This window comes from Scyliorhinus canicula, chromosome 10, assembly GCF_902713615.1.
Source record: "Scyliorhinus canicula chromosome 10, sScyCan1.1, whole genome shotgun sequence".
NCBI lineage: Eukaryota > Metazoa > Chordata > Chondrichthyes > Carcharhiniformes > Scyliorhinidae > Scyliorhinus > Scyliorhinus canicula.
In genome coordinates, this window is record NC_052155.1 from 158,702,465 (window position 1) to 158,774,553 (window position 72,089).

Genomic DNA, 72,089 nt, shown 5'->3' on the forward strand with positions numbered 1-72,089 from the left:
TCTCTCTTTAGATCCTTCCTCGCTTCCTTGTAACTATCAAGCGCCCCAACTGAAACTTCACGCCTCATCTTCACATAGGCCTCCTTCTTCCTCTTAACAAGAGATTCCACTTCTTTGGTAAACCACGGTTCCCTCGCTCGACCCCTTCCTCCCTGCCTGACTGGTACGTACTTATCAAGAACATGCAATAGCTGTTCCTTGAACAAGCTCCACATATCCAGTGTGCCCAACCCTTGCAGCCTACTTCTCCAACCAACACATCCTAAGTCATGTCTAATGGCATCATAATTGCCCTTCCCCCAGCTATAACTCTTGCTCTGCGGGGTATACTTATCCCTTTCCATCACTAACGTAAAGGTCACCGAATTGTGGTCACTGTCTCCAAAGTGTTCACCTACCTCCAGATCTAACACCTGGCCTGGTTCATTACCCAAAACCAAATCCAAAGTGGCCTCACCTCTTGTTGGCCTGTCAACATATTGTGTCAGAAAACCCTCCTGCACACATTGTACAAAGAACGACCCATCCAATGTACTCGAACTATATCTTTTCCAGTCAATATTAGGAAAGTTAAAGTCTCCCATAACAACTACCCTGTTACTTTCGCTCTTTTCCAGAATCATCTTCGCCATCCTTTCCTCTACATCTCTAGAACTATTAGGTGGCCTATAGAAAACTCCCAACAGGGTGACCTCTCCTTTCCTGTTTCTAACCTCAGCCCATACTACCTCGGAAGAAGAGTCCCCATCTTGCATCCTTTCTACCAACGTAATACTGTCCTTGACTAGCAGCGCCACACCTCCCCCTCTTTTGCCCCCTTCTCTGACCTTACTAAAGCACCTAAACCCCGGAACCTGCAACAACCATTCCTGTCCCTGCTCTATCCATGTCTCTGAAATGGCCACAACATCGAAGTCCCAGGTACCAACCCATGCTGCCAGTTCCCCTACCTTATTTCGTATACTCCTGGCATTGAAATAGACACACTTCAAACCACAGACCTGAACACTGCCGCCCTCCTGCGAAGTCAAAACTGTGCTCCTAACCTCTCTACTCTCAATCTCTCGCACCCCAAAACTACAATCCAGGTTCCCATGCCCCTGCTGAATTAGTTTAAACCCCCCCAAAGAGTACTAACAAATCTCCCCCCCAGGATATTGGTGCCCCTCAGGTTCAGATGTAGACCATCCTGTCTATAGAGGTCCCACCTTCCCCAGAAAGAGCCCCAGTTATCCAGAAATCTGAATCCCTCCCGCCTGCACCATCCCTGTAGCCACGTGTTTAATTGCTCTCTCTCCCTATTCCTCATCTCACTATCACGTGGCACGGGCAACAACCCAGAGATAACAACTCTGTTTGTTCTCGCTCTGAGCTTCCATCCTAGCTCCCTAAAGGCCTGCCTGACATCCTTGTCCCCTTTCCTACCTATGTCGTTAGTGCCAATGTGGACTACGACTTGGGGCTGCTCCCCCTCCCCCTTAAGGACCCGGAAAACACGATCCGAGACATCACGTACCCTTGCACCTGGGAGGCAACATACCAAACGTGAGTCTCTCTCGCTCCCACAAAATCTCCTATCTGTGCCCCTGACTATTGAGTCCCCAATTACTAATGTTCTACTCCTTTCCCCCCTTCCCTTCTGAGCAACAGGGACAGACTCCGTGCCAGAGGCCCGTACCCCATGGCTTACCCCTGGTAAGTCGTCCCCCCCACAAGTATCCAAAACGGTATACTTGTTACTCAGGGGAACGACCGCAGGGGGTCCCTGCACTGACTGCTTCTTCCCAATCCCTCTTACAGTTACCCATCTATCTCCAGTCTTTGGTGTAACTACTTCCCTGAAGCTCCTATCTATGACCCCCTCTGCCTCCCGAATGATCCGAAGTTCATCCAGCTCAAGCTCCAGGTCCCTAACACGGTTTTTGAGGAGCTGGAGTTGGGTGCACTTCCCACAGATGAAATCAGCAGGGACACTGACGGCGTCCCTCACCTCAAACATTCTGCAGGAGGAGCATTGTACTGCCTTCCCTGACATCCCCTCTAGATTAAAAAAAACAAGAAAAAGAAAAAGAACGGAAGAGCTTACCTGATATTACCTCAAACCCTGATCCCGCTGAAAGGTAAGCAAATTTAAAGGCACTCACTCACCTTCACGACAGGCCCCTGCTCCCGCTTCCCAACCACCGTGGGGTGGGGGGGTTGGTTAGAGGAGGAGGTAGGGTGGGAAACACTCACTTGCCAACAGCCCCTCCACAAACCACCTTCAACTTAGGCTGACCGCACTGCACGTATGCAAATTTCCCCAGAACAGCTGATCAGTAGCTCTGCTCTGCTGCCCTCTGCTGGTTGCTTGCCTTTATTCAAACTCCTTGGGTCTTCTTCGCAGGTTCACCTTCAACTTAGGCTGACCGCACTGCACGTATGCAAATTTCCCCAGAACAGCTGATCAGTAGCTCTGCTCTGCTGCCCTCTGCTGGTTGCTTGCCTTTATTCAAACTCCTTGGGTCTTCTTCGCAGGTTGACCTTCAACTTAGGCTGACCGCACTGCACGTATGCAAATTCCCCCAGAACAGCTGATCAGTAGCTCTGCTCTGCTGCCCTCTGCTGGTTGCTTGCCTTTATTCAAACTCCTTGGGTCTTCTTCGCAGGTTCACCTTCAACTTAGGCTGACCGCACTGCACGTATGCAAATTTCCCCAGAACAGCTGATCAGTAGCTCTGCTCTGCTGCCCTCTGCTGGTTTCTCTCTCCACAGATGTTGCCAGACCTGCAGAGTTTATCCAGCATGTTCTGTTTTTACTTCACATTTTTTGCAGGAACTTGTCAAGCGAATAATATAACATGGAGAGAGGCTGTGCAGACTTTGTGCCTGCAACTGGTCCAACATCCTCGCTTTATTTCCTCCCACAGTCCAAAGATATGCGGGTTAGGTGGATTGGCCATGCTAAATTGCCCTTAGTGTCCAAAAAAAATATTAACTGGGGGTTACTGGGTTACGGGGATAGGGTAGATACGTGGGCTTCAGTAGGGTGCTCTTTATAAGGACCGGTGCAGACTCGATGGGCCGAATGGCCTCCTTCTGCACTGTAAATTCTGATTCTATGATTTCTGTAACCTTGTAAATTCCCGTCCTCAAGTACTTGTCTTTCTATATTTTAAAATGATTGATGGAATTGGCCTCCTTTTCATGCACAGCATTCCGGATCCCAACCACTCTCTGAGTAAGAGCCTTCTTCTCCTATTCCCTAGATATCTTTCACTAATTATTTTACACCTATGACCTCTGATGATTGAGCTATTCAGTAGAAGGAACAAGCTTTATCTGCACGAGCAAAACCTCTCATCATCCTAAAAACCCTATTAAGTCAGCTCTTAACCTTCTGTTTCAAGGGTAACAGCCCTAACATTTCTAACCTATTTAAATAATTGAAGTTTCTGATCCTTGATAAACCTGCTCTTTATCCCTTTATTTGACCTTTACAACATTCCTTAAGTGCGGTACCCACGATAGTCCACAATACTCCAGCTGAAACCCAGCTAGTGATATATAAAGTTCTGGCATGATTTCTTTGCTTTTATATTCCAATTCTTCAGTTATAAAACTAAGTTTTAAAAACCATCTTATTAACTAGCCCTGCCACGTTTAAGGATTTATAGATACCAAGGTCTCTCTGTACTTATATAGAATTGTGACATTAGCAGTGCGCTATTTCCATATTAGCTCTCACCAAGTGCATCAGTTCACACTTCTCCACAATAAACTCGATCTGCCACGTTTCTGCCCATTTCAGCATCCTATGATTCCTGAAACCTATATCTACTATATGGCCAAGTGATGTATTATCTATAAACTTTATGATCCTGCTCTTTACATCTACGTGTAGGTTGTTTGCAAAAGTTGCAAAGAATAATGGACTAAAAGCTGACCCTTGAGGAACACTGCAAATCATCTCCCAATGTGAAAATAAATCTACGCACCACCACCAATTTTTCTTTTCACCAAGCCAATTATGTATCCATATTGCCACTCTCCCCTTCATTCAATGGGCTTCCATCTTCTTAATAAGCCCCTTGTGTGGCAGTTTGTCAAATGCCTTCCAAAAGTCCATACATATACAACGCCTTATGTTACCTTGATCAATCTTCTCTGTCACCTCATCAAAGGATTCAGTCAAGTTAGTCAGACAAGGTTTGTGGCGGTCCTTGATTAACCCTTATCTTTCAAAGCGTTGCTTTGTTTGATTATACTTCGAAACCAACAGCCTGTGAAGCACTTTGCAATATCCTAAGGACATGGAAGGTTTTATATGATGCAAGTTCTTTCCATATTTCTGGTAGATGGAGCTTTAAATCAATAGACGTCACAATTTATTGGATTAACCCAAGGTCTGCTTCTTTTCCAAATCTTTGTTCATGTTTCACCTCCCAAATATGTAAACCTACTGATGTTATTTAATTCTAAGTTCTCAAATTGTGTTGGTATCTTAAGAGCAGTTTGATTTCTTATTACCTTGTTGATATAATCTGTTTTGCTATTTTATTCAGTGTAACAGTTTTTTAGCAATCTCGTTCAAGATGCAGTGGTGCAGAACTGATCTGCGTGGCTTAGATTATCCATGATAAAATATCTGTATTTATATTTTCACTTTTATATGTAACATTAGATAGTAGCATGTGAGAATAAGAATATTTCCTAAGTGCTATTACATGCTAAATCAGACCTACCTAAAACACAAGTACTATAATGTAAAATGCCCAGTTGTTGATTATAAAATCAAACTTTACAATGCCATGCTTAATTGGTTTGCAATCTTTACCAGAAGCTGCCCCTTGTTGTTACTCCACCATATTCTAGATTGTTCTATTTGAAACAATGCGATGCGAGTGGTGTATCGGGGTGGATGGGGGTGGGAGATGAGTAGAGAGAGGAAGACGCCACCCCCAAAACACAGCTTTTCCTGCTTTATTGTTGGGGACAAAATTCCAAGGGGTGGGTCCCACAACATCATCGTGAGGGTTCGGCGTGGTTTTCGACATCCTAAAATGCCCGCAGATTCTTCATTTGAGCCGGCACTTAGCTGCTGAAATGAAGCAGCTCTATCCTTATTCAAAAAAAGTGTGCAAAGATTAGCGCAGTAGCTACAGACCAGTCAGCTTAACATCAGTGGTGGGGAACCTGCGAGAAATAATAACTTGGGATAAAATTAATAATCACACGGACAAATGTAACTTCATTAAGGAAAGCCAAGAAGGAATTGTTAAGGGAAAAGCATTGCAAACGTTCCGTTTCTCAGACTAAATGTTTTGCCAAAGAGGGGGCTGACTTTTACATGAGGAATTGTTTTGAGGGACTGAAATCTACCCTCTCCCAACATCTCTCTATTGCAGAGTTACCATGTCGGAGACTGCTCCAACCAACACAGCCCCCAAAAGTAGCACAAAAGGAGTGAAAAAACATTTTTAATATTGAATTTTTATCTATGGAAATGAACATTAATTTGTGTACACTAAGTGCATCAAATTTATCAAAAATATATATACAGATTTATACAATTTTATTCAGTTTTTTGTTAGAGCTTAGGAAATAATACTATCTAGCAGCAGAGCATACACTGAACATGTATTCAAATCCATAAAAAATTATTCTCCTCGTCATTTTCAGAACCAAATAACAAATCCCAATCTGCTGCTTGCATAGCATCATCATATGGATCCTCAACATCATGCTCATCAGTAATTACATCTTCATTGGCCATATCATTCATCAAATAATCATCTTCTGAGGCACCGGTGACTTCGGTATCTCCCATTTCCTGAATGAATTGACAACTGTCTCCATTCTGATTTCATCCCAAGTCCTTACAGTCCATTCACACAGGGTTGCTAATGTCGAAGCCAGTATCGCTGCTGCCTGCCTTGGCGGATGTCTTCTGTCCTTTCATCATCAAGTCATTCCGCTTTTCTTCATGTTGAAGGGCTTTGTTTAGTGAGACATCCAATGGTTGAAGATGACCACTAGGAATCATGGCATTACCTGTTTGGTGATCTAACTTCAGAAACATCATCACCCACAAGGTGCCATCTCAACATGTCCTAGCTGAGAAAACATTTTTTTTCATGTAACCCTCCCAGTCAGAAACTCAAAACTTTCGTCAGTCTTATTTTCTAGCCGATTTCATTCATCCATCCTTTATCGTGAAGGTCGGCGATGTGGGTTTACTGTTTTGAGAGGGTTTTTCACTTGAATATTATCATTGACTTGAGCTTTGTCCTGTTGGGCATGCAGAATCACAGAATAATAGAGTGCAGAAGAGGCCCTTCGGCCCATCGAGTCTGCACCTCCACATGACACCGACACCGACACATATAAACGCCCAATCTGTCTACCTAATCCCATGTGCCAATTCCTGGCCCATAGCCTAGAATGTTATGAAGTGCCAAGTGCTTTTTAAAGGATGTGAAGCAACCTGCCTCTACCATCCTCCCAAGCAGTACATTCCAGACCGTCACCCCCTCTGGGTAAAAACGTTTTTCCTGAAATCCCCTTAAACCTCCTGCCCCTGACCTTGAACTTAAGTCCCCTCGTAACTGACCCTTCAACTAAGGGTAACAGCTGCTCCCTAATCAGCCAGTCCATGCCCCTCATAATCTTGTACACCTTGATAAGGTTACCCCTCTGTCTTCTCTGCTCCAGCAAAAACAAACCAAGCCTATCCAACCTCTCTTTATAACTTAAATGTTCCATCTTAGGCAACATCCTGGTGAATCGCAATCACAACCTTCCTGAAATGTGGTGCCCAGAATTTCACACAGTATTCCAGCTGTGGCCTCACCAAAGTTCTATATAACTCCAACATGACCTCCCTGCTTTTGTAATCTATGCCTCGATTGATAAAGGCATACACAATGACACAACTGTGTACTTACTCTTTTCTTGGCTATTTATCTTCACGATCACTGTTTTCTCTCCAAATTTGCTAGCCGTTTTACAGGCTGGCATGTCAAAACTCATGGGAGTCTCATCGATGTTCCTATTACAGGCCAATCTGGATCCATTCTTTTGGAGATGTTTGATTGTAAACCTTTGAAATGCGATAGTCCTGTCCTCAGCTTTTGCTGGGAGGTGCCGTGAAATCTTGGTCTTCTGTCGCAGTACAGCATTGTCACACTTCATAAACCTGGTACAGCAGCCAGGACTGGCTTTGAAATCTGCAATATTACCAATTTCTTGCTTGTTCTGGGGTGAAGATCCAGATAGAATTCTTGAGAAATCGAGAGTCCATTCTGTAAATTTTCATTGTTGTGTTTTACAACTTTGTTTTACAACTGTGGTCACAAGTTAGGCTTTCCTCTGTTTGCACATTTATTCTTAGGCATCTGCCTAAGCTGTGTAGAGAGCTTCCTCCTGACTCTAACCTTCTTCATCGATATCTTGAATTCCCTAACCGCTGCACAATTATCTGTCTGCTCTGCAGTCTCAACGACTTTAAGTTTGAACTGGACTGTGCATCTGTCGTTCCTTCTTGATACCACATTGCCATATTAGAGGGCGGGATTGGTGGGAACATAGCATGCAACAGTGAGGTGGTAACCAAGACATTATGTATTGATGTTCTTAGGGTTCTGTCAGTCAATAGGTTTACATCAGGGCGAGTTTGACTTCAGCGGCAAGTGGGTGACAAGTACAAGTTTGGTTTTTATTGGCTAAATGTCACAGGTCAACTTATAGACATAAAAAATAAAAAATAAATGATTCTTTCTGCCAAAGGTTGGGATCCACTTTTACACGAGATTGACCATTACTTGAGTACACACGGTTAGCTGCTAGAGTTTTTTGATGAAAGTAACAGAGAGGGTTGATGAGGGTAATGCTGTTGATGTGATGTTCATGGATTTCCAAAAGGAATTTGATACAGTACCGCACAGCTGACTAGTGACAAAAGTTATAACACATGGAATAAAAGGGACAGAGGTAACATGGATACAAAACTTTGTGTTTCTGAGAGGAATCAGAAAATAATGGATATTTTTTGGGTTGGAGGAAAGTTTGTCGTGGAGTTCCACAGGGATACATGTTGTGTCCTTTGCTCGTCCTGATATATATCAATGACCTAGACCCTGCTGTACACTGCACAATTTCAAAATTTTCAAATGATATGAAACATGAAAGCATTGTGAATGGTGAGGAGGATAGTGTAGAACTTCAAAAGGACACAGACCAAGTGGTGGAATTGGCGGACGGGTGGCAGATGAAGTTTATTGAGGAGAAATATGAAGGGATTCATTTTGGCAGGAAGAACCTGGAGAAACAATATAAAATAAAGAACATAGCTCTATAGGGGGTGTAAGGGCAAAGAGATCTGGGTGGACTTGTGCATAAATCATGGAAGGTGAGAGAACAGATTGGGAGAGCAGTTAATAAAGCATACAGTATCTCAGCTTCATTAATAGGGGTCATCAATAATGATGTGAGTGGGCAGCTATGCCAGAAGAGAGATTGCATGATCGGCCATAATGTCACCTGGCAATTGGATGTTTGACTTTTGTCTGTGTTTTGCTTCAGCATGTGACTAACAGATCCCTGTGTGTGATGGGGATGCATGGGGTTAGGTATCACTCACTACATGTCACTAACTCTGCACTTCGTCATGCAGGACAAGCAGACACATTACCCCAGAAAGAGAAGGCGAATCAGAGGAGGGGTTCCACACCTCAGACTCCCGGTCATCACATAGGAAGAGGCGATGGAGATTGCTGGTGAGAAGGGAGCATGACCCATTGCAGATGGCAAGGCTGGGCTAGCCACGTGAATGAAGGAAATGCCAACCATGCTGTGTTGGCATATGTGTTCACAGGATTGACGTGATACAATGTGACTTGTTCAAACCCAGATCATTGTTAATGTGATTCCTTTTGTTCACCATGAGTCACTTGCAACCAAGGACCAGGGAGCAGCCACAGCAGGAGCCCAAACCTCTGGCGCTGAAGAAGCCAAAGCCTCAGAGGATACACAGCGTTCTGCCTCAGTAGCAATTTCCATCAATGCAGTTACACCCACACAGTCCAAGGAGGATTTGTGTTTAGATTCGGGTGGGCAATCTGGTGAGCACAGCACAGACAGACAGACCTCATCAGCTGGAGGAAGTTGTCATAGCCACATCCCCAGATGATTAGAGGACTGCTGGGGACCACGCCCCTGCTTTAACTGCACGGCGATGACAGGTGTCAGGTTGCAGCCACAAAAAAAACCTCCTGGACATGCTGCAGGAAGCAGTCCTTCACAAAAAAGATAGTGGAAATCTGGTGCTTCCGCCCTCAAAAAATTGCAGTGGCTAGGGCAATTGAAAATTTAAAAGTAGCACAGAGTTTTGTTAGCCAAGCACATTAACAGACAGGGAGCAGCAGTGAGCAATGAACAACCATCACTGCAGGAGTTCCTTAAGGGGGTGTCCTTGGCCCAATCATCTGCAGCTGCTTCATTAATGACCTTCCCACCAACTTAAGGTCAGAGGTGGGGATGTTCGTTGATGATTGCAATATTCAATACCATTTTCAACTCCTCAGATAATGAAACTGTACATGTTTTCATGCAGTAAGACGTGGCAACCACTCAGGTTTAGGCTGATAGATAACATTCACACCAGGCAATGACCATCGCCAAAAACTGAGAATCCAATCATCTCTCCTTGATATTCAAAGGCATTGCCGTCACTGTATTCCCCAACCTGGGAACATCCTGTGGGTTACCATTGACTAGAAACCTAACTGGACCAGCCATATAAATGCTGTAGCTTCAAGAGTAGGGGCTTTGGGAATTCTGCGGTGAGCAATTCAGTTCCGGGCTCCCCAAAACCTGTCAATCATCTGCAAGGCACAAGTCCGGAGTGTGACAGAATACTGTCAACTGGCCAGGAGGGACAGGAAGCAGCCGACGTGATTGACACCTCATCCACCAGTTTATTCATTCCCTCCATCCAGTGCCGGATCTCAGTGGCAGTGGTGTGTACGGTCTGCAAAATCCAGCACAGCAACTCACCAATGTTTCACTGACAGCGCCTTCCGAACCCACAACCTCTACCACCTGGAAGGGCAGGGGTAGCATACGCATGGGAAGAAATATGAAGGGGCTGAACAGCCTACTGCTGTCCCCACGTTCATATTCACCATCTCAAATCTCAGGCAAACGATCAATATTGAAATGTAAGTCTTTCATTCTCCAGAATCTCTGAAATCAATATCCCTTTCATCACCCTGGGTGGGTTAGCTGATACAGCACGGATATGTTCCGTCTCAGATTCCATTCAATAGTTACGGCAGCTATTGGAGAAGCTGAGATTAAAGAAACAAAAGAAGAATCAGCAAGAAAAGTTCCAAAACCTTTGTGTGATAATGCTGAGCTAAAACAAGACAAATTTCACACTGATTTCCGTTAATTCTTCAGGTTGACACAGGTGCTGAACTGGCACATAACTGAAGGCAGCTGCCTGCAGGGCCAATGCATCAAAATTCAGCCGCTGAATAGATTGAGACCATTTATTGAAATTGTCCAGTGCCCATTTTTTGGGCCACCCCGGTTAAGGTGTGCGCTGCTCACACAGTGTGAATGCCAGACCCAGAAATAAACCTGGATATAAATCAAATGTCAAAACAATAGAAATCTGGGCACCAGTAAATGAGAAATGAACCACACATCGAAACATCCAAAAGGGCGGCATGGCAGCACAGTGGTTAGCACTGTGGCTTCACAGCTCCTGGGTCCCAGGTTCGAGTCCCACCTTTGGTCACTACCTCTGCGGACTCTGCAGGTTCTCCCCGTGTCAGCGTGGGTTTCCTCCGGGTGCTCCGGTTTCCTCCCACAGTCCAGAGATGTGCAGGTTGGGTGGATTGGCCACGCTAAATTTCCATTCGCGTCCAAAAAAGGTTAGGAGGGGTTACTGCGTTCGGGGATAGGGTGGAAGTGTGGGCCTAAGTGGGGTGGTCTTTCCAGGGGTCGGTGCGAACTCGATGGGCCAAATGGCCTGTAAATTCTATGTTCTACGTTTTATGTACAAAATAGTATACGGACTAATTAACTGTTGAAAGAGGGTAAAATGTCCGAGGGTGAACTTTCATCCTCCTCTCCTATTATCCTAATGTCAGCCAGTTTATACTTGCCTCAAATCATTTCAACTGACAGAACGCAGCCCAAATACATACTCGCTTGCATCTGGAAACAGGGATAGAAATTCAGACCCTTGCGCTCTGCAGCAAGACTAATGGCCGCTAGCCATGAGGTATAAAAAAACAAAAGCCTCAGAGCCTCCAAAAATTAGTGTCAAATGATTTCTTTTTCCCCCCTACTTTTACTTTCTTGCCCTTGTCAGATCCTGTATGAGTGGAGCTGGACGACAAAAATACCGTCTCGTCCTCCCCGTGACCGTTTTTGCCATTCAGCCTCTACCTGGTGTGCTGAAACCCAAATTAAGTGGTGCGCTCTTCCCTTTACATTAGAGTCACATGTTCACTCCATTCCAGGTTTTGTCCCCCCACACTCCCACAATTTTTTCTATATCGACTGATATGATGAACAATAAGCCAGGAGTTCAAACAGGATGGTGCAGATATTAACTGAAGCAAAACAGGTAGAATTGGGCAATCATTGTGCTTCAGATCCTCACTCACCTTGCACAGGCACTTCATTTTGCAATCAGCGGTTTAAGTAGTTTTTATTGAACACCATTGCGGTGGTAGAATGCAGAGTAAGTATAAACCTAATGAATGGGCATGTTTGTAATAAAGTGCAGATCATTGGAACTGATGATATCCTAAGGCAGAAACTGTTAAACCTTCACGGCAAACACAATAGTTTATTGTTGGACAAAATGGTGAATTCCAAGACATAAAGAAATGAACACTACACTGCTTTGAACGGAATTAATTTAAATGCTTCATTCACTACCTTGGTCTTCACAGTAAAACACCGTTGGGAAGTTCTCTGCGTGACAACATCATAAATTCTAGCTCCATGTCAAGGTGGAAGTTCAGCAGTTTATGAACAAAATTACAAAACGCTTTGTGCTATCGCAAATAAATAAAAGCAAAGTTGGGGAAACAGGAATAAAAACTGAAAATACTGGACTGGACTGGCAGCATCTTTGGAAAATGAAACCGGGGTTTACGTTTCAGGTAAATTATCTTTCATCAGGATTGAGAAAACTTTGGGATGAAACAGAATTGGGAAGAGATGGGTGGTAAAAGAGCAAAAGGAAGCTCTGTGATGAGTGGAATCCAGGAAACATTAAACGACAAAAAGAATGATGGTCTAAGGAGATGGTATTAGGACAAGTAAGGATCAGAAGGTGGCTGCGAAATTCATTTACTTCACACTGCACAGGAAGTCGCCAGTGCGTCCCTACTTCATGCACAGTGTGAGGTAACTGGAGTGGCGCACGTGGAGTGTCGCCCTGTCTGCACCCGAAGACATTGTCATAATCAGCTGATTTAATGCATGAATACTAACACTGGCTAATGAATGTTCAGGGAATGCTTTCTTCCTGAAATAATAAGCATCAGGAAGCAAGTTCGGTTCTGTCTGGGGTTATTTAAAGGGGCAAGTTGCAGTTGAGGTGTTTTTGAGCAAAGTTGATGGAAGCATTGGTGAGTTGCTGGATGAATTTAATCAGAAAGGCAGAAGTACAATTTCTTTGCACAGGTATATGGCGGTAGTTACACTGCCACTTACTTTTACAACATGAACAAGACATGCAGAGGAGGAACCTCTGAGGAAGGGAAGAAGTAGTCCCTTTTTCGAAGGCCCAAATCCGAAAGGAGCTTCCAGGGACCACTCCTAAGTTGGAATAAACTAGGAGAAATGCGTCAGGAGGATACACTTCACTAAGAAGATAGCGACAGATTTGTGTCACTTCCTTCCTGGGTTCTCAAAGCAGAATGAGGACAGGTCGGTAGCATAGTGGTTAGCACAATTGCTTCACAGCTCCAGGGTCCCAGGTTCGATTCCCGGCTTGGGTCACTGTCTGTGCGGAGTCTGCATGTTCTCCCCGTGTGTGCGTGGGTTTCCTTCGGGTGCTCCGGTATCCTCTCACAGTCCAAAGATGTGCAGGTTAGGTGGATTGGCCATGCTAAATTGCCCTTAGTATCCAAACTTGCCCTTAGTAATGGGCGGGGTTACTGGGTTATGGGGACAGGGTGGAGGTGTGGGCTTGGGTAGAGTGCTCTTTCCAAGAGCCGGTGCAGACTTGATGGGCCGAATGGCCTTCTTCTGCACTGTAAATCCTATGATTATGATTCTATGAGGTCTCCCATTGCTTGCCAAGGATCACCAACACCCTTTCTTCACAACTCTTCCTTCCAGGTAGGAGCATTAGCAACGTGACCCAATTCACCATCCAGAGAACCATACGGGAGATAATAGAGGCTCTCTGCAGGTGGAAAGTGCTACCAAAGGTTCGGACTGAGGGCTGACAACCCATCCCGAAACCCTGCTACCAAGAACACGTTTTCTTTTTTTTGTTCGTTCATGGGATGTGGGCGTCGCTGGCTGGGCCAGCATTTATTTTCCAGCCATGAAGGAATTTTAGTCAACCACGTTGCTGTGGATCTGGAGACATTTGCAGGCCAGACCAGGTAAGGACAAAACATTTCCTTCCCTGAAGGACATTTGTGAATGAGATAAAAGTTTTAACAAAGGAAGCATTTCTTTCCCTATCTCTCCCAAAATAGGTGCCACAATTTCACCCCTAAGTACACCTGCAAAAATCATACACCCAAACTCGGTAGTCCACTATGACTACTCATGTCCTTTGACCCAAAAATCCTTTGGCTGCTTGGAAACCTGTTCAAAGTAGTTTCACCCTTTTTCCTGGTGCCTCTGTTCCACCTGCAGTTCCATATAGAACATAGAACATAGAACAGTACAGCACTGAACAGGCCCTTCACCCCTCGATGTTGTGCCGAGCAATGATCACCCCACTCAAACCCATGTATCCACCCTATACCCGTAACCCAACAACTCCCCCCCTTAACCTTACTATTAGGACACTACGGGCAATTTAGCATGGCCAAACCACCTAACCCGCACATCTTTGGACTGTGGGAGGAAACCGGAGCACCCGGAGGAAACCCACGCACACATGGAGAGGACGTGCAGACTCCACACAGACAGTGACCCAGTCGGGAATCGAACCTGGGACCCTGGAGCTGTGAAGCATTTATGCTAACCACCATGCTACCGTGCTGCCCCATATCTATCTATGTCCCTTTTTTCTTAGTCAGTCCCTTAGGTTCAAGCATAACTGCTCCCGTTCTAGTTTGATGGGTTCTGAGATGGCTGATAAGTCCAATGCCTGATCCACAGACTCTAATACATTGGAGTTGAGTAGATAGGTTTTTTACAGGCTTGTCTTCTCCCTCCAGTGCCTTGATTGTACCTCTGCACATGCCTAATGATGTCCTTGATGTGGTCAGTGCCTTCCCAAATGAGCTTTATCCATTTCGGCCGTTCACTTGCCAGGATCTCCCATGAGTCAACTGGGATGTTTGACCTCTTGAGGAATGCTTGAAGGATATCCTTAAAGCTTTTCCACCAATTCCCTAGGGGCCTCCTGCCGAGACTGAATTCCGATTAAAGCAGCTGCCTTGGGGTTTAGTGTCAGGCATACGGTTGGCACGGTGGCACAGTGGTTAGCACAACTGCCTCCAGGGCCGGCTCAAGGCACCGGCAACTCGGGCGACTGCCCGGGGCGCCATGTGCTCGGGGGCGCCAGAGGCTCGGGTCCCGCGCATACGCAGTTGGGCCGGTGCCAACCAGCGCATGCGCGGTGGCCGCCCGCCCCCAGGGCGGCCCCCCGGCTCGGTCCCCCCTGCCCCGCCCTCGGGTTCGCCCCCCCGCCCCGCCCTCGGGTCCGCCCCCCCGCCCCGCCCTCGGGTCCGCCCCCCCGCGTGTCCGACCCCTCTCGGGTCCGCCCCCCCGCGTGTCCGCCCCCCTCTCGGGTCCGCCCCCCCGCGTGTCCGCCCCCCTCTCGGGTCCGCCCCCCCGCGTGTCCGCCCCCCTCTCGGGTCCGCCCCCCCGCGTGTCCGCCCCCTCTCGGGTCCGCCCCCCCGCCCTCGGGTCCGCCCCCCCTTCGGGTCCGCCCCCCGCGTCCGCCCCCCCGCGCCCTCGGGTCCGCCCCCCCCGCGCCCTCGGGTCCGCCCCCCCGCGCCCTCGGGTCCGCCCCCCCCCCGGGTCCGCCCCCCCCCGGGTCCGCCCCCCCCGGGCCCGCCCCCCCTCGGGTCCGCCCCCCCCTCGGGTCCGCCCCCCCTCGGCCTCGCCCCCCCGCCCCTCCTCGGCCTCACCCCCCCGCCCCTCCTCAGCCTCGCCCCCCCGCCCCTCCTCGGCCTCGCCCCCCCCCGCCCCTCCTCGGCCTCGCCCCCCCCCTCCTCGGCCTCGCCCCCCCCGCCCCTCCCCGGCCCCGCCCCCCTCCGTGGCCCCGCCCCCCCCTCCACCCCTCCCCGGCCACGCCCCCCTCCCCTCGGCCACGCCCCCCCCTCCCCCTCCCCTCGGCCCCCCCCCCCCCTCCCCTCGGCCCCCCCCTCCCCTCGGCCCCGCCCCCCCCGACCCCCCCAAGGGCGCCGAAGTTCAGCTTGCCCGGGGCGCCAGCAACCCTAGAGCCGGCGCTGACTGCCTCACAGTTTCAGGGACTTAGGTTCAAATCCAGCCTTGGGTCACTGTCTGTACAGAGTTTGCACTTTCTCCCCGTGTCTGTGTGGGTTCCTTCGGGTGCTCCGGTTTCCTCCCACAGTGCAAAGAAGTGCAGGTTAGGTGGATTGGCCATGATAAATTGTCCCTTAGTGTCCAAAAGGTTAGGTGGGGTTATGGGAGTCGGGTGGAGGCGTTGGCTTCAGTAGGGTGCTCATTCCAAGGGTTGGTGCATACGCGATGGGCTGAATGGCCTCCTTCTGCATTGAAGGAATTCAATGTCCCACCCAGCAGAGCTGGTTTTGACTGATTAACACCTAAATACTGAGCACATTAACTTGAGAAAGGATGCTGCTGTTGGACCAATTTTCCCGCCACCAAATTTACAGAATATTGCGAAGGCACCACCGACGGCATTTTGAGGTGCCTGTTGTCCAAGTCTTCGAAGCATACAGCATACGGGCATCACTGTTGCACAGCAAACCATTACCTTAGTCTTGGGGTTGTGATTCTGGTCCTCAAATATTCTTTTCCGAGTTGGCTGAGGTTGAGCTGGCACATTTGGAGATCACGTCATCGAGATGTTGTCGACACTGAATTGTCTCAAACTTCCCTACAGCAACTATTGAAATTAATGGGGGGATGAACCCCTTTGGTGTTCATCCTATTCCACCACATAAACCTTTGCAGCAAACCCATCTACAATCAGGAATGGGGTTTCCTCCAAACGTCTGTCAAAACATCAGTGGGAAAGCCAGAGAAACTCTGAGGAAAAGTAACCTACTGCGTCGTGTGAAAGCCATGCAGGCAAAGACGTATCAAAGCTGAATTATAGATAATAAACAACAAATGGTAAAACACCCTAAAAATCCACAAACCGCATCCGAATTTCACTTCTGCAAATTAAGCAGCTTTTTCTGAAGTAGAATAATTTGCTGAAATAAATGGCAGCAGAACACATTTGTTTGCACATTGTAATTGCAGCAATTGCTGCTCAGTAAATCTGGATCTGAGTAAGCCCAGGTTGGAAGTAGAGATGCACCTTATTTCAATCTGTAAAATGCGGCACTATGTCCTGTTTCTGCACGGATGAGTGCATCTCCAACAACACCCGAGAAGCACGATGCCTTTTAGGACAAAGCAGCCCACTTGTTTGGCACCCCATCCACGAACTCTCCACCACGATGAACAGTAGCAGCAGTGTGTACCATCTACGAGATGCATTGCAGGTACTCACATTGGCCCCCTAGGCAGCACCTTCCAAACCCACGACCAACACCATGGAGGAGAACAACGGGAGCAGATACCTGGGAACGCCACCATCTGGAACTTTTCCTCCCAGTCAGTCACCATCCTGACTTGAAAATATTTCTTCATTCCTTCACTGTCACTGGGTCAATTTCCTGGAACTCCCTCCGTAACTGCGCTGTGGATGTATCTACACCACATGGACTGCAGCAGTTCAAAAGGCAGCTGACCAGCACCTTTCACAAGGGCAATTAGGGATAGGCAACAAGTGCTGGCCTAGCCAGCAAAGCCCATCCCAAAAGCAAGTATGTTATGGTTAGCCTTTATAAAACCTCAACGAGAGTATTGGGACCAATTCTGGTTTCCACACTTGAGAGAAGGCATTGGAGAGGATGCAGAAAAAGATTTATGAGAATGTTTCTGGGATGAAAGACTTCAGTTGTAACGGTAGATTTGCAAACCTGAGCGAAACTCTTTCAGGAATAGAAAGTTGGGAGGAGATTGATGGAGATGTTTAGACAGAGTGGATAGGAAGAAACTGTTTCCATTGACAGGAGCGTGGAGAAGCAGAGGACATTGATTTAAATTGACTGGCAAAAGAAACAAGACTGACATGAGGAAAACCTTTGACACAGCATATGGTTAGGATCGAAGATGCATTGTCTGAGAGTGCAGTGGAAGTAACCTCAATCCTGCCTTTCGAAAGGCAATTAGATAAGGACCTGAAGAGTGGAACTGCAGGGTTACAGGGAATTGATCTTCCTCCATCACACTCCTAATAAAGCATTCACACCCTTCCTAAAATGCATTCGCAATAAAAGGATGCTATACTCAAGTTGAGGTCAAACTGGTGGATTATAAACGTTTGTGGTAACCACATTGTTTTAAGACTCCATTCTGCCTCTCCAGTGATTTGTACACATAAACCCCAGATCTCTCTGTTCCTATTCCCTCTTTTAAATTTTAACAGTTAATTTTATATTGCTGCTCCTGGTTCTTTCTTCCAAAATTTATCACTTCACACTTCTCTGCCGGAAATTTCAACTTTCCCATGTTCATTCAGTCCACAATCCGGTTCATGTGCTGTGAGATTTATCACTATTCTCCTCACAGTTCACCATGCTTCCAAGTTTGCGCCCTATATTAAGAATATTAAGAAAAGCAGTGCGGACCACTGAGGAACCCCACTTTATACCTTTGTCCAGTCCAGAAAACAATCATTCTCTGTTTGCTGTCCCTCTGCCAATCATGTATCCATGCTACCACTGTTCAACTTTGCCTGCATGCCTGTCACCACATGCATTTTGGAAACTGATGTACACTGTTGTGTTTGGTACTTTGTACTTTATGAAGGAATCCACAAAACACAGCGACTTGTCCAAACCAGAATCGTTTATTGAGTCTTGCGTGGTAAGATAGCAATCTGATACAGAGCACGTTATCATGGAGTCTGCTAACTATGCCTCTGGAACTTGCACCTAGTACTGACCATTCATATGTATGTCTCATTACCCTCTCAATCTTCTGCTCAAGATATCCAGATCTCCGGCAGCATGTGGCACAGTGGTTAGCACTGCTACTTACAGCGTTCAGGAACCGGGTTCGAATCCCGGCCCTGGGTCACTGTCCGTGTGGTGTTTGCACAACCTCCCCGTGTCTGCGTGGGTTTCACCACCACAACCCAAAGATGCACAGGTTAGGTGGATTGGCCACGCTAAATTGCCGCTTAATTGGAAAAAAAATAATTGGGTACTCTAAATTTAAAAAAAAAGAAAAATAGATGTCCGGATCTATCTCCCTTTATATTGGAGTCACAGGTCACATGACCTTGGTCTAGAGACTGCATGATGTGCGACCTCCACCTGCTGGTTGGAGGTTGCACATCATCCAATTATGATATAGCCCAGTGTTTTTCAAACTTCTTTTCCGGGTTCTATTTTTACGAACTGGCCAACCTTCGGGACCCACGCCGGCCGACCTTCGGGACCCACGCCGGCCGGCCTTCGGGTCCCACACCGGCTGACCTTCGCGACCCACGCTGGCCGACCTTCGTGATCCACCATTTTCTCTTAACTTGTTTGCTGCTGAAAAAAATGGAGGAATCGCAATCGCGCCCAAAGCACGTGATGCTGACGTTCGGGGGCCGTGACCTGCTCTCCACCTCCCTCAGGCAGGAAGATTAGATAGAATTTTTAAAGAAATCTTCTGCGTCTCCGATTGCACAAATTTGCGTTCTTCAGCCGCAGCAGCCGGCTTTTATATTCAATTCTTGTTTAATTTGTGTAAATTGTAACAATGTTGTTGCACAGCACGCTTAATCAAAGAGGCCAAAGCCCAAGTCATCGTCAGACTCTTCAGATTCTTCCTGTTTCTTCTCTTCCTTTTTCTCTCCAGCCGCAACAGGGGCAGCGGTGGAAACAACAGCTGCAGCAGCTGGGGCACTGCTCCCAGCACCAACATTGCAGATCAGACTATTGACGTCAATATTAGCCAATGCCTTGGCAAACAGACTAGGCCAGAAAGGCTCAATGGTCACACCAGCTGTTTTAATCAGGGCATTGAGTTTGTCTTCCGTGACAGTAACCTCGTCGTCGTGCAGGATGAGCGTGCTGTAGATACAGGCGAGTTCCGAGGTGGAGGCCATGGCGCTGGATCTCTGCGGGTGGGCCCGATGGTGCTAGTCAACGGACCGGGGGAGACTCGGCCTTACCTTCGTTCAGAAGAACCGAGCACTTCCGAACCGGGCAGAGCACCGATGAGCGGGCACACAAGTGCAGTGTGGCCGCATTTTTTTATATGGTAAAAGGCCGCTTGCAGCCGGCATAGTTAAAAGCTGGCTGCTGCGGCTGTTGCACGTTAATTTGCGCAATCGGGAGAACCGCAACAGACGGCTCTGCGACTCTCCCGACACCCGCCCGTGACCCACCCTCCGACTTTGAAGATCACTGATATAGCCCATAGGTATATCACCACATACACTTTATATACTTCTCTGTTACCTCATCAGATAACTCAATAATATCATGAGTTAACTTAGAAGTGTCAGTTGTCGCTCGTTTGGTTGCACTCACCTCTGAGCGCGAAGGTTGTGGGTTCAAGTCCTGCTTCGGTACTTAGCAGAAAAATCAAGGCTGACATTCCAGTGCAGTACTGAGGGAATACTACACTGTCAGAGGAGCTGTCTTTCAGTTGAGTTGTTAAACTGAGGTCCTGTGTGGCCTCTTTGGTAATTATAAAAGATCCTATGGCACTGTTCAGAAGATGAACAGGGCAGTTTCACAATCGACATCACAGAAACAGATTATCTAGTAATTAACAGTTTGCTGTTTGTGGGCATTTGCTATATGAAAATTGGCTGCCATATCTCCGACATTTCAAAAGTACTTCCTTGCTGGTAAAGCACTTTGGGATGTCCAGTGGTCTAGTGGTTGTGAAAGACATGATTTAACTGCAAGACTTCATTTTTTTTTTAAATGTGTGATTGGGTGGAGGTTCTACCTCAGAGAGCTGAATATCAGCCTGTAACTTCCTCACAGTGGTAACCTCCGAAGGATTACTACTGTTGCCAGAATTACCTTCGCACAAATTCCAAAGTTCCTGACTGGCCCAACCTCCCTCCCTCAGACTGGGTGAGACTGGCGAAGTCTAGCGCACCCCCAGCAGCATTATCATGGAGTAACTGGGGAGTAGAGAGGTAAATTACTCTCCCTTTTGAGCGGGAGGGGGTACCCTGGCTGGCGCAGGGGGGGGGGGGATGTTTGGGTGGTGGTGATAGTGGGGTCAGTCCCCTGGGGGGGGTGGGGGGGGTGCATGTGTGTGGGGGGGTGTATCATGCAAGGCTCCTCTAGGTTTTTTTAATAGTTACTCTGGCATTAGAAGTGATTTTTACTTCCTCTAACTCTTTCAGAGTGAATATCAGGGGACAACTGACAGAACCATCTAAAGTCAGTGATTTAAATCACTTCTGTTGGATGGTTCCCGGCCCAGCGCAGTTGTCCAGAAGAGGTTAACACTTCTGGGCAATTGCAAAGCAAACTCTTAAGTGGGAACTTCAGAAAGGGATTGCCCAGCGCAGTATTAGGTTACCCCATAAATGCGACTCTGGGGAACCTGGAAATTATGGGTCATAAAATCTAGACTGCTGTACTGAGGAAATGTTGCACCGTGTATTTGATTTTGTTTGTAAAAATCCCCATTTACTCTCTCAGGCATAAAAGATTCAATGAAACTATTTGAAGATGGGAAGTGTAGTTTTCCTCATGTTGTGACTAATCTGTTTATTGTTGTGTTTGGTCCTTTATACCTCATGAAGGAATCCAGCAAACACTACAACTTGTTCAAACCAGAATCTTTTATTGAGTCTCATGTAGTAGGATAGCAATCTGTTACAGAGCACACTATCATGGAGTCTGCTTCTTACTCCTCTGGAATCTGCACTTAGCACTGACCATTCACTTGTGTGCCTTATTACCCTCTCAACCTTCTTCTGAAGATGGCCCGATATGTCTGCCCTTATATGGGAGTCACAGGTCACATGACCTTGGTCTAGAGACCGCATGTTGTGTCTATACCGCCACCTGTTGTTTGAAGGTCACACATCATCCATGTATAATATAGTCCATAGGGATATCACCACACTTATTACCCCAGTACAGTGAATGTTGTATGTCCTTCTATAAACAATAAATTGCTTTTTCGGATTATTTGCTCTGATCAGAATAATTCTAACAACTCTAATCTCCCCACAGAACTGAAGTTCCTCATCCCTGTTATCATTCTGACATTTCATTAATGTTGCATCAAAAGGTTTTACTCCAGTTTCCCCTGCACAGATTGCCAATAACAAAACAACAATTGTGAAACAGAATTCAATAAGGATCAAAGATGCATTTCTTTAGTTTATTGTACAGAATAGATGTGTCCACACAATCATGTGAAGTGATGCCTGGTACAACACCCCATTTATAATAATAATAATAATAATCTTTATTAGTGTCACAAGGAGGCTTACATTAACACTGCAATGAAATTACCATGAAAATCCATTAGTCGCCACACTACGGCACCTGTTTGGTACGCAGAGGAAGAATTCAGAAATGTCCAATTCACCTAACAATTAATATCTGCTGATCTTTCTTCATTCAAACTCAATACAGAATTCATCAGTATTCTGGTGACGTATTTCTGTTCTCTCTGGCAATTCGTTTTCGCTGTGCTTCATTCTGAGGATGGGAAACCAAAAGGAGACCTACAGGAGTTACAAAGTAGAAAGGTGAAGCATGAAATATTTGTTTTTATCCAAATATTTTTTCAAGAACCAAATCTGCAGGCTTTTAGGCATTATCCCACTGTAGCCTTCGTGGGGCTGAAGGGCCTGGAACTGGTCCAGAACACAGAGAAACCAGGCCCCAATTATATAAGGAATTATGCCCCTCGGGAGGCCATATCCTGGGTTTCGGGCCAGCCGGGGTTGGAACGGGTGCGGAGGCAGATGTTGTAGCCTTTGCCTCGTTGATCGCCTGAAGGCGGATCCTGATGGGATGGAGAGCAACCTCTCCACCCTGTGCCCTGGCGTGGTGGGGGGACCTGTTCTCTTGACTCTTGAGAAGGTTAAGTTTGAACTGAGGGGAAGGATGGAGGGGAGCTACAATTCATGGATATTATTCATTATGCACTTTCAAGAACTGGATAGCATCGAACATTAGCTGGGGGGGGGGGGAGGGGTGGTTGGGAGGGTTCGGGGAGGGGGACCGTGTGTGTTAATGGTGACTATGGGTGATTCCTGATTCCTTTTTGCCATTTGTTTATGTTAACATGCAGGTTAATGTCTGGGGTTTGGTGGGAGGATGGGATCGTTGTTATTGATATGGGGATTGACATGATATTCATTATTTATTATTGTTTATTGACGGTGGGTGCATATTTGGGAGAAAATGTGAAAAAGGAGGAGAATAAAAATATTTTTTTTAAAAATAAGGAATTATGCATCACCCGTTGGGTGTCTGCATCTCCACAGATATGGCTATAGCAGGGATGGAAGCATGAGTGGTGTATCCCCGCATCATGAGTTCTCACTTTTCCAAGCCTCTGCTGATGTGTAGCTTCAGTGAGACTGGATGTACCAGTATAAACATTGCATGTGGAGCCTGAACCTGTGGGAGGCATCTGAGTGACTAGTTTGGTAAATGCAGTGGCTCTTCTGGTATGGAGGGTGGGAGTGAATGGGGAGCACCTTCCGAGGCAATTTGCTTTCAATGAAGGGTGGAAACAGATTGGTCAGAGTAGCAGTTAGATAGGCTAGAGGGAGTTAAAAGCTACTTATATCACTGGTCATCTCTCCAGAATAAGTTAATCCTTCTATCCTTTTTATCCAATTGCTTCCCTCTCTATGTTTCTTCTACTGCCTGTGTATTGACCATTTCTCCCTGTCTCCACACAGTACCTCTTCTCCAATATTCGGTCCCAGGTGAGCCAGTTAAACATTGGCCAAGCTGAAATTTACTCTTGATCTTTTGTTGTATAATTATGTTTCGATGTTTATGACTTTTGATACTTATTTTACAGAGTGCCTAAAATACTCCACATTGTACCCTGCTGGTGGTCTGTGTGGAGGGAAAAAGAGAGAGTGTATGGGCAGAGTGAGTGGGCAAACATGGACAATAAGAAGAAGAGTACAGAGAGCAAGGGAACAGTCTTGTCTGAAGATGGCAAAGGTATGGCTGAGGGTTTCAGCAGCTGAAGGGCACAGGCAACAGTGACCCTGAGATGGTAGCTAGGAAAGGGGGTTGGAATTGGTGGTGGACGAGTGGAATTTGCACGGGGCTTGAAGATGGTGGCTTTAATTTTCCTAATGTTGAATTGGTTCACCTGGGGGCTGAATGCTGGAGAAGAAATCTGACAACCCAGGAGCGATGGAGGGATCGAGAAAGCTGGTGGAGTGATAGAGCTGGGATTCCATACTCCATGATCAATGTCAGTTTCTGCTTGAACCCAACTGGAAGAATTTTATGGCGGCTGGGTGGGAGAATGATTCTAGGCGGCAGGGAGTCTCCTCACAAGCCCGGCATCAGTGGGGTCTGAATCCAATGCTCTCCGTACCGCATAATATGAAGCAAAGCTGCCTATATAACTGGCATGGCAAGTTTATAAGATTTCACATTGAGGATGTTGCTTTCTATTCAAATGATAGGTAGTTTAAAAAAGAAACATTGCAATTAATTCCTTACCTTATTAGCTGTGAAGGTCAATACTTTGTCTTTATCCATTAAATTGACCCAGGATCTTTTCTGCAATATTTTTTCATGCAGAAATTCTATTCTTCTCTTCTCCATCTCAGCATAAAATGAGGATAAAACCAATACTTTCAATATTGTAAATTTTGCAGAAAGTAAAGTAAGTGCCAACAAGGCAGCAATTAGAGCAGCAAGTGGGGTCCATATCTTGGTTATCGACAGGGTCGGTCGAGCGATGCAATCACCTTTAGACAAAGGAGTTTCATATGAGAATGTTTCTGTTGATTTGTGCGTGCCGACAGGCAAACCTATGAATACAGTCTCTGCCTGGAGGAAACAAAAGGATGAATAAGAAACACCGGCAGGTTCTCAGGTCAATCCTGACATATAAACCAATACAGCTGAGGTAATGAAGAATTTTAACATAGGTTTCAGGTTGCCTTTCACACTTGATGATGTTGCAACGATAACATCCATTGACTTTACCCATTAATTAATATAATCTCTCCTAAAAAGACATAAATGTCACAAATACTTGCTTTTGGCCAGAAATAGTCCTAGCTGCCCTGATAAGGGAGCTGAAGGGACAATGATGAGGCAATTCTAAGCAGTATCTGTATGATTGGATGGTGGGATTTCCATTGTACCATTGTAAGGAGGTGATTTGGTCAGCTGGGACATTTCTCAGAGGCGGGTGGAGATGTGAATTGCTGCCCGGTCACTGAAAGAAGTGGGGAGCAAATTTAAATAATGTCCCAATTAGGGACAATTTCATGGGCCTGCTGGCAGCTGAGCAGCCCACCACTATATATGGGAAAACAGCCACCTTAATGGAGGCAGCCTCTGAGGCAGTGGTGGACAACCTGTGGCCCAGGAGCCAAATGCGGCCCACTTGGGTTCTGAGTGCAGCCCACAAGACATTTTGTTGACCGTTGCCCACGTGTGGGGTTGCACCCATTTCTGGCTGTGTAGTTTTTTTTCCTACCAGTATGACTGAAGTGATAGCAAGGGCAAGTGAAGCGAGGTGCATGCTGATTGCTCACAATATTGACTGAGAGAGCCGTGCACTCCCTCTGCATCAAAAAACGTACATGTTTCTCCTATTTTTACAATTTAAAGTTGACCGTTCTATTAATATGTAAACGAGTACCCATTTTCTAATTTGTTCTGAAATAGTCATAAAATGGATTTAATCTCATTCATGGTGCCTCGTTAGTGAACAACCCCGACTTCAAGCTTGTGGCCAACTGAGGTGAAGGAGGGCCACTCATGCGGCCCACTCACTAGCCTAAGTTGACCATCACTCCTCTGCAAGGTGTTCAGCAGCTATCAGAGTCAGAGGTTCCATCAATCAAACAGGGGACCACACAAGCAGCAAAGGCTACTGGCAGCCTGAGTGCCCTAATAGCTAAACCAGCAAGCAATTTAAGATAAACTGAAAGTTCTTAATGTGGCTCATTTGCACTTGCTAGAAGTGACATCCATTCATACGCAGAGACGCGTTTCTTTGCAAACAAAAGATATACGTTCAACCCTTGTGTATTTTTTGAATTGTGAAGGAGCTTGGGAAGATAGATTTTCTATGATATCATCGTTGTTCCACAGAAACATTCCAAGTGAAATATCCCCCATTTTTCCCATTCATTCCCTGGAACTAGATCCAGCAGTGCTCCATTTTCATTGGGCTAGAAATGCAGTGATCAAGAAGATTTTCTTTATACATTTCATGAATCCCTCCCCTCTTTGCCACTTTCTACTGTTACTATTCCAGTCCTTATTACGATAATGTAAGACCCCGTAGAATTCATAGAATCCCTACAGCGTAGAAAGAGGCAATTCAGCCCATCGAACATGCACCAAACCTCTGAATGAGCTCCCTACCTAGGCCCACTCCCCTGCCTTATCCCAGTAGCCCCTGCACATCTTTAGACACTGAAGTACAATTTAGCACGCCAATCCACCTAACCTGCACATCTTTGGACTGTGGGAGGAAACCAGAGCACCCGGAGGAAACACACGCAGACACGTGGAGAAAGTGCAACCTCCACACAGTCACCCAAGGTCAGAATCGAACCTGGTTCCCTGGCACTGTGAGGCAGCAGTGCTAACCATTGTCACTGCTCTGGTGTTCTTGCATCTTCCAGTAAATGTCCTGGAAATTTGCTTCTCTACCTCATTCCCACTTTTAGGTGGCCTAAGATATGTACTCACCGGCATAATAGCTTTTATTAATCTGTAAATTTAACCAAATAGATTCCACCTTTCGTCCCTGCTAGAACTGTTTTTTGACTAATACTGCTGAGTTTACGCAATGCTACATAAATCTCATGTGGCCAGCATTTAAACTGTACCCACCCTTCATGATCATAGTTCCTTATAGTTTACTGCCCTCAAATAATTGCTGCTGAGAATTTCCTCCCTTCTTTCCCCTCATTTTGATGGATGGGAAATTGCAGACCGGAACCTACGAAAGCAGAAAATCCCTAACAATCTATTCTTCCCCACAGATAACACTTCCATAAAAGAATCACACGCCAAATCATCGCAACCATAATTGTAAAGTGCTGGGAGGTAGTTTTACTTGCAAAAGGTAACCAAAAGTGCATTTTTATTTCAAAGAAAATATATATACTTACAGAAAATTCAAGATTCATGGTTATATTGATTGGAGGCAGATGGTCTAGGTGATGACTTATTGAAGAAATAAGCAAAAATAGTCCATAATCCAGCATTATGATTATTATCCAAATGCATACATTGCTGAAGATGGGAGTACAGAATCTCACCATGGTTTTCCATTCCCTTTCCGACAAGCGCAATGTAGGGATCCTTATGAAACTTTTCTTCTCTTTTCTGCTTAGTCGGAGCAGATGAGGCTTCCCTTGTTCCTTCTGTTTCTCATCAAATTTCAGGAACTGATTTGTGATGTATATGTTTTCAAACTTGATGTTGGTTAAAAACCTTTTGGTGTAGAACCAAGTGAATATTAGAATCAGTAAGATGCCCGTTATGAACGCTGCACTTTTGCAAATGTGGGAAAACATGTCCAGTGTTGAAATGATGCGGTTAGCCAAGATCTCCAAGTTAGCTCTGGTTGTATTGAGGTTACTTTTCAACGCATCATCGTCTATATTGTGTTTCAGCTTTAACTCATCAACAAACTTTACAAAATGACTTGTCGGTAAGTGTTGGATTTGTTGTCGAATCCAATATATAATATCAATGTATTTTGCCAAAAGGTTTCTAATTGATGGGAGCATATTCTCCAGGTTGCATTCTAAACTTTCTACCAATTCCCTTAAATTGTGAAAGCTGTTTTGAGCGCAATTGTAAAGCACCACGCCGGTGCCTGCTGTTATCAGAGTGTTGCGGCCTTGCTGTGTCCCACAGGAAATGAGGAAGATCAGAATGAAGCATCTGAGGTACTTGGAAAGAAACAAAGCTCCAGGAATGACTGCAGCAAAGGCTCCACAAGCTGACAGTGTCACCAATAGGCTGCATTGCAATGCACGCAAAGACACGTAGAGGACGCCACTGGCTCCCAATCCCATCACAAGACAAAGTGAAATAAGACACAGAGCGTTCTTCAAACCAGATTTTCGTTCTGACGCAAACAGCTCAAAGAGGCCTTCGAATAACTGAGCACCAGTCTTGAGAATAGCCATTTTAATTTGGATAACTTTTCTGCAATCGAAGAAGCTGAAATCAAATAAAATACTCACAGTTATCATTTGAGGAGCAAAGGGCACTGATCAACTAAGAGCTGTGCTGGCACACATGAAGTCCCAAACTAGAGATAGCTCCTTCACATCCCACTCCAACTATCTGACATTATACAGCATGATAATTGGATTAACAGCTGGAACAAACAGGTCGAAAAAATGTTGTTTTGTGTAAAGCCTCATGTTGTAAAACTGAAGGATTCCAATTTGCCTGGACTTTTATCCTGAGGCTGGAAATGCAGGTCAGGCCATTTCCCATCTCCTGCCTGACTGTGCTTGCACACAGATTATTCGTGGCAAGGTTGTGGGGACAGGCTGGAGTCAAACACAAGGTAGGATTGGAGGCAGGAGAATGTTGAGGTTAGCAGGTTAAAACATGCACCTCCATTCACTGGGTCATGAGCTCAGTTCTGAATAGGAGTGTTAGGCATGCTGGCCCTCACTCTCTGGTGTACCCACCCACCCCCTCATATATAATAAATGGCCAACCATTGGAAAAACATTAATCTTATTAACTGCCCATAGAAATGTCAATCAAAACAAAGGCCTTGACAGCTGCGTCAACAATCTCTGCTGAGCTAAATTCATTGGTGGGTTTGGAACTCAGCCAAGGATTAATAATGTGATTCCAGTGCACAGCTGTATAAATCACTCCGGATGAGCTGACTCTCTTAGCAAAGCTTAGAGCTCAGCCAAGAATTTGTAAAAGGATTCCAAAGCACAATTGTGTCAACAAAGCCTTGAGAACTGAATACATTAAACCATTTAAAGTAGTGGGCCATGTGTTCCATGTCTTCAAAGGTTTTTAGCACACTACTGGATTGTCAATCGCAGAGAAGATTAAATCACAGAGTGAAATTGATATGTTAAAATCTTGAGCCCGAAACTGCTGAATGCAGAAGAGCACTTTATTCAGCAGATAAAGTACTCAAATGCATCTGAACATTTTCACTATTATAATGTTCATTTTTTTTTCTAAACAGGCTTCTGTCATTATTCACTGCATTAAAATAGAACTTATGATACACAATACATTATGACATGTGAAGTGACACCTTTTACCCTTGTAAAAAGGTTTCCAACTCTGGGCTAGGCTTTTCGCATGGTGCACAACTCCTCTAGGTGCTGTGAACCGCAATTCCTACTAAAATGGGTGCAAATCTATATGAATAGTGTGGGGTCTAAAATACCCATCCCTGAAAATGGAGGAGACAAGGGCATGATTGCTATGTGCAGGATCACTACTTTACCTTTATTCCAGGCCCATAAATTCCTGATGGCAGGAATGACATCAGGAATCTGGTAAAGCGATCCTGTGCACCATTTTTAAATCCTATCAGCCTCCATTCTGCCATGAAAATCCAGCAGTGTTCCAATTTCGGAGATACTTTTCCTGGAACCTGTGGCCTAATTTCACCCCAAAAACGATAAATTATCTGAAGTACTGCAAGCATTAAATTTGAATTGTGTTTGAAATCAATATGTTAAAATAAACCGAATGTGCGATTTTCCATGCAGTCATAACTAATTACTACCTGGCTCAGTGATTGCCTCACGTTTGACAAATCTGAGCTAAATAATCATGCATTTAGCTTATGAGCCACCCTGACTTGCACTGAAACCTGCTGCTGGCAAACAATAAAGCAAAACAGAAATGGAACTGTCACTAGAACAGTCACGAGAGTAATTGACACTTGGGAATAGCTTTGTTGTTTTCAGGCTCCAGATGACAGCTAGGCATCTGCCTCTCAATTCATAATGTTGTCTGATGATATAATGGCTTCTGGTCATACATTATTGTTGAAGGAATGAATGAATGATTACAATAATCAGATAAAAGAGAGAAAAGCCCGCGGAGGTAAGCAGATGTTAATAATTAGAAACAGGATCAATTACATCAGAAATAGATAGGCACGTTCATCCTAGTCTGACACCAAACCCCGTGATTTACAAGGGTAAAACTACCATAGTGTAGTCTCAAATAGCACAAGCCGTGATTTCAAACATTTATGTCATATCGTGGTGTAGTTTTATGTCAGTGGATTAGTAATCGGGGCAAAAGGAATTAAAATCCTACTATGGCAATTTTAGAATTAAACTAGTTTTGTGAATAAATGCTGGTGTCAGCAAAGGATGTTGAATTGCCAAAAAAAACAACTATTTTGATGATATTCTTGAGGGAAGGGCATTTGCCATCTTTATTTGGTGTGATCTATATATGACTTCAACCCCACACCAGTTTGATTGGCTCTGCCTCTTCTCTGAAATGGCCTGCCAAGTCGCTCAGGTGTACCACTAACACCACCACGTTGCCAGGGCAGCTAGAGATAGGTAATAAAAATTGAAATGTCGCCACTGGTCCAGAGGACCAGAGTTTTCTCTCCCCTTTGAGAGCTGACTGGTGGTGATTTAACCTGGGGCTCACCACCTCAGGGGGCTTTCATGCAGAACCTCAGCCGGTTCAAGCATTGAACCCGCGCTGCTGGCCTTGCTCCGCATCTCAAACCAGGCGTCCTGCCTAAACTGACCCCTCCCCCCCCCCACCCAGATAGGTAATAAGTAATAAACAATGCTCACAGCCTGAGAAAAAATTAAAATGATAAATAGTGTAGTTTTGTTTATATAGGGCGCCGTTCAGTAGACTCAAGTTAAAGTCCACTGAACAGGGTGTTTAGCGGGCTGTTTCTCAGCGGCTGTAGTGCTGAGAAATGCTCGCTATCCAATGGCACTTTGTCATTTTCTTTGGCTTAGGAGAGTTTCTCCCCACTGAGGCCACATTGAGAGGGATATCAAGAAAGGCTTCTTGCAGACATGGGTGCCATTTTGTCTGGAAGCCCCAATCTTTCAGCCCCCTCCTTTCAGCCCTCCCACTCTTTTGACACCCCCCCCCCCCCCAGGAATGCCCCACCATCCCCTATCTACCTGGCAAGCCGCCCCCCCCTCCCCGGGACTCATCCCCTGGCAGTGCCAACCTGACATCTGAGCACCCTGACACTGCCCAGGGGGAGTGCCAGGGTGTGTCTACAATGTGTGTGACTACAATGACCCGTGTCTTCATGGGTCTTAGCCCCACAACCCAAAGATGTGCCTGGTAGGTGAATTGGCCAGGCTAAATTGCCCCTTAATTGAAAAAAAGAATGGGAAAATCCGAATTTTAATACCCACTATTTTCTCAGTTAAGTCAACCTCGACTAGGGTGATCTTGTTGCTTGTTACAGATAGCCAAAAAGGTTAGTGAACATGGCTTACAAGGGTGACAACAACAGCAGCAACTTGCTTTATATATTGCCTTTTTTTGTGAGGGTCACGAAGAATCCAGCACGAGTTGAAGGATAGAAAGAAATATCATTTATTTACAATAGCATATATATGTACACAACAGCAATAGCAGTTCCAAACTGGCCAGCTTTATTTATGCAGGGAATCTGCTAATGATTTCTTCGCCCCCCTCACTGGGGAAGCTCATACTCCCAAAGGATTGTGGGATTGCCATTAGTCCCCAGCCAGTGATAAGCAGGCTAACACCTTTAAAACAGTAAAATGCTCCAAAGCACATCTTGTTATCAAACAAAATTTGATAATCAGCATCTTTAAATGGCAGAATAAGCTCAAGGATCGAAGTGGCTTACTCTTGTTCTTTTATTTTTATGAGCCACATGAGGCAATATCGGGGCAGATGGCCAAAGGTTTGAATGGAGGTGTATATTTTAAGGGGCATCTTAATGGAAGAAAAGGGGATAGAGAGACGGGAAGGCTTGGGGAGGGAACTCCACAGCTCCAGGCTTAGGCAGCTGAAGGTATCCTCGCTAATGGTGGAGCAAATAAAACTGGAGGTGCATAAGAGGTCTGATTTGGAGAAGCACAGAGACCTTAGTGGGGTGCAGGAAGTTACAGATGTGTGGGGGAGCGAGGCTGAAATTTTAAATTTCAGGTATTGGCAGACTCCAAGCCAATGTAAGTCAGCAAGCGTGATGGGTAAATGAAACTTAAAAAAAAAATTTCGAGTCCCCAATTCATTTTTTCCAATTAAGGGATAATTTAGCATGTCCAATCCACCTCGCTAGCACATCTTTGTGTTGTGGGGGCAAAACCCACGCAAACACGGGGAGAAACTCCACACTGACAGTGACCCAGGACCAGGATCAGACCTTGGACCTCGGCGCCGTGAGGCAGCAGTGCTAACCACTGGGCCACCGTGCTGCCCCGGGTAAATGAAACTTATCGAGAGCGCACTAATTATAATCCCTCAGTATGTTCATTATCTGAGTGCCGCACTCAATAACAGTGAGAGTCGGAGACAGGACAATACCGCTGTCACACCCACTCTCCCACCGCCAGTCTCTTTGAGAGCTGTTTGAAACGGATGCATTTATCCCCACAATCTACCCACTCCTATTGAAAATTATATAGTTTTAGCTTGAAGACAGGATCTTGTCTTGGAAGTGAGCCTGCCAATGTTTATAGCTGAGTCTCAAACATGAAGAATGGTAATTAATCCGATGCACTGGCAGGCTGTGGATATCTGCTGAGCCATAAGTAACAGCATCTTCGAGAGACAAGTGAATGAATTCCTTTAAAAAAAAATGTACCAGCAAACAATCACCAATGTAATATTTTGCCAATCTTCATTAAATAATACAACATTTACACTTGGAATCTATACAGGAATACAACACAGTTATATTTCAAGTTTAGCTATAATTCAGATTGCTGAAAGTATTGCATGGACAGCAACTTTACAGCATGAATGTAAAATTAGTGCTGTGTATGGAACCAAAGTGAAAGGGAATGGTTTTATTTGTGTACAACAACCTAAAATAAATTTAAAGATATTGAGCGATAGAGAAATGTTGTTGTTCCATCTAAATTACTTATTATTGAACCATATTGGATTTAGGACTATGTGACCCAGCAAACATTGTATAATGAGGATCTTAATATAGGGAAGCGCATGTTAGAATAAGAGGTTCTGAGCAATTTTAGCTATCATTTAGATATCATAGAATCCCTACATTGCAGAAGGAGGCCATTCGGCTAATCGAGTCTGCGCCGACCCTTGGAAAGAACACCCCACCTAGGCACATGCCCCCACCCTATCCCTCTATCCCACCTAACCTTTTGGACACTAAGGAGCAATTTAGCATGGCCAATCCACCTAACCTGCACATCTTCCGACTGTGGGAGGAAACAGGGGCACCCAAAGGAAACCCATGCAGGCACAGGGAGAAAGTGCAAACTCCACACAGACGGTGATGCACGGCCTGAATTAAATCCGGGTCCCTGGCGCTGTGAGGCAGCAGTGATAACCACAATGCCACCATACTGCTCTGCGTCATTGGCCTCTTCTGCAAAAAGTTTCCATATCCCTTATGATCAGGGTTTAGCATTAGAGCCCCAATATATATGGGGGCATAACAGCTAAAGTATCATATCAAATAAAGAGAATTCTATAATTTTCCACATGCTCTTGTGTGTATTTCCTGTCTTCCAAATGTGAACTGATTAACACTTCAATGAGATAAGGCCAAGGAGCTGGATTATTTGTTACGTTCTGTGACTGAATAGATAAGTAAATTGTAACTTATTTCATAAAGTTTTGTTTTAGCATTTGAACAGCAAAATATGCTGCCTTTGGCAGTGGATTTTCTCCCAAGTTTTCCTTGACTCAGTCCCTTTGTCCGTGAATGTTTGATCCTAAACTTCAAGAAGAACTTATTATTTATTCCTGAATGCCTTGGACTGTTCTTAATGTGGGCTTCTGCACTGAAATATTCCATGCTCATTTGCCAACAGTGGAATGTCAATATTTACATACAATTAGCACAAATGCAACATTCCCGATTTACTGTGAAAACTAGTGGCTTGAAACTTTAAGAACAGTGCAAGTCTTTGTCTGAAAAACAGTTTAAAAGCTGGAAGAAAGTTCTAATCAAGCTCAGAAATCTCAAGTATGCTGATGTCAGGTGACTTCAAATCATATGGTGTCGAAGTATTTTGATGTAAGTCTACACCAGTGCATTATTCACACAGACCTCGGGATTCAGTTCAGTAAATAAGCTGCAGATTCTTTTGCTGGTTGTTTCTTGGATGTGATGCAAACAAGGACCAAAGGCATGTGGAAAATCAATACACATCTGTTCCTTGTGCATTTCCCAGTAAAAATGTTGCAACATTGCTACAATTAAGCTAAAGCTTTCCAGGAAATTTCAGGTCTATGATGTGTATGAATTTGAAGAAAGTATCTATTTATGAGAGGGCGAGTTCCCAGAAAGTCAGATGAGCCAATCGAACCTGGGGGTGGAGCACTGGCTCCCAGTCAGAGTGGAGTTTAGTGCTTTGGGATACGGTAGCCTTTATCTCACTCTCTGTACATAGTTAATAAATCATGCATTTGTTAATCCATCTGGTGGGGCCCATCAGGTGGTCAGGATATTACAGTTTACAACATAGAAGATCTGAGCTGGTTTAAGGATATATAGAAGCATGGAAACATAGAAAATATGAGCAGGAGGAGGCCATTCAGCCCTTCGAGCATGCTCCGCCATTCATTATGATCACCGCTGATCATCCAACTTAATAGACTGACCCGTATTCCCCCCATATCCTTGATCCTCTTCACCCCAAGTGCTATCTCTAACTGCTTCTTGAAAATAAGTTGGCAATGATCTACTGCCGCGTTATTCACGAAACAGTGCAGCACGGCGTGGCCGGTAGATGCCGGCCGATCCCTCTTCTCGCCACACCTTGTGAGATCTAATGCAATCTTGCATTATGCTGGGGTGAACAGGCCTCGGACGGAAAGCCCACCCTTACTTCAGTTGATGCTCTTAGGTGAACTATTAATGGCCAATTAAGTGCCATTCCCCACCCAGCCTCATGTTGTAGGCTCGCAGGCAATTGACAGCTCAGGGAGTGAAACCCAGAAATGAAGAAAGGTTGATCTCGGGCAGGAAGTTGGGGAGGGCACCTCCATTAGAAGCCCTTTTTTGATTGGGGGCATCCTTCTCTTCAAGCCTGGTGACCTCTAGATCTCCCATCACCCGACCTGTACCTCGAGACTCCAATCATCCCCCTCGCAAACCCCCAGGCCTTCCCAATCATCCCCACCCCGGGATGCCTGACATTTACCCAGGCCTTCAGTGACTGGGGCCAGGGCTCTGGCAGTTCCATGCAGTGCCTCTTGCAGCAGGGGTGTGCTGGAGGGGCTGGAGACCTGCTCTCCAATGCGGATCTTCCTCCTGACTGAGTGGCAGAATTCCTGCCTCATGTCAGTCAACAGTCATTAAAGTGTAAAATGGCACTGGGGCTCTCAGAGTTGGCAGGGATGTGTTCTCCGCTGACTGTTCAGATGGCAGGGCAGGCCAAGGAGTTTGCATTCAATAGTGCAAAAATAATAAAAAATATATTTAATGTGAAAGATGTTTGGGTTTTGAAACTGGCTATCATTTCTACATTTCCTAAGACGTGAAAGCAGATTAGTGATAGTACTGCAGGTGGTTTCAGTGTTCGTATTTCTATTTTTTAATTAAAACAAATGTCAATTCGGTTTAATATAGTGTAAAGACTTTCGGCTTCACTAATTGACATTGGCCTGCAGTCTTTTTCACTGCTATGTGGTTTTGTTCAAGTGAATTGTAAATCATACATTATTGGGTTAGGTTAGTAGTACTCGTAATCAAGCCTAGAGGCCATTTGAGCCCAATGTCTTTCCCCCCACCACATATCACCCACCCTTGGCTCCCTTGATGCTGTTCTTGCCTCAAGGTCTTCAGTCATAGCTCTTACAATGTGACACAGTGTTTCTGTCAGGCAGACAGCAAAAGGCAGAAAGGGAGTGCTACTCATTAATGACGGTGTCTCTGGTTTGGTGAAATAAGCGTGACAGCCTCATTCAAATAAATATTTAATAGATGTACTGGTCTTCTATCTTCATGCATTTTCTCTCTATTCTTGTTGGACAGTGTTTGGCTCCCACTTGTCAGAAGTGCATAATTGAAATCATCTGAAAGAAATATGGGTGCAAACCCATATCTTGCAGCTCTCAATGCCACATTCCTGAGAGAGGCACTCAAACAAGGTGTATCTGGTGTGTTGGAGGCCTTCAGCAGAAACCGAGTGCACAGCATTGGATAAGAAGATCTCAGCATGGGTACATCAGATAAACCAGCATTCAGAGTTTTATTTACACATGGTTCATAAAATGGCCTGACAGGAAAACCTGCTTCCATTGCTGCCATATTTTTGGTGCTTTGGCTGTTGATTTGGGCCCAAACTTGCATCCATGTCGGATGTACGTATTTCTAGTGCGGCTATGGAAAAAGCATTAAGTGTGGGCAGTGAAAACATGCAGTATGTGCATGTTGTGATGTCAATCAGTGAGTACTTAACTCAAGTGCTGCCTTTTTCAACCTCCAGCTCATGTTTTGTATTAACCTCACACGGCTGAACATTATGTCGCAACAGGCAGGACCCCCATCAGCACTAAAGGTAACATCAGTTGCATTCAGGGTAGTTGCTGATTGAGGCTGATAGAAGTGTTTGAAGGCAGGTAATTTTAGTTAAAGTTACAAGGAGTGGTGTTGTACTCAATGGAAGTCTTGGCTTTTCACTTCAAGGGCTCTGTTCTGATCATTTGCTTTGAGTCATGGGAGCTGCATCTACGGTCAGTCGCTTGTGGCATTACAGGGAGGATGAACAATACAGAGGAGGTTACGTAGTTCAAGTAAGGAAGAGGAAGAGCAAGGAGGAAGTGCCCTCTGCTGGAGGGCAAATCCATCCAGGTCTTAAGGGAGCAATTCTCCAATCTCAACATCAACATATTGGGGGGGATTCCCCGACACCCCGCCAGGATGGAGAATTGTCAGGGGGGAGCGCCGTCGGCTGCCGAATTCTCCGGCACCGGGGTTTTGGCGGGGGGCGGGAATCGCCGCCTGCCGGTTGGCGGCTGCTTGCAGCGGCCCACCCCTGAGTGGCTGCCCATTTTCGGCGGGTACCGCCGGCATAAATCACAACGGGTCCTTACCGGCAGGACCTGGCTTCACGGGTGGCCTGCAGAGTCCTCGGGGGGGGGGGGGGGGGGGGTGGCACGGGGGATCTGGCCTCGGGGAGGTGCTCCCAAGGTGGCCTGACCCGCAATCGGGGCCCACCGATCCGCAGGCAGGCCTGTGCCGTGGGGGCACTCTTTCTCTCCGCATCGGCAGGTGTCAACCTCCGCCAAGGCCGGTGCGGAGAAGAACCCCCCTCCGCGTGCACTGGGATGACGCCAGCACATGCTGGCGCTCCCACGCATGCACCAACTCGTGCCGGCAGGCGGAGGCCCTTCAGCGCCGGCTGGCATGGCGGCAAACACTCCGGCGCCGGCCTAGCCCCTGAAGGTGCGGAAAATCCCGCCCATTATCTAAATGGGGAGAGACTTCAGGGTGCTCCATTGCAGAGGGATCTGGGGGTCCTCGTTCATGAGTCACAGAAAACTAGAATGCAGGTTACAGCAGATAATAAAGAGAGTGAATGGAATGTTGCCATTTGTTGCTAAAGGAACATAATATAAAGATAAGAAAGTGTTGTTGCAACTATACAAGGCATTGGTGAGACCACACCTGGAGTATGGTGCACAGCTTTGGTTCCCTTATTTGTAAAGGCAGTTCAGAGGAGTAGCTTGATTCCAGAGGTGAGGGTTTTGACTTAAGAGGAGAGATTGAACAGTTTAGGCCCATACTCTCAAGAGTTTAGAAGAATGAGGGGAGATCAAATTCAGGTATACAAGATGATAAAACGTATGGATAAAGTATATGTTGAGGGGATGCTTCCTCTTGTTGGGCATTCTGGAATGAGACGTCATAGTCTTAGGATAAGAGGTAGCAAATTTAAAACAGAGTTGAGGGGATGCGAGTTCTCCCAAAGGGTTGTGGATCTGTGGAATTCACTGTCCCAGAGTGCGATTCATGCTGGGACAGTGAGTAAATTTAAGGAGGAGGTAGACAGCTTTTGAATTGGTAATGGGTTGAATGGTGATGGAGAACGGGCAGGATTGTGGAGTCAAGGCCCGGATGAGCTCAGCCATGATCGAATGGCGGAGTAGACTCGTTGAGCCAAATGGCCTATTTCTGCTCCTATATCTTTTTTTTTAAAAATAATTTTTATTGAAAAATGTTGTATTATACAACAACAACGAACCGCAATAAAATACCAACAATAACAATAATGATAGCAATCATAAACATTCGCCCATCCTCAATGAACAACAAAACATATTAACAACAACTTAAATTAACACAATGTTAAGTTACATAACCATAGAAAAAATAGAAACAATAATAAGGAACACCCCCCCTTCCCCCCCACCCCGGGTTGCTGCTGCTATTGACCAAGATACCTATCTTTGAGCCAGGAAGTCCAGAAAAGGCTGCCACCGTTTATAGAACCCTTGTATTGATCCTCTCAGGGCAAATTTGACCCTCTCCAATTTTATAAATCCCGCCATGTCACTGATCCAGGTCTCCACACTTGGGGGCCTCGCATCTTTCCACTGCATCAAGATCCTCCGCCGGGCTACTAGGAACGCAAAGGCCAGGACACCGGCCTCTTTCGCCTCCTGCACTCCCGGCTCCACCGCAACTCAAAAAATCGCGAGTCCCCACCCTGGTTTGACCCTGGATCCAACCACCCTCGACACCGTCCCCGCCACCCCCTTCCAGAATTCTTCCAGTGCCGGGCATGCCCAGAACATATGGGCATGATTCTCTGGACTCCCCGAACACCTGGTGCACCTGTCCTCACCCCCAAAGAACCTACTCATCCTAGTCCCGGACATGTGGGCCCGGTGCAGCACCTTGAATTGGATGAGACTAAGCCTCGCACATGAAGAGGAAGAGTTGCCTCTCTCCAAGGCATCCGCCCAAATCCCGCCCTATATCTGCTCCCCAAGTTCCCCCTCCCATTTAGCCTTCAGCTCCTCCACTGATGACTCCTCCACCTCCTGCATTACCTTATAAATGTCAGACACCTTCCCCTCTCCGACCCACACCCCCGAAAGCACTCTGTCCATCGCCCCCCCGCGAGGGCAGCAAAGGGAACTCCTCTACCTGTCGCCTAGCAAACGCCTTTACCTGCAAGTATCTGAACATGTTCCCTTGGGGAAGCCCAAATTTATCTTCCAGTTCCCCCAGGCCCGCAATCCTCCCGCTAATAAACAGGTCCCTCAGTTTACTGATGCCCACCCTATGCCACCCCCTAAATCCCCCATCAGTGTTCCCCGGGATGAACTGATGATTTCCACGCCGCCCCCCCCCCCCCCCCCCCCCCCCCCATCACCCATTTACGCACCATTGACATATTGGCCGCCCAATAGTACCCCAAAAGGTTGGGCAGCGCCAGCCCGCCTCTATCTCTCCCTCGCTCCAGGAAAACCCTCTTCACTCTCGGAGTCCCATGTGCCCGCACAAAGCTTAAAATACTGCTAGTCACCCTCCTAAAGAAGGCCCTGGGGATGAAGATGGGCAGGCACTGAAAGAGTAACAAGAACCTCGGAAGCACCGTCATTTTGGCGGACTGCACCCTCCCCGCCAACGACAATAGCAGCATGCCCCACCTCTTGAACTACTCCTCCATCTGATCCACAAGCTTGGTGAAATTATGCTTGTGAAGAGTCCCCCAGTCCCTGGCCACCTGCACTCCCAGGTACCTAAAACTCTCCCCTGCCCTCCTAAGCGGGAGCCTACCAATTCCTTCCTCCTGGTCCCCAGGGTGCACCACAAACACCTCACTCTTGCCTAGATTTAGTTTATAGCCTGAAAAGGTCCCAAACTCAGCTAGCAGCTCCATCACCCCCGGCATCCCTCCCACCGGGTCCGCCACATACAGTAGCAGGTCATCGGCATACAATGACACCCTATGTTCCTCCCCACCCTGCACCAAACCCCTCCACCTCCCTGAATCCCTCAACGCCATCGCCAACGGCTCGATTGCCAGTGCAAACAACATGGAGGACAGGGGGCAACCCTGCCTGGTCCCTCGGTAAAGCCGGAAGTACTCCAACCTCCTCCCATTCATGGCCACACACGCCATCGGGGCCTCATATAGAAGCCTCACCCATCTGATAAACCCTTCACCAAATCCAAACCTCCCCAACACCTCCCATAAGTACCCCCACTCCACTCTATCGTAGGCCTTCTCCGCATCTAGCGTCACCACTATCTCAGCCTCCTCCTCAATCGCTGGCATCATGATGACATTCAACAATCTCCGCACATTCATGTTCAGCTGCCTTCCCTACACAAAACCTGTCTGGTCCTCGTGTACAACCCCTGGCACACAGTCCTCTATCCTGGTGGCCAGGATTTTTGCCAGCACCTTGGCATCTACGTTGAGGAGAGATATGGGCCTGTATGAACCACACTGCTGGGGGTACTTGTCCCTCTTTAAGATTAACGAAATCAGCGCCCGCGACATTATCGGGGGCAAAGTCCCCCCTTTCCACGCCTCATTAAGTGTCCGCACTAGCAAGGGGCCCACGAGGTCCACAAACTTTTTATAAAACTCCACCAGGAACCCATCCGGCCCCGGCGCCTTCCCTGACTGCATCTGCCCGATCCCCTTAACTAGCTCCTCCAGCTCAATCAGCGCCCCCAACCCCTCCACCTGCTCCTCCTGCACCTTCGGGAAAGATAGCCCGTCGAGAAACCTCTCCATTCCCCTCCTCTCCACCGTTGGTTCCGACCGGTACGGTTCCCCGTAAAAGTCCTTGAAGACCTCATTCACCTCTACCCCCTTCCGCACCACATTCCCACTCTTGTCTCTCACTCCAGCAATTTCCCTAGCCGCATCCCGCTTGCGGAGCTGATGAGCCAGCATCCTACTCACCTTTTCACCATGTTCATACACTGCCCCTTGTGCCTTCCTCCACTGTGCCTCCGCCTTTCTAGTGGTCAGCAAATCAAATTTAGCCTGTAGGCTGCGCCTCTCCCCAACAGTCCCTCCTCTGGTGCCTCTGCGTACCTCCTGTCTACCTCCAGCATCTTTCCCACCAGTCTATCCCTCTCACTCCTCTCGCTCCTCTCCCTGTGTGCTCGGATGGATATCAGCTCCCCACGAATCACTGCCTTTAGGGCTTCCCAGACCATCCCCACCTGGACCTCCCCCGTATCATTCACCTCGAGGTACCCCTCAATACTTGCCCGGACCCTCCTACACACCTCCTCCTCCGCCAACAACCCCACATCCAACCGCCACAACGGGCGCTGGTCCCGCACCTCCCCCATCTCCAACTCCATCCAATGCGAATCGTGGTCGGAGATTGCAATGGCCGAATATTCGGCCTCCTCCACTCTCGGAATCAGTCCCCTACTCACCACGAAGAAATCTATCCGAGAATAAACCCTATGTACGTGGGAGAAGAAAGAGTACTCCCGTGCCCTCGGCCTCACAAACCTCCATGGGTCCACCCCTCCCATCTGGTCCATAAACCCTCTCAGTACCTTGGCCGCCGCCGGCCTCCTACCCGTCCTTGAACTGGACCGATCCAGTGAAGGATCCAGCCAGGAGTAAGTTGGAATGTAGTCAAAGCTGGAGGCATGAATGAGGCTTACAGAAGCAGAGGAGCTGTGACACGGGTGAAGTCAGGTAATGTTTCAGAGATGGCAAGGGGGTGGCCATGAATATGGGTTGTGGAATTTGCATTGAGGGTGCAGTTGAGGGAGTATAAGAGGACAGTAAACTCAAGACTAGTGAAAATCAGTTCAATTTCAGCTACATCAATACCTATAAAAGGAAATATCACTTACTGAAGTACATCATGTGGCCACTACCCATTACTCTTCCAGACCATTGAAACAAATATGTTTTACAAAAAAAGAATACTATTAATAGAAAAAGGATGTTTAAGTTAAGCTTAATTCTTTATTACTGTAGGTTTTTAGGATAAATACTGATGATCAGATACTGTAACAACCTTCCACACAACTGGGAGTAGACTAAACTGGACAAGATAATATTTGTTGTGTGACTTTGAAACTCTGCTTGCAAATTAATAATCAGAATCGCAGAAAACAATGACATTCAAGGATACACATTAGTGGCTATTTTCCTATGTCCGTATTGGCTGGGAGATGCTGCTGGTTGGGGGGACTGCCAGCTGAACCTGGCCTGTCCCCCAATGGGTTCTGAGGGTAGGGCCCTCCTTGATGGGCATTCCCTGGCCCACAGAGGTGCCCCCCTCACCCCATTGAGAATGGGTGCCCACACAGCAACTGCACTAGCTAGTGCACCATAACCTTACCCCATTCCGATTACGGGAGCCTACCTGCCGGCCCCAATTTCCTGCAACCGTACTCACCTTTCTTTGAGAGGGCCTCACCATTGAGGTGCCCTCTCCCTGGTGTTGCAGCCTCAGCAATGGCCACCGCTAGCCGTAGCACTGTTGATAGAAGCCCATGGTGAATGGACTTCGATTTTTCTTTATATTTGTGCAAACCTTTATTTTCAAATGGATACTTTCTCACACATTCTTAGTTGACGGTGGTTATTGACCGACACAAGTGGAGCTTTTTGCCTATTAGGAGTGTGCGATGGGTTTTATCGCCCCCAAACCTTTTTTGCGTTGTTGGAAGGTTTACCTATTAACAGTGAGTTCTGTTCTGTTCCGTGGCCAGTTCATTTCTCAGCCATTCTCAGTTTAAATTTTAAATATTGGTTTATGATTCTTCCTTCTCCCTCTCAAATTTTTTTTAGCAGTTTCATCCACATTATTGTCATTATTATCCAGATTTTCCTCTCCTGTCAGCCAATTACAAAGACATCTGCCTTATTTCAACACTTTTCCATGTATCTGGAGGTAGCTGAAACAAGACTCTAGTGTATTCTAATAAAAACTTACAAGATAATGAATGGCTTGGATAGGATGGACGTAGGGAAGTTGTTTCCATTAGCAGGGGAGACTAGGACGCGGGGGCACAGCCTTAGAATAAAAGGGAGTCACTTTAGAACAGAGATGAGGAGAAATTTCTTCAGCCAGAGAGTGGTAGGTCTGTGGAATTCATTGCCACAGAGGGCGGTGGAGGCCGGGACATTGAGTGTCTTTAAGACAGAAATTGATAAATTCTTGATTTCTCGAGGAATTAAGGGCTATGGGGAGAGAGCGGGTAAATGGAGTTGAAATCAACCATGATTGAATGGTGGAGTGGACTCGATGGGCCGAATGGCCTTACTTCCGCTCCTATGTCTTATGGTCTTATGGTCTTATTCCTGCATTTCTATCTCTGGAATCCTGATGGTATACAATGCAGAGGAACTGATACATTATTCTGTTGATGATTAAGAGCCACATCAATAATGACTTTCACACTTGTTGTCATGTTTACCCAACTCTTGGGACAAAAAGTGCATTTTATTGTTCCTCTTTCTGTACTGGGTTACTGAGTTTCCAATGCTTAATATTGTATCAATTAAAAATAAATTGCCACAAGATACAAAAATGAGCAAAAAACAGACAAATGATGCCAGATTAAATTAAACTGAAATATTTTACCACTTAATCCTCCTCCAGGACACAAAAGAGCAAATGTGTCGACCATGAACTCTTACGTAAACTCCGTCGGCTGACGGCAGAATAGCGAAAAGCGATTGGGCGCAGAATCGGTTTTGACGCCAAAATCGTGGCCAGCGGCAATTTCGTGCCAAATTGCAATTCTCTGGTGCCTCGACAGCGGTGTCAATGCGTTCCAGATCGCACGTACAGTAAACGGTGTTAACGTATCATTAGCGGGCCTGACCCGATATTCTCCAGGGCCTCCGCGATTCTCCGCCCCCATTGGGACGAATTTCTGAAGGTGAGGTTCACCTGTGCTTTTGAAAATCATAAAACAGGCACCGTGGCTACTGAGGGAGAGAGGGGGGGGGGGCATGGAAAGTGTCCAACATCACCATAGGTTGCTGGCAGTTGTGGCGCTGGCCGTTGGGGCTTCTGCCAGAGCCAGGGAGAGTAGCAGAGCATGGCCAAGAGGTGGGCTGTGGGAACGGGGTGGACAGGTATGAAACACCATTGCCACAGCCCGCAAGGCAGCTATGCAGCACTCCGCTAACTGCCCACTGTGAACTTAGGGCCACAGTTCATATGGGTGTCCTCCCAGGCCACCCCCCGCCAGGTGCCCTCTGGCCCAGCCAACCCTTCAGCCAGTTGGATGCGTTGCAGCGCAAGCAGTGCCATCTTGTTGGCTGGAATGGTGTAGGTGGAGAGTGAAGTGTGTATATGCGGCTACAGCTTGTCAGCCTCTCAAGTGTCAATCATGCTCCCGGCGAATCCCGCACCATTTCCATTGGAATCAATTGTGTTCCATGTGGCGCTGGTGCTAGCCACTCAACAGTCACTGAATCGGCCCAGGTGCAGCTCCAGTTTTGCTGTTGTGGAAGTCCACGAATGATGTCCCGGTGTCAACACTAAGTCTCAGGCACAGAGAATCAGCCCAAGTTGTTTAACCTTGCAGCATAGCTGTCTATGACATGGCATTTCAGTCCTACGATCATAGAATTAAGGAATGGTTACCGTACAGAAGATGGTCATTCAGCCCATTGTTTCTGCACTGGCCCTCTGCAAGAGCAACTCACTCCCCTGTCTTTCCCCCCTCGCCCGGCAAACGTTTTCTCTTAAGATAATTATCCAATTCACTTTTGAAAGCCTTGATTGAATCTGCCTCCACCACCTCAAGCTCTGCATTCCAGACCCTAACCACTCGCTTCCCCAAAACGGTTTTCCTCAGGTTGTTATTGCTTCTTTTGATGATCATCTTAAATTGGTGTCACTGCTTCTCAATATTGCCACTGGAATTAATTTCTCCCTGTTTATTCTGTTCTAGACCCCTCATGACTTTGAACACCTGGTTGCTTCTTTGTCAATTTATTTGTAAGGTAAATCTCTATTAAGGCCTTGGAACTGATTTGAATAATAACACAATTTGCTGTGTGAAACCCTGCATTCTATACTTCACCGAAATAGTTATATCAAGTCATTTGTTTGGATTTGTACGGTGGTTTTCCAACTCGATTCTCTTCCTGTGGCTAACCCTCTCCATTTATCTGTGTGGGAAATGCCAGTGATACACACCTACCTGCCATGACCAGTGGATGGGATCTTCCATGGCCAACCATTTCTAGAATGGGGTCTCACACCTGGAGCATCCTGGCCTGTGCCACAGGACTCTGTCATACGTGGTACAAACTGAACCAGTGGAATTAAGGAAAGCAGTCTCGGAAAAACTTTTTCGCCCAGAGGGTGGTGGGAGTCTGGAACACACTACCTGAAAGGGTCGTTAAGACAAAGACCCTCATAACATTTAAGATGTGCTTAGATGTGCACTTGCGATGCCAAGGCACACAAGGCTATGGACTCCCAAGTGCTGGAAAATGGAATTAGAATATTTAGATTGTTGTTTTTGACCGGCGCTGATGTGATGGGCCGAAGGGCCTTTTCTGTGCTGTAGACCTTGATGACTCTATGACAGTTCAGAGGGAATTGTTGCATAACCTTAAGAACGTTCAGTAAATAACAGAATGGGTACAATCAATAATCAAAGTTTATTTGACAAGTTATGGACAATGGTGACAGAGCTATGTAGACATGTTACTGCACAATCCCTTTAAAACTGAGCATGATGACCAAGAAGAAGGCATAGTAGCGCACATTAGCTGTGTTCAATGTTCAGGTAATGTGGTAAGCATGCATTGACTGTGACCTGAAGTGTGAGAGGAGAAGCATTTCCTCCAGTAAACACATTTGGAAACCATTCGGATAACTCGATGAACTCTCTGGTTATCTGGAACTTGTTTCTGTGTCAGCCCTTGGCGGGATCTGAATCTATACCCCAGCTCAATGAAGGGTTTGTGTAACCTGTGTCAACTTCTTAAAAAACAAATCGAATTAGCTGCGGGCAAGGACTGTGTATTGGTCACCACAGTCCAATATTAATGTCCTTGACACTTGCCAAGTTCATAATTCAAAGTTTGTCAAAGTATTAAAAAGTTTATAAGAATTTTTGAAAGCTTTGGGAAAAGTCCTGGACTTCGATTTCTGATGGCATGCACTCCTCAATTTGCACTGCACAATAATTTCACTCGTGGCCACACAGTACAACTGACCAAATAGGAAGCAGTCAAGTGAATAATTCACTTGGCTCCATTTGCTGAGACACCAACATTGCCAAACTGTAAAGCACATTTAGAAAAATCGACACACACAACGATTCCTATTCAACTTTCTTATTGTATTTGGATCAAGCACTTGTTCTCAAATATCCTTTCTTTTTAAAGGAAGACTTATTTGTTCATATCAAGACACACATTTAAACAGTCACACAAACATTATAATCATCAAATTAACATTAAATAATAATTGTAGTAAAATTATGAAAGGGTCATCCCACAATATACGTATAATAAAAAGTTAAAATACAGACTGAATATTAAACCGTTACCTGTGACTAATCAGGGTGTTTGTCAGCACAGCAAAGATAAGAGGTAATATTAAATGCTGATTGCGCAAATGGCTGCTTTTATAAAAACACAGGCATTTGTTTCGCTGACCTGTCAGTGTCTTAGTTTCTCTATGATTCATAAATTTCCAACTGACCCAAACACACAATCCCCTGATTTATTTCATGCTGAAATACAACCTAATAGCTAGGAGAGGGGCTTCCCAGCACAGAGAGATCAGCGTCATATTTGGAAGTTGTAAAATACAGTGTCCAATTTATGACAATCTCCAGAGAGACCGATAACTTAAAAAAAAAGAAATTCAAACTTCCAGTTATTAGCTGAAAGGATGATAAAATATTTTACTATTAATATATATATATATATATATAAAAGTACTATTGACTAAACATTACCTTTACGGGCAACTTAGATTTTAAACTACGGAACAGAACTTTTAACAGCTGAAAGAATTCACTAACAGGTGTATGTAACACTGTCCTTTAGTAGACACTGTATTGATCAACCATGATTGAATGGTGGAGTGGACTCGATGGGACGAATGGCCTTACTTCCGCTCCTATGTCTTATGGTCTTATGCTATTCTCCCAGAATCATTCTGAAATAATTCTTCTCTCCCGAGGATTTATTTCTGAATTTATCCTTTCCCAGCCTGTAAACATTTAACTCCAGAACTGTCTTTCACAATGTGAGTTTTCTTCAGCACATGCCAGACAAATCTTCCAGGCTCTGTTAACGTCCCGTAAATGTTTTCTTTCCAAACTGCACATGGGCGTTCAACTACATTTCTGCATGGTAAACCAGAGAGACTTTCAGACTCTAGTGACTCTCTCTCTTTCCTGAACCATGGCAGAATGACATGATATTCAGTGATATATTAGACAAGCATGTAACGCAATATTACAATCGGTTCCCGAATATTTTTTCCATCTTAAAGCCAATCACCACACTAATGTGAATTACATGGGCCTCGTATCTAGGAAGATATGCTGATTAGCTATCTTGGAAGAAAATGAACAGTTCAAGCATAACTGTTGACAACCCAACATTCTCCATACTTTTCTGGGAATTTAGAGAGTCATAGGCTTGGATTTTCGCTCCCAAGTTTGGGAGTACTGAGTTGAAATATTTCCTGACCCTGCAAATCTAACTTGTGAGAAAGCGACCCAGAAGATTGGATTTTCATTCTCGGGTGGCAGAGTTCCTTGGAAATCAGGCTGGGTGGCTTCATAATCAATGCAGAGGATGCTGGGTGTGGAGACTGGCTGGGTGGAAGGTCTGCCTCAGTGCAGTAGCACCCTATCAAAGTTTAAAAAAACAGAAACATAAAGCAGCCCTTCAGTTCACACGCCTCATACTTTCTCACTCTTCTCCACATGCTTCTCATGCTCCATTCATGCCAAGCCATGCTAATGCATACCTCTAGCCACCCTGCATGTCCCTCATACCCTTCATGTGAACCCATGTCCTTCCCATACCTCCATGCCCCTTTTCCTTGCATGCAACTATGCCAATCTGCTCACCCCATACCCTCCATGCCAACATAAGACCCTTGCCCACCTCCACATGGCCCCTCATACTTATATACCAACCTATGCTCCTCACCCATGGTCTTTTATGGCCTCTAATGTCAACCTAATGCCAAATTATGCCAGTACATGCCCCAGCATCAATCTTTGCCCTTATCCCTACTATGCCAACTCACCCAGTATTGATCATGGACAGATAGCAGGCTAAGATTAAATAAAGTTCCAAGTGTCTATTGCAGACTTAATATTTTTAAATACACTCTCCTTCATGAAAACCCATTACTATAGTTACAGTCCTTCAACTATGTTATCCCTTCCAATATCAGACATTTCATTCAATTGCATAATTCTTATAAAAGCATTGGAATTCAGAATCCCACTTCATAACATCCATAACCACTTGGAGCTGTGAATGAAACTGTGAAATAGCAGGCATCCCACTGTGATCATGGACAGTTGTGAAATCAATCATGCAGCAAAAATCAGTAATGGAAGCCCAAAAGCTTATGTCAACAGACAAAGTGAAATACCAAGCAATTGTTTTTTAACATTCCATTTTTTCAAATAGTTAAAGAGCAGGAGTTTTACCTGCCTTGACAGCTTGACGGTTCACTTTAACATTTCATCTTGACACTTTTTGACAGTTGTTTTGACAATTCCAATGGGCTTCACAGTACCAGAGTTTAGGTATTTTTTTTTTGCACGTTCCTGTCTACTTGCGGCAATCCCTAAGGGCACCTGACTTCTTCAAAGAGGACCCATTGATACCAATGGCAGATTTTTATATCGTATTGTGTGGCACCTTGTGCAAAAACTGAACAGGCATGGGTTCAGGTCGTATCCCTGGCGGGATGGCATCTGATTCGTACTCCCCCATCATGACCTTAGCGAATCATTAATCTGGACTCCATATTTAAAGTTCATCTTTACGGAGTCAGCAATCTCCAAGGGCTAGGAAGGTGCTGGGAGCTGATGGCTGCCAAGGCCAGAAAACATCTGCTCCCAAATTTAGCGATGCTTCCCTCACATTTCTACAAAGTCCAAGGGAGCCCACCACGATGTCAGCTCGAGGGACACCACCATTCTCTCTCCCACATACTCACCTTCATCTCCCTAATGGGTCGTATCCTCATCCTATCCATCCACACATGCCAGGCATCCTTATCATCTGGCCTGGCCTGCTTACACTCTCTGTGCCAATCTTCATACAGGACAAGCTGTAACACAAAAACAAGAAGAGGGTCCAGGCTGGTGGAGGAATGCCCAAACAGACTTTGACATTAGAGCAATTCAGATGGTCGGTGAGGATGGAGACTACATGTGTGCTGACACCAAGGTCGGTGACACACAACCAATATCCATTAGACAACCATGCTGTGAGCGATTATTCCTGCTTCACATGTCTCAACCATGCACTAACAACCTCTCATTTATTTGGCAGACACGTCAGGGAGGCAGCTGATGGAGTCCTGAATCAGAGCCCCAGAAACAACACCGACGAGCTATCTACAGACACCAAAACTGTTGACTGTCAAAGTGCTTGCCACACGCTTCAGAGCAACAAGATGCAAACCTCATTGGGAGTAAGTTCTAGAGTAACTTTGGGATCACAATCTGATGAGCATGTCACACTACCTGACCCACAGCAGGCAGAGGTAGGGAACAGTAGGCAGAGGCAAGGACATCGCAGGGTGCCGGAACTCGGAGAATTGCTGGGAGCCATGAGTCTGCTGAGGCGCAGTCTGATGAAGAGCCTCTGGAGTCAGTCATGCCTTAGTTGCTGGAGATCCAAAGACAAGCTTGGGGACATTGGGAAGGGATGTCTGCAGCACTGCTCAGATTACAAGACTCACTGGAGACCAAGGTGATAATGTCAACTTGCTATCGCACCAAAATCAACACTGCTCGGGTGTGACTATTGTAGAGACTTGGTGGAGGACATTTACCCTGCTGAGGGAGCTGCACTCCATGGCTGAGGCACGCGGTGGCATCCATCAGTGTCAAGGTCAGAGGGGGGCAGGGCATCTCCAACACACTCCAGCTGCCCTTCCCTCTTCAGTAGGCACATGGGGAAAGAGGGTCAGCTGGTGTATACCACAGGGCCATCTAACCAGCTGATTCGGGAGTATCCAGTCCATCCAAGTTTCCTCTTCCTGTGACCCCAGCAGCTGCAGCTACACAGGCTGAGGAGGTTAACACAGCAGAAACCCTAAAACAGGCCGGGGCCTAAACACGCCAGTCATGCCTGTATCTCGATGGGGCTCCTCACGGCTGCCAAGGAAGCCCAGGGCTTCTGTCATTCCAGCTGTTTACTCTCAGTACCTTTGAGATATGTTGCCTCCCCGCCCCCACAATCTCATTACCTTATGTCTCCAGTCTGTGCTCCTGAAGGGTTAATCTCATGAAGGATACCAATGGATCAGGAGAAGTTAAACTTTCGCTGTTGCATCCCCATGTTACAACCCTGATCGTTGAGCCCAAGTGAGCTGCCATCAGCCAGACAGGAGTCAGATATTCACATAATCTCTGTGAGGGTCCACAGAGTATCCCAGTGCATGCCACCACCAAACTCTTGGAATGTTGGCACTATGGGCATCTGCTGTGTCTCCGTGACAGGAACCTTATCACAGAGGGTAGATGCGCTGACATCAGTCAAACACGGGACCCGTGTTCTCAGATGTAATGTAAGATATATTGAGTGTCCTCATTGTATGTCCTCATCACCCTCCCTGAATCGAGCAGCTATGAGTGCATCTGAGTCATCTGGACGTTGCAATGGCCTTATTGCCATCACTCCTGCCTTCAAGGACCTCTTCACCCTCATCCCCAGTGACTCCCTCCTCATCGGAGGAGATGCACAACTCCTTCATCTCCTCTTCTGGAAGCTCCTCCCACCATTGCAGTGCCAGGTTGTGTAGGGCACCGCAGGTGATGATGATGCATGGTAATACTCTATGGATTGTATTGCTGAGCTCCACCAGAACAGTTGGTGCACTATAACATTATTTTCAGCATCCCAATGGTCTGCTCCACATGTTGCAGAATGAGTCCTTACCTCATCAGCCTCATCCTCAGTGTCTTGTCTCCGGAGATCCTACCATGCAGCCTCCGTGGACCCTGGACCTCAGGGATCTGAGGCCAATGGGAATGAAGGCGTCGTGGGCACTTGAGGTAGTCACCACTGATATATATACTGTATATATATATATGTGTTTTACGGTAAGGCCCCTGTACTACAGGTACGGGGGTAGACCCCTGCCTGCTGGCTCCACCCAGTAGGCAGAGTATATATATGTGTGCTCCCCGTACAGCAGGAATTTCGTCAGCTACTGTAGGAAGCCACACATCTCAGTGTAATAAAGTCTCCATTACATTCTACTCTCGTCTCGTCGTAATTGATAGTGCATCAGCACTCCCAGGAAATCATGAGTGGGCCTGCAGGATGAGTTTGGTGTGGTCGCAGACCAGCTGAACATGCAGTGAGTGGAAGCCTTTGCGCTTAACATAGTTGACTGCCTTTTGCCACGGAGATCTGAGAGCCACCGAAGTGAGGCTCCCTGCACTAGTGGAAACCCAGAGATCTGCCCAAGGCTCATCACTCTTGCTTTGTGCCTTGCCTGATCTTGGTTGAAATGCACAAGGTTATGTGCCTTCTCAAAGATGGCGCCTGTGTCTTCCTGGATGCGCTTTTGTGTGGAGGTGCATGGGATCCCACAGATGTCATCTGTAGATCCCTGGAAGGAGCACTGATGTAAACATTGAGTGCCATGGTCACTGGACTCTGCAGAAGCAAAGCTGACATGGAACTGACCCAGTCCTTGCCAGCCAACCCCAGGACCCCGGAGTGCGCACACGTCGCCTGGTCCCGCCGGTAAGGTAGGTGGTTTGATCCACGCTGGCGGGACCGGCATGACAGTGGCGGGACTTCGGCCCATCGCGGGCCGGAGAATCGCCGGGGGGGGGGGGCAACAGGCACGGCGCGATTCCCGCCCCCGCCGAATCTCTGGTGCCGGAGACTTCGGAACATGGTGGGGACGGGATTGACGCCGGCACCCGCCGATTCTCCGACCCGGCGGGGGGGGGTCGGAGAATCCCACCCAAGATTACTTTGTTTTCTCTCTGTTTGTTTATCTGACCCGTGCTTGAGGCAGTTGGTTGCTTGCTAGTCCTAGTTAGTGAGGGTGGTAAGCTATTTATACATGAAAGAGTACCACAGCAGATTCCTCAACGGAGATCCACATGTCCACTTTACAGCACTAGGATTGACGAGCTCTGATTGTCTTCCCAATCCAGAGCAATCTAACTGCTGCCTGGGCAGAGAACAGCTAACTGAGTCTAGACCAGAATTCCAATCCAGGTTCTTTCTACTCTGCATTGTCCAGTAGGCCCACATGGCTCACTCACTAACTGTATGATCAGAGAAAGGGGATCTGATTTGAAAGCATGCGATGAACATGACCCTCGGAAGCTTCTTCATCAGGTTACCGACCAAAGATCAGATGACATTCTTCGAAGAAGAGCACATATTCTGCAATGGTTGAAGAAGGCAGCTCACAGCCACCTTTTCAAAGGATGGACAACAAATGCTGGCCTAGCCAACGACATCCACATGCTAAGAATGAAGAAATAAATAAATAAATAGGCTAACATTTATCCTTCAATCAGAATCAATCAAAACATATCATAATCATTGTTGTTTATGTAACCTTGCTGTGTATAAATTTAATGCAGATCTTACCCACAAGACAACCATAACTTCAAAAATAATTCATTGTTTGAAAGCTCCTTGGAATATCCTACAGATCTGAAAGACATCAAACAAGTGGATTGAATAGCTGAGCAGACTCGATGGACTGCATGGTCCAGTCCTGCTCCTATTTTCTGCAGCTTTGTGTCTTTCTTCCTTGATTGCAAGAGGAGTCTTTTATAAATTCCTTTACATCTGGTGTTAACCAATTCCGTTTCTTGTTACACAGGGAGGTTAAAGGCTGTAGGTTTGGTAGAAGGTTTTCCTGCTCCTGGAATACATCTGGATGCAGCTGGTATTTTTGAAGTTCAGACAGTGCAAAAGTACTGTTATCACAACTGAATCAGTTCTGAAGGTCAAATTGTGGTCTATATGTGTAGAGTGCAGAGAAATAGTTAAAAACCAAGTTTTGAAAATATTGTAGCTGTTGGAAAGAACACTGTGCGACGCATCAGTTTTGCAGAACCCAGGCTAGAAGTGTGACAAAGTAACAAAGTGAGTACAGCCAGTAAGTTAGATACCAGTGTGAGTGGTGGTAAAGACCACGATTCAGAAGTCACAATTCAAAACTTGTAAACCAATAGGGGGCAGAGAGGGGGGCTGTGTCAAATAGAACATAGAACATAGAACAGTACAGCACAGAACAGGCCCTTCGGCCCTCGATGTTGTGCCGAGCCATGATCACCCTACTCAAACCCACGTATCCACCCTATACCCGTAACCCAAACAACCCCCCTTAACCTTACTTTTTTTTAGGACACTACGGGCAATTTAGCATGGCCAATCCACCTAACCCGCACATCTTTGGACTGTGGGAGGAAACCGGAGCACTCGGAGAAAACCCACGCACACACGGGGAGGACGTGCAGACTCCACACAGACAGTGACCCAGCCGGGAATCGAACCTGGGACCCTGGAGCTGTGAAGCATTTATGCTAACCACCATGCTACCGTGCTGCTCGTGAAGGTTTAAAGGTACTGGTGCATGTGTCGCGCCCCCCCCCCCCCCCATCTTCGTCTTTGATTTCCTTCCATTGTTTTCTTCCTTATGCCCCTTGGGCTTTTGTTTATTTTGTTTCAGATTTTTGTAGTTTTTGAGGTGCACTAGGTTTTTGCAATAAAACTCAATCTCGCACGACCACTGGACCCTCGTCTCTTATTTGACGCTGCGAGCAGGGTTTGTTACGGGCCCTGGCGGAGATATGCCAGATAGCAAAAGGACAGACGGCTAACATATATACAGACTCAAGGTACAGCTAGGAGTTGTTCATGACTTTGGCCAGTTATGGCGAAGAAGAGGATTTCTCATTGCTGTAGGTACACCTATCTGAAATGGGAAAACGGTACGAGACTTACTAGAGGCCATACGACTACCCACGAAGTGTCCATTTTGAAGTGTAAGGCCCATACAAAGAAAAATACCACAGAAGCACTAGGAAACACCCCAGCCGACAAGGCAGCCAAAGAGCTGCCTCACAATGTGCTTCTCCATGGAACAAACATGCAAACTGGGAGCAATGAATCTAACTCGAGACCTACAGACAATGCAAGGTGAGTGCACTCGAAAGGAAAGTGGACATGGATTGAGGCAGGTATGAAGCTATGTGGTGAAGGCATTTGGAGACAAAGAGGTACCAACAAGTCAGTCACGCCACAAGCACTGATACCCTATTTAGCCCAACAGATCCATTCATGGGGGCACTTGGCTCCGCAACAAATTACATCATGTTTCCAGGAAAGCTGCTGGGGTCGGGGATTCAAAAAACACGTCCACTTGGTAGCAGACCCCTGTGTGATCTGCCAGAAGAACAATCCATGACCTCTCACTGTAACGCCCCAACTGAGGTCACCTGCTCCATGCTGGACCATTCCAACATTTGCAAGTTGACTATATCCCCCTTCCTTCATTTCGCGGATACACCGATGTTCTCATGGTGGTTGTCAAGCTCTCAAGGTGGGTGGAAGCCGTTCCAACTAGAAGGGCCACAGCCAATCACACGGCCAAGGTCCTGTGGAAGGATTACATTCCCTGATGGGGAGTCCAGACCAGCATTGACTCTGACCAGGGAACTCACTTTACAGGTGCTGTCTGCCAAGAAGTCAGTGGATTACTAAACATCACCTGGGACTTATATTGTCCTGATCACCCACAAACATCAGGGCAAGTGGAACGAACGAACAGAACTCTTAAACAACGACTTGACAAACATTATGAGGAAGGACTGCCGTGGCCCTAGGCATTACCAATAGTTGTGCAGTATTAGGGCAACTCCTAATAGAACTACACGCCTGAGTGCATTTGAAAACATAACAGGTAGACCCATGTCCCTGCCAGGCACCATTGATTTGCAAAAAGCAGATTGTCACTTGATGCTGCTTCACAACAGGTATTGGTAGCTTGGGGAGACCCACCAGAAAACACAACATCCCCAGGATTTGAGTTTATGAGCAGAAAGTGCAAAAAGAACCTCTGGATGCTAAGTGGGAAGGATCCTATCAAGTACTCCTGACCACCCAAGCCCGCTGTTAAAGTCCAGGGGGAGAAAGCTTGGATTCACACATCTCATGTTAAACAAGCTCACCCTGATTAAAAAGACAATTTTTACTCTTATGTTTTGTTTTCCAATATGTTTGACCATATTGTTGTATCTGTTGTTTGCATTTTCAGTTTTTTCATTCCTGGTTTTCCCTTGACCAGCCATTTCAGCTATCTAATCTAAACAGATTCCCAAGGAGCTAAATGTTAACACCTTCCTTCACATGTCCTATACATATGCCAAAGATGCCAACCTCTCAAGATGTTTGATTGTACTTACATTACCATTTACTCCAAGGGAGGCATTGCCTTGAGACCTATGTCCTTTAACGCGTCTGAAACAGCCGAATGGTATATCTTCCAGAACATCTCCCGTTCACAATCCTCCCATAAGGGGGGGAGGTCTCTTGTGTAGGGAATAACTATATCATCAACATAGCAGATAACATCTGGAAATGGCACTCAGTGGCTTATCATAGAATCATAGAATTTACAGTGCAGAAGGAGGCCATTCAGCCCATCGAGTCTGCTCCGGCACTTGGAAAGAGCACCCTACTTAAGCCTCATGTCTCCTCCCTATCCCCTTTATCCCAGTAACCCCACCTAACCATTTTGGACACTAAGGGGAATTTAGAATGGCCAATCCACCTAACCTGCACATCTTTGGACTGTGGGAGGAAACCAGAGCACCCGGAGGAAACCCACGCACACAGGGGGAGAACGTGCAGACTCCGCACGGACAGTGACCCAAGTCGGGAATCGATCTTGGGACCCTGGAGCTGTGAAGCAAATGTGTTAACCACTATGCTACCGTGCTGCCCCTTTGACCGCTTACTTGGGGCGGTACTGTCCAGTTACAATCAGAGCCATGGACCCCCATATATAGAACCTCCCACTGCCTCGAGACAGACAGGATCCGTATGCCTAAATAGCAATGATTGGGGGGCCAAGAACTGGGATACAGCAGTTGCATTCACTATTTTGATGTGAGTAAGGTAGTACATTGCATGGGCAAACTATTACTAAGGGACGGTCGAAAGACAGGTCTTCGCAACACGACGGGCAGAAGCAACTCTTCAGAGCGCTCGTATCCTGAAGCAGTGGCCCGCTTCACCTCTTATAATGGTGCTTACTTTATTTGTGGCCACAGGGCCTATCCCTGGCTATCACATTGCTGGACAGGATCTTGCTACTTGGGGTATATTGTCACCTTTATTCGCCATTCTACCTTTTCAAAGAACCTCGGATGAGGCGTGCTATCGTGAAGATGGAAAGATTCTTCTGCATCCTGATCCCTCTTTATGAGACCACTAAGCTGGCAATGGAGTCTTTAAACATGGCACCTGTCCTGGGAACGGTGGGCAATGACACCGCTGAAGCCCGAGGTAAAATAAATGCAGAAATGGAGGCCATTTGTACCGTAGCCCTGTGGAACTGAATGGTTCTGGACTATGTTCTTGCTGAAAAGGGTGGAACTTGCACCCTGATAGGGGCAGAGTGCTGCATCCCCGTACAGCTCTGAGGAAATTACTAATTTGGCGCAGCACATCCAAAGGGAGGTAAAGAAACTCAAACAACCAGCAGCAAACACCTTGTGGAGTTGGGCACCTGGATGGCTGGACTCAATGGGAACTTCTCTCGTTCAGGGTTTGATCTTCTTTCTCATTTATCTTATGAGAAGAATCAAAGGAGGGGATTGTGGAGACATAGTTAAAAACCAAGTTTTGAAGAGACATTCTCTGCCCTCGGGACTCTCCGGTGCGCCGGCAGCGTACCCACACCCGGGGATTTCCCGACGGCATGGGGCTGCCCAAAATGGGAAATCCCATTGGCTGGTTGGTGAGGCGGAGAATCCTGCCGTCGGCAGGGACGCATCGCACCAGAAAAGTGATGCGGCGGGATGGAGAAATCCGCCCTGTGTCTGTGGGAAAGTATACTGTGGGAACACATCAGTTTTACAGAACCCAGACGACAAGTGTGACAATGTAACAAAGTGAGTACAGCCAGTAAGTTAGATACCAGTGTGAGTGATGGTAAAGACCACTCTTCAGAAGTCATAATTCAAAACTTGTAAACCAATAGGGGGCAGAGAGAGAGAGGGGGGGGGGGGGGGGACATCAAACCCTGCAGGTGTAAAGGTCCTGACGCACGTGTTTCCCGCTCCTCTTCGCCTTTGTTTGCTTTCCAATTGTTTTCTTCCTTATGCCCCACTGGGCTTTTGTTTGTTTTGTTTTGTATTTTTGCAGTTTTTTTAAGTGTTAAAGTCAATCTCGCACGACCACCGGATCCTCGTCTCTTACATGAAAAATAAGAGATCCTGCACAGGCGAGGGCGTTCGACTCCCAACAAAGAAATGCTATATCCTAGGACAAAACAGGAGAAGTGGGTAAGTCAGTCACAGTAGTCAATATAATGTGGAGAGGATTGGAGAACAAGGAGTTGATGCTCAAACAAGACAGCAAAAATCATTGATACTGCTCAAAATAAATCTAGAACATAGAAGATACAGTGCAGAAGGAGGCCATTTGGCCCATCGAGTCTGCACCGACCCACTTAAGCCCACTTAAGCCCTCACTTCCACCCTATCCCCGTAACCTAATAACCCCTCCTAACCCCTTGGACACTAAGGGCAATTTAGCATGGCCAAACCACCAACCTGCACGTCTTTGGACTGTGGGAGGAAACCGGAGCACCTGGACGAAACCCACGCAGGCACGGGGAGAACGTGCAGACTCCGCACAGACAGTGACCCAGTGGGGAAATCGAACCTGGGACCCTGGCGCTGTGAAGCCACAGCCACATGTGCTACTGTGCTGCCCTAAAATCTAGGAAGAAGCTAGAGGGTCCTGAAATATATCATGCACTTGACCTGGTAGTGATATCAGATGCACAAATCAGGGCCGGTATTCTCCCCTACCCTGCGGGGCGGGGGGTCCCGGCGTAGCGGAGTGGCGCCAACCACTCCGGCGTCGGGCCCCCCAAAGGTGCAGAATTCTCTGCACCTTTAGGGGCTAGGCCCGCGCCGGAGTGTTTGGCACCACGCCGACTGGCGGCAAAACCGGCGCCAACGGCCTTTGGCGCCCGCCGCCTGGCGCGGAGCTGGCCGAAAGGCCGCTGACGTCACCACCGGCGCATGCGCGGTAGGGGGGTTCTCTCACCATGGCGAAGGCGGAAGAAAAAGAGTGCCCCCATGGCACTGGCCCTCCCGCCGATCGGTGGGCCCCGATCAAGGGCCTGGCCACCGTGGGGGCACCCCCTGGGGTCCGATCGCCCCACGCCCCCCCCAGGACCCCAGGGGCCCGCTCGCACCAGCAATCCCACCGCCACCAGAGGTGGTTGAAACCACGGCGGCGGGAGAGGCCTCTCAGTGGCCGGACTTCGGCCCATCACGGGCCGGAGAATCGCCGCAGGGGGCGTGCCGATCGGTGGGGCGTGATTCCCACCCCCGCCAATTCCGGGGTGGCGGAGAATTTCTGCCACGGTGGGGGCAGGATTTTCGCCAGCCCCGGGCAATTCTCCGACCCTACGGGGGGTCGGAGAATTTTGCCCCAGATGTGCAAGAATGCCAGTCTCAGCCATGTCAAGGACATGGAGGGACAGAAAACAAATGTTGGCTTTGTCAACAAAACGTATACCCCATGAAAGGATTGAAGGAATGTTGCATCATTTGTGAATGATGGGGGCTGTCCATCAATCAATGTCATTGTGTCCAAATACACCAAAACCTAACATGACTTTTAATTTGGCTGCAACAGCAACAAAAAGGAAAGTTTTAAAAAAGTTAATGAAAATAGAATAGGTTAGTTAGATGCTGAAATTTTTAGAATGCTAAGACATATTGGGGTTAACATTGCATTGTGTTTTGCTGAGGTTTAGAGTGCAAAATCACTACTCCACTTATCAAAGTGTAATATCTGGTCTCCCTATTGTTTAAGGTACATATTAGGTGCCCCTGGTGGCACCCTAAAATCAACACTGGCCTCATTGAAACACGAGAAGGGATGCTGCGCTTGAACTCGTGCCTGGCGTACTGATGAAACCTTCCACTCACTGTAAAAACTCTTGGAAAGTTCTATCTTACTGAATGAAGTGGACAGACTGTTGGCAGAAAAAGAAGTTTGTAATCACTGAATTGCTGAACAGCCTCATTGCTCCTGAAAAGCTAATTTATATTTATGGAATTGACAAATTGATTAAAAAATCACTTTATTCAATCAAAATTTTCAACCAATTTATGATACTTCAATTTTTGAAAAAAATAAATTCAGATTACCCAATTCTTTTTTTTCCAATTAAGGGGCAATTTAACCTGGCCAATCCACCTAACCTGCACATCTTTGGGTTGCGGGGGTGAAACCCACGCAGACATGGCAAGAATGATGATATTCCAGTTTTGACATTAAACCAGTGCGTATGTCCCAATTATTTATTTCATCCCCTGTAACATGTTTTAATTAGAAGGTAAAATTTCACTGCATTTTACTTTTGATTTCTGACGATGATGGTGTCACTGGTAGTGGATACCTGGAGATCCCCATGGCTTGTCATCAGATACAAGCTGACATCAGGAAAGGGGAAATCCAGGCCACAGTGATCACTAGGTCTTTGGGGACAGCTTTCTTCCTGGGTCAGTGGTGAGCACTTTCGCTTCATTGCTGACTGTGAGTCCGCCCAGAAAAACATGGAACCAACAAATGATAGTCACACTCATTTCGGACCGCTGATGAATTTGGGAGCCATTGTTTGGCAGTTTTTGCTGAGTTTTACCAGTTTTTCTGAGGAGAGCTGTTGGATAGCTGTCTCTTTGGCTGCACTATAGTCTCTATTGGTCCCAGGCATATCAAAAAAATGGGAATACAGCAGGGATCACCACTGATCCTGCGACAACAGACAACACACAGAGACGTCAGCGCCAATGGTGACAGCAGAGACATTACCACATGTGGGTCATCTGTAACAATATCTCTTTCCCCAAAACGCCAAAAGAGTCTGCACTTTAGCAAGTGAGCAGGAGCTGATGTGCATCACCGATTACAGCAGGAGTATGCGCTCGATATCAGGGCACACATAGCACAGTCCATGGACGGGAAAATTATAGCGGCTGTCAACCTTTAAACCACAGGCTCATTGCAGGTTATAACAGGTGACATCAGCCCTACCTACGCTGTCCATATAGACAAGTGATGGATTGGCTCTTCAGATGGAACCAGTAATACATCACCTCTCCAATGTAGGCTGCTGAAAAGAACGGGGAGCTCCCAGATTTGCGTATAGGGCATCCTCTAAATATTGTACCTTCGTGTCCCTGATTTGGCAAGCTGCCATTGGCAGTGGAACTAGTGCAACATACTGTTCCTGAGGACCTCTGACCAGCGTTACCATCTAGCTCTGCTCATGTGATGAGATGCCCAGCGACAGTACATCTCTGATCCCAGCACTCAGGCTCTGCCACATGAATTTCTACCCCACAGGTCAGGGGGCAACAAGGTCAGCTGAATTCCTCTCTACTATCCAGCATTGCAAAATTCAAATAGACTAATTAAGTTAAGGTGGAGAAAAAACAATCTGGGTTAAACTAGATTAAAATGAGGCACATATGTCTTTCAATTCACAGTGGGAAATATTTATATCCCAGCTAAAAGAATATTGGAAAATGACAAGTAGCAGTAATTTTCCAAATGCATCCTCAGCACTTAAGGATGTTGCTTTCTGCGATTGGGAATTGAAAAGTAAAACGCTCATAGTGAGATTATTGAGCTCAGACACAGAAACTGCGCAGAATTGTTTGGAAAAGACGAAAAGGTGTAATTTGGCAAGACAAGACTGAGCAGCAGCAGTGAAGATCTGGAAGCAAGCTTGAGGTGCTCTTGAAACTTTGAAGATGAAGATTTATTCATCAAGGGAAAATTGGCTAGGAACCAAAAGCAGTAGGTTTGGAACCGTACTGAATTCCAAAAGCAATCTTTGTCATTTAATTCCTCATGGATTGTATAAAGTTAACTGGAAGTCTGGGCAAATTTTAACAAGCAAGGGGAGGCGGGAATATCTTGGAATCCAGGGAAAGTGCCATTGAGTTGGAAAACCAGCATCATCCTGCCCGCTTCTGGCTTTGATCTGTGGGAGTTCGGAGAAGAGTGGAGAATCCCCTACCAGCTGCTGGGAAATTCACAAAAATATTCAAAAAACCTCAATTGAGTCTGTCTTTAACAGGCAATGCAGAGGGTCCACTATCCCTAAACATCTCACCAGAGATAATAATAATAATCTTTATTATTGCCACAAGTAGGCTTACATTAACACTGCAATGAACTTACTGTGAAAATCCACCAGTTGCCACAGTCCAGCGCCTCTTTGGATACACAGAGGGAGAATTCAGAATGCCCAATTCACCTCACAAGCATGTCTTTGGGACTTGTGGGAGGAAATTGGAGCACTCGGAGGAAACCCACGCAGACACGGGGAGAAGGTGCAGACGCTGCACAGACAGCGATCCAAGCAGAATCGAACCCGGGACCTTGGCACTGTGAAGTAACAGTGCTAACCACTGTGCTACCGTGGGAGCCAGAGATGAGAGCATGGTGGGGAGTGATGCAGGTAGAATGAAGAAAAAGGTTCTGCTGAGGGAATACGATCAGGTTGGGGCTAAATTAAAAAGCAGAGCCACAAAGGTAACACTCTCCAGATTATTACCTGAGCCACGAGCTAATTGGCATAGGGTCAACAAGATTAAAGAAGTAAATAGCTCAAAGATTGGTGTGGAAGAAATGGATTTGAGTTCATTGGATATTGTCACCAGTACTGGGGAAAGAGGGAGCTATTCCATTGCGATGGGATCCACTTGAATCATGCAGGGACCGTGACCTGACAAAATCGAACAACTAGGATAGTAGAGAAGGCTTTAAATTAAATGATAGGGCGGAGGGTTCATTTGCATGGAAAATCAAAGCATAAGGAGAAGATAGAGGTACAAGTTCATGATGAGGCTAATTGTTACCAGCTAATGAAATGAAGGGAAAAGAGCATGTGAACATCATAATTCACCAGGGATTGTACAACAGTAGGGAAAATCTATATTAGGATAACTTAAAAGCTTTGTATCTGAATGTACGTAGCATTCAGAATAAAATTAATGAGTTAACAGCGCAAATAGAAACAATGGGGTATGATTTGGTGATGATTACTGAGACATGGTTACCAGGAAACCAAGTTTAGGAGTTGAATATCCAAGGTTACTCAGTGTTTCGGAAGGATAGACAGAAAGGAAAAGGAGGTGATGGAGCTTTTTGGTAAAGGAACGGATCAGTGCTGTAATGAGAAATGATATTGGAACTGGAGATCAAGACGTAGAATCAGCCTGGGTAGAAATAAGAAATAACAAGGCAAAGATGGGGGTAATCTACAAGTCCCCTAATAGTAGCTCCTGAGTAGGTCTACACCAAGAAATACTGGGGGGGGGGGGGGGGGGGGTTGTAAGGAAGGTACAACAATAGTCATGGGTGATTTTGATATGCATATAGACTGGATTAATCAAATTGGCAAGGGTAGTCTCAAGTGAGTGTTCATTGAGTAGATTAGAGATTATTTCTTGGAAGAATATGTTGTTGAACCAACCAGAGAGCAGGTTGTTTTGGATTTAGGATTGTGTAATGAGATGGAATTAATTAATCATCTTGTAGTAAAGGTTCTTCTAGGGAATAGTGATCATTGCATGCTTGAATTTCAAATTCAGTTTGGAGGAAGTGAACTTGAATCCCACACCAGTGTTCTGGTGTTAAACCAAGGTCATTACATAGGCTTGAGAACAGATTTTGCCCAGTGGACTGGGCAGAAAGACTAAAAGGTGGGACAGTTGATGAGCCGTGGCAGATATTTAAGGATATATTCAATTTCTCCCAACTAATATATATTCTAGAGAGGAAGGAAAATCGTAAGGGAGGAAAATGTATCCACAGTAATCAAGGAGGTTAAAGATAACATAATGGCAAAAGCTAAGGCACAGCATGTTTCAAAGGTCAGTGGTAGGCTGGAGGATTGGGAACATTTTAAAGACCAACAAAAGTTTCTAAAAGTAATAAAAAAGAGAAAATTATGAAAGAAATCTAGTGCATATATAAAACGATAGCAAAAGATTTTATAATGAAATAAAAAGGAAGAGGATAGCTAAAGTCAACATTGGTCCCTTAGAGGACGTCTAAGGGGAGTTAATGATGGAAAACACAGAAATGGCAGAGACACCAAATCAATATTTTGCCTCAGTTTTCACAGTAGAGGACACTAGAACCATCCCAGTAGTAATAGGTAATGCAGGGGTTGTTGAAAACGAGGAACTTAAAACAATTGGCATCACTAAGGAAAAAGTACTCAGAAAACTATTGGAACTAAAGGCCTACACCTTGGGGCCTTAAAGGAGGTGGCAGCTAAGATAGCAAGATAGCAGAGGCATTTGAAAATGAAATGAAAAATTACAATCGCTTATTGTCACGAGTAGGCTTCAATGAAGTTACTGTGAAAAGCCCCTAGTCACCACTTTCCGGCGCCTGTCCGGGGAGGCTGGTACGGGAATCGAACCGTGCTGCTGGCCTGCTTGGTCTGCTTTAAAAGCCAGCGATTTAGCCGAGTGAGCTAAACCAGCCCCTTGAAATTCAAAAATTCCCTGGATTCTGGAAAGGTTCTAGTGGATTGAAAAGGGAGATGGGCTGAAAGTATGAAACTACAGACCAGTTAGTTTAACATCTGTCATTGGGAAATTGTTGGAATCCCTTGTTAAGGAATTAGTAATGAGACATTTGGAAAGTTAAAACGCAACCCACCAGAGTCAGCAGGGTTTAATGAATAGTAAATCGTGTTTGACTAATTTTTATGAAGTGCTTCGAAGATGTGACAAGCATATTGCACAGTGGTGTCCCATAGATGTAGTGTATCTATACTACACAAGGCATTTGATTAGGTGCCGCACAAAAGGTTAATACACCAGCTAAGATCCCATGGGGTGGGATTCTATTAGGTTGGATAGAGGATTGGCTGACCAGCAGAAAGCAGAGAGTGGGAATAAATGGGTCTTTTTCCGATTGGCAAACTGTACCTAGTGGTGTGCCATAGGGTTCGGTCCTTGGGCCTCAACTATTCACAATCTATATCAATGACTTGGAGACAGGGGTAGAATGTACTGGAGCCAAACTTGCAGATGGAAAATTGGCAGATGGTATTTAACATGTATAAGAGTGAGGTTATCCATTTGGGTCGAAGGAATAAAAAGGCAACTTATTATCTAAATAGAAAGATACTTCAAAATGCTTTAGTGCAGAGCTGTCATAATCCTCATACATGAATCGTAGGAAGTTAGAATACAGGTGCAGCAGGTAATAAGGAAGATAAATGGAATTTTAGTGTTCATTGCAACTGGAATAGAGTATAAAAGTAGGGAAGCGCTGTTCCAACTGTATAGGGCATTGATGAAACTGCTTCTGAAGTACTGTGCACAGTTTTGGTCCAATGACTTGAGGAAGGTTATAAATGCATTAGAGGCGGTTCAGAGAGGAGGATAAACAGTTCCAGTAGCAACAACAGCAACAGGAGCAACAACAACACAACGAGCAACAACAGCAACGGAAGCAACTTCAGCACCAGGAGCAACATCACACCAGGAACAACAACGGCACCAGGAGGAACAACAACACCAGGAGCGACAACAGCAACAGGAGCAATAACAGCACGGTGAACAACATCAGCAACACGAACAGCAATCTGAACAGCAACAGCACCAAGCGCAACAACAGCACCAAGAACAACAACAGCACCAGGAGCAACAACAGCACCAGGAGCAACAACAGCACCAAGAGCAACAACAGCACCAGGAGCAACAACAGCATCAAGAACAACAACAGCACCAAGAACAACAACAGCACCAGGAGCAACAACAGCAACAGGAGCAACAACAGCACCAGGAGCAACAACAGCACCAGGAGCAACAACAGCACCAGGAGCAACAACAGCACCAGGAGCAACAACAGCATCAAGAACAACAACAGTACCAAGAACAACAACAGCACCAAGAGCAACAACAGCACCAAGAACAACAACAGCACCAGGAGCAACAACAGCAACAGGAGCAACAACAGCACCAAGAACAACAACAGCACCAAGAACAACAACAGTACCAAGAACAACAACAGCACCAAGAACAACAACAGCACCAAGAACAACAACAGCACCAGGAGCAACAACAGCACCACGAACAACAACAGCACCAGGAGCAACAACAGCACCAAGAACAACAACAGCACCAAGAGCAACATCAGCACCAGGAGCAACAACAGCACCAGGAGCAACAACAGCACCAAGCGCAACAACAGCACCAGGAGCAACAACAGCACCAGGAGCAACAACAGCACCAAGAACAACAACAGCACCAGGAGCAACAACAGCACCAAGACCAACAACAGCACCAAGAACAACAACAGCACCAAGAACAACAACAGCACCAGGAGCAACAACAGCACCAGGTGCAACAACAGCACCAGGAGCAACAACAGCATCAAGAACAACAACAGCACCAAGAACAACAACAGCACCAGGAGCAACAACAGCACCAAGAACAACAACAGCACCAAGAACAACAACAGCACCAAGAACAACAACAGCACAAAGAACAACAACAGCACCAGGAGCAACAACAGCACCAGGAGCAACAACAGCACCAGGTGCAACAACAGCACCAGGAGCAACAACAGCATCAAGAACAACAACAGCACCAAGAACAACAACAGCACCAGGAGCAACAACAGCACCAAGAACAACAACAGCACCAGGAGCAACAACAGCACCAGGAGCAACAACAGCACCAGGAGCAACAACAGCACCAGGAGCAACAACAGCATCAAGAACAACAACAGCACCAAGAACAACAACAGCACCAGGAGCAACAACAGCACCAAGAACAACAACAGCACCAGGAGCAACAACAGCACCAGGAGCAGCAACAGCACAAAGACAATATCAGCAACAGGAGCAATAACAGCAACAGGAACAGCAATAGCAGCTGGAGCACCAACAGCACCATGAACAGCAACAGAAACGGGAGCAACAACAGGCACCAGGAACCACATCAGCACCAGGAACATCAAGAGCAACAGGAGCACCAACATCAGGACTGGCAACACCAGGAGCAGTAACACCAGGAGCAGTAACACCAGGAGCAGCAACACCAGAAGCAGTAACACCAGGAGCAGCAACACCAGAAGCAGTAACACCAGGAGCAGTAACACCAGAAGCAGTAACACCAGGAGCAGCAACACCAGAAGCAGTAACACCAGGAGCAGTAACACCAGAAGCAGTAACACCAGGAGCAGTAACACCAGGAGCAGCAAAACCAGGAGCAGCAACACCAGGAACAGCAACACCAGGAGCAGTAACACCAGAAGCAATAACACCAGGAACAGCAACACCAGGAGCAGCAACCCCAGGAGCAGTAACACCAGGACCAGCAACACCAGGAGCAGCAACACCAGGAGCAGTAACACCAGGAGCAGTAACACCAGGAGCAGTAACACCAGGAGCAGTAACACCAGGAACAGCAACACCAGGAGCAGCAACACCAGGAGCAGCAACCCCAGGAGCAGTAACACCAGAAGCAGTAACACCAGGAGCAGCAACACCAGGAGCAGCAACCCCAGGAGCAGTAACACCAGGAGCAGTAACACCAGGAGCAGCAACACCAGGAGCAGCAACACCAGGAGCAGCAACACCAGGAGCAGTAACACCAGGACCAGCAACACCAGGAGCAGCAACACCAGGAGCAGTAACACCAGGAGCAGTAACACCAGGAGCAGTAACACCAGGAACAGCAACACCAGGAGCAGCAACCCCAGGAGCAGTAACACCAGGAGCAGTAACACCAGGAGCAGCAACACCAGGAGCAGCAACACCAGGAGCAGCAACACCAGGAGCAGTAACACCAGGAGCAGTAACACCAGGAGCAGCAACACCAGGAGCAGTAACACCAGGAGCAGCAACACCAGGAGCAGTAACACCAGGAGCAGCAACACCAGGAGCAGTAACACCAGGAGCAGCAACACCAGGAGCAGCAACCTCAGGAGCAGTAACACCAGAAGCAGTAACACCAGGAGCAGCAACACCAGGAGCAGCAACACCAGGAACAGCAACACCAGGAGCAGCAACACCAGGAGCAGCAACACCAGGAGCAGTAACACCAGGACCAGCAACACCAGGAGCAGCAACACCAGGAGCAGTAACACCAGGAGCAGTAACACCAGGACCAGCAACACCAGGAGCAGTAACACCAGGACCAGCAACACCAGGAGCAGCAACACCAGGAGCAGCAACACCAGGAGCAGCAACCCCAGGAGCAGTAACACCAGGAGCAGTAACACCAGGAGCAGCAACACCAGGAGCAGCAACACCAGGAGCAGCAACACCAGGAGCAGTAACACCAGGAGCAGCAACACCAGGAGCAGCAACACCAGGAGCAGTAACACCAGGAGCAGCAACACCAGGAGCAGCAACACCAGGAGCAGCAACACCAGGAGCAGCAACACCAGGAACAGCAACACCAGGAGCAGCAACACCAGGAGCAGTAACACCAGGAGCAGCAACACCAGGAACTGCAACACCAGGAGTAGTAACACCAGGAGCAGCAACACCAGGAGCAGCAACACCAGGAGCAGTAACACCAGGAGCAGTAACACCAGGAGCAGTAACACCAGGAACAGCAACACCAGGAGCAGCAACACCAGGAGCAGCAACACCAGGAGCAGTAACACCATGAGCAGCAACACCAGGAGCAGCAACCTCAGGAGCAGTAACACCAGAAGCAGTAACACCAGGAGCAGCAACACCAGGAGCAGCAACCCCAGGAGCAGTAACACCAGGAGCAGTAACACCAGGAGCAGCAACACCAGGAGCAGCAACACCAGGAGCAGCAACACCAGGAGCAGTAACACCAGGACCAGCAACACCAGGAGCAGTAACACCAGGAGCAGTAACACCAGGAGCAGTAACACCAGAAGCAATAACACCAGGAACAGCAACACCAGGAGCAGCAACACCAGGAGCAGTAACACCAGGACCAGCAACACCAGGAGCAGCAACACCAGGAGCAGTAACACCAGGAGCAGTAACACCAGAAGCAGTAACACCAGGAGCAGCAACACCAGGAGCAGTAACACCAGGAGCAGTAACACCAGGAGCAGTAACACCAGGAACAGCAACACCAGGAGCAGCAACCCCAGGAGCAGTAACACCAGGAGCAGTAACACCAGGAGCAGCAACACCAGGAGCAGCAACACCAGGAACAGCAACACCAGGAGCAGCAACCTCAGGAGCAGTAACACCAGAAGCAGTAACACCAGGAGCAGCAACACCAGAAGCAGTAACACCAGGAGCAGCAACACCAGAAGCAGTAACACCAGGAGCAGTAACACCAGGAGCAGTAACACCAGGAGCAGTAACACCAGGAGCAGTAACACCAGGAACAGCAACACCATGAGCAGCAACACCAGGAGCAGCAACCCCAGGAGCAGTAACACCAGAAGCAGTAACACCAGGAGCAGCAACACCAGGAGCAGCAACCCCAGGAGCAGTAACACCAGGAGCAGTAACACCAGGAGCAGCAACACCAGGAGCAGCAACACCAGGAGCAGCAACACCAGGAGCAGTAACACCAGGACCAGCAACACCAGGAGCAGCAACACCAGGAGCAGTAACACCAGGAGCAGTAACACCAGGAGCAGTAACACCAGGAACAGCAACACCAGGAGCAGCAACCCCAGGAGCAGTAACACCAGGAGCAGTAACACCAGGAGCAGCAACACCAGGAGCAGCAACACCAGGAGCAGCAACACCAGGAGCAGTAACACCAGGAGCAGTAACACCAGGAGCAGCAACACCAGGAGCAGTAACACCAGGAGCAGCAACACCAGGAGCAGTAACACCAGGAGCAGCAACACCAGGAGCAGTAACACCAGGAGCAGCAACACCAGGAGCAGCAACCTCAGGAGCAGTAACACCAGAAGCAGTAACACCAGGAGCAGCAACACCAGGAGCAGCAACACCAGGAGCAGCAACACCAGGAGCAGCAACACCAGGAGCAGCAACACCAGGAGCAGTAACACCAGGACCAGCAACACCAGGAGCAGCAACACCAGGAGCAGTAACACCAGGAGCAGTAACACCAGGACCAGCAACACCAGGAGCAGTAACACCAGGACCAGCAACACCAGGAGCAGCAACACCAGGAGCAGCAACACCAGGAGCAGCAACCCCAGGAGCAGTAACACCAGGAGCAGTAACACCAGGAGCAGCAACACCAGGAGCAGCAACACCAGGAGCAGCAACACCAGGAGCAGTAACACCAGGAGCAGCAACACCAGGAGCAGCAACACCAGGAGCAGTAACACCAGGAGCAGCAACACCAGGAGCAGCAACACCAGGAGCAGCAACACCAGGAGCAGCAACACCAGGAGCAGCAACACCAGGAGCAGCAACACCAGGAGCAGTAACACCAGGAGCAGCAACACCAGGAACTGCAACACCAGGAGTAGTAACACCAGGAGCAGCAACACCAGGAGCAGCAACACCAGGAGCAGTAACACCAGGAGCAGTAACACCAGGAGCAGTAACACCAGGAACAGCAACACCAGGAGCAGCAACACCAGGAGCAGCAACACCAGGAGCAGTAACACCATGAGCAGCAACACCAGGAGCAGCAACCTCAGGAGCAGTAACACCAGAAGCAGTAACACCAGGAGCAGCAACACCAGGAGCAGCAACCCCAGGAGCAGTAACACCAGGAGCAGTAACACCAGGAGCAGCAACACCAGGAGCAGCAACACCAGGAGCAGCAACACCAGGAGCAGTAACACCAGGACCAGCAACACCAGGAGCAGTAACACCAGGAGCAGTAACACCAGGAGCAGTAACACCAGAAGCAATAACACCAGGAACAGCAACACCAGGAGCAGCAACACCAGGAGCAGTAACACCAGGACCAGCAACACCAGGAGCAGCAACACCAGGAGCAGTAACACCAGGAGCAGTAACACCAGAAGCAGTAACACCAGGAGCAGCAACACCAGGAGCAGTAACACCAGGAGCAGTAACACCAGGAGCAGTAACACCAGGAACAGCAACACCAGGAGCAGCAACCCCAGGAGCAGTAACACCAGGAGCAGTAACACCAGGAGCAGCAACACCAGGAGCAGCAACACCAGGAACAGCAACACCAGGAGCAGCAACCTCAGGAGCAGTAACACCAGAAGCAGTAACACCAGGAGCAGCAACACCAGAAGCAGTAACACCAGGAGCAGCAACACCAGAAGCAGTAACACCAGGAGCAGTAACACCAGAAGCAGTAACACCAGGAGCAGCAACACCAGAAGCAGTAACACCAGGAGCAGTAACACCAGAAGCAGTAACACCAGGAGCAGTAACACCAGGAGCAGCAAAACCAGGAGCAGCAACACCAGGAACAGCAACACCAGGAGCAGTAACACCAGAAGCAATAACACCAGGAACAGCAACACCAGGAGCAGCAACCCCAGGAGCAGTAACACCAGGACCAGCAACACCAGGAGCAGCAACACCAGGAGCAGTAACACCAGGAGCAGTAACACCAGGAGCAGTAACACCAGGAGCAGTAACACCAGGAACAGCAACACCATGAGCAGCAACACCAGGAGCAGCAACCCCAGGAGCAGTAACACCAGAAGCAGTAACACCAGGAGCAGCAACACCAGGAGCAGCAACCCCAGGAGCAGTAACACCAGGAGCAGTAACACCAGGAGCAGCAACACCAGGAGCAGCAACACCAGGAGCAGCAACACCAGGAGCAGTAACACCAGGACCAGCAACACCAGGAGCAGCAACACCAGGAGCAGTAACACCAGGAGCAGTAACACCAGGAGCAGTAACACCAGGAACAGCAACACCAGGAGCAGCAACCCCAGGAGCAGTAACACCAGGAGCAGTAACACCAGGAGCAGCAACACCAGGAGCAGCAACACCAGGAGCAGCAACACCAGGAGCAGTAACACCATGAGCAGCAACACCAGGAGCAGCAACCTCAGGAGCAGTAACACCAGAAGCAGTAACACCAGGAGCAGCAACACCAGGAGCAGCAACACCAGGAGCAGTAACACCAGGAGCAGCAACACCAGGAGCAGCAACCTCAGGAGCAGTAACACCAGAAGCAGTAACACCAGGAGCAGCAACACCAGGAGCAGCAACACCAGGAACAGCAACACCAGGAGCAGCAACACCAGGAGCAGCAACACCAGGAGCAGTAACACCAGGACCAGCAACACCAGGAGCAGCAACACCAGGAGCAGTAACACCAGGAGCAGTAACACCAGGACCAGCAACACCAGGAGCAGTAACACCAGGACCAGCAACACCAGGAGCAGCAACACCAGGAGCAGCAACACCAGGAACAGCAACCCCAGGAGCAGTAACACCAGGAGCAGTAACACCAGGAGCAGCAACACCAGGAGCAGCAACACCAGGAGCAGTAACACCAGGAGCAGCAACACCAGGAGCAGCAACACCAGGAGCAGTAACACCAGGAGCAGCAACACCAGGAGCAGCAACACCAGGAGCAGCAACACCAGGAGCAGCAACACCAGGAACAGCAACACCAGGAGCAGCAACACCAGGAGCAGTAACACCAGGAGCAGCAACACCAGGAACTGCAACACCAGGAGTAGTAACACCAGGAGCAGCAACACCAGGAGCAGCAACACCAGGAGCAGTAACACCAGGAGCAGTAACACCAGGAGCAGTAACACCAGGAACAGCAACACCAGGAGCAGCAACACCAGGAGCAGCAACACCAGGAGCAGTAACACCATGAGCAGCAACACCAGGAGCAGCAACCTCAGGAGCAGTAACACCAGAAGCAGTAACACCAGGAGC

The 72,089-nt window shown here is 47.1% G+C and overlaps 2 protein-coding genes across 2 annotated transcripts; both read right to left on the reverse strand.

Annotated features, from left to right (window-relative positions):
• Nucleotides 1–19,234: 19,234 nt before the first annotated feature.
• LOC119972961 (60S acidic ribosomal protein P1-like) lies at nucleotides 19,235–19,581 on the reverse strand. Its single transcript, XM_038810488.1, has one exon. It carries the CDS (start codon nucleotides 19,562–19,564, stop codon nucleotides 19,235–19,237), a length of 330 nt encoding a protein of 109 aa, XP_038666416.1. The 5' UTR covers nucleotides 19,565–19,581.
• Nucleotides 19,582–21,982: 2,401 nt separating this feature from the next.
• LOC119972151 (dendritic cell-specific transmembrane protein-like) lies at nucleotides 21,983–55,329 on the reverse strand. The gene is made up of 6 exons (XM_038808481.1): nucleotides 55,210–55,329; nucleotides 48,984–49,097; nucleotides 44,971–45,080; nucleotides 26,789–27,851; nucleotides 24,147–24,479; nucleotides 21,983–22,168 (listed from the first exon to the last, which is right to left on the reverse strand). The coding sequence occupies exons 1-6, from the start codon at nucleotides 55,327–55,329 to the stop codon at nucleotides 22,058–22,060; spliced, it is 1,851 nt and encodes a 616-aa protein (XP_038664409.1). The 3' UTR covers nucleotides 21,983–22,057.
• Nucleotides 55,330–72,089: the final 16,760 nt, after the last annotated feature.

What these genes read in the sequence shown, in the direction of transcription:
- LOC119972151 (XM_038808481.1), bottom strand. Translation starts at nt 55,329, where the DNA reads ATGGCTGGTCAAGGGAAAACCAGGAATGAAAAAACTGAAAATGCAAAC. An exon ending in CCATCCACTGGTCATGGCAG is followed by an intron (nt 27,852 to 44,970) that starts GTAGGTGTGTAT and finishes ATTTGATTTCAG; the next exon opens with CTTCTTCGATTGCAGAAAAG. An exon ending in TGACCTTCACAGCTAATAAG is followed by an intron (nt 22,169 to 24,146) that starts GTAAGGAATTAA and finishes TAACTCCTGTAG; the next exon opens with GTCTCCTTTTGGTTTCCCAT.
- LOC119972961 (XM_038810488.1), bottom strand. Translation starts at nt 19,564, where the DNA reads ATGGCCTCCACCTCGGAACTCGCCTGTATCTACAGCACGCTCATCCTG.